The 71052-nt window shown below is 42.5% G+C and overlaps 3 protein-coding genes across 3 annotated transcripts; 1 reads left to right on the forward strand and 2 right to left on the reverse strand.

Annotated features, from left to right (window-relative positions):
* Nucleotides 1–918: 918 nt before the first annotated feature.
* On the reverse strand, nt 919–11451 carry GABARAPL1 (GABA type A receptor associated protein like 1). Its single transcript, XM_003934498.4, has 4 exons — nt 10687–11451; nt 5498–5576; nt 3791–3909; nt 919–2261 (listed from the first exon to the last, which is right to left on the reverse strand). Exons 1-4 carry the CDS (start codon nt 10774–10776, stop codon nt 2196–2198), a joined length of 354 nt encoding a protein of 117 aa, XP_003934547.1. The 5' UTR covers nt 10777–11451; the 3' UTR covers nt 919–2195.
* A 23394-nt stretch (nt 11452–34845) lies between these two features.
* Nucleotides 34846–47345, reverse strand: TMEM52B (transmembrane protein 52B). Its single transcript, XM_003934497.4, has 5 exons — nt 46724–47345; nt 44001–44044; nt 40935–40973; nt 39635–39804; nt 34846–36994 (listed from the first exon to the last, which is right to left on the reverse strand). Exons 1-5 carry the CDS (start codon nt 46820–46822, stop codon nt 36771–36773), a joined length of 576 nt encoding a protein of 191 aa, XP_003934546.3. The 5' UTR covers nt 46823–47345; the 3' UTR covers nt 34846–36770.
* A 7653-nt stretch (nt 47346–54998) lies between these two features.
* OLR1 (oxidized low density lipoprotein receptor 1) lies at nt 54999–69208 on the forward strand. Its single transcript, XM_003934494.4, has 6 exons — nt 54999–55142; nt 58849–58950; nt 61399–61644; nt 66237–66376; nt 66691–66806; nt 67131–69208. The coding sequence occupies exons 1-6, from the start codon at nt 55067–55069 to the stop codon at nt 67273–67275; spliced, it is 825 nt and encodes a 274-aa protein (XP_003934543.1). The 5' UTR covers nt 54999–55066; the 3' UTR covers nt 67276–69208.
* The last annotated feature ends 1844 nt before the right edge of the window (nt 69209–71052 follow it).

Raw genomic sequence — 71052 nt, forward strand, 5'->3', positions numbered from 1 at the left:
CCTGGGTTCAAGCAATTCTCCTGCCTCAGCCTCCTCAGTAGCTGGGATTACAGGCACGCACCACCATGCCCAGCTAATTTTTGTATTTTTAGTAGAGACGAGGTTTCACCATGTTGACCAGGATGGTCTCGACCTCGTGATCCACCCGCCTCGGCCTCCCAAAGTGCCAGGATTACAGGCGTGAGCCACCGCGCCCGGCAGAGATGGTTTTTAAGGTTCTTCATGAAAGAAGTTTTTACTAATCTGTTTTCTATTCTCCAACTTAACTTGCATGCTCACAGCCCACCCACATATTCATTCCTGAGCGGCTCAACAAGACTTTCACATGGTCGGAAGACACTAATCTTACTCTGATCCTGGGAGCCTTACTTAGGTGCTATTTGCTGCTTTGGGAGATGGTGGCTTCAGACTGACAAAGTTGGAGAGAATAAGGTGTGGTTGGGACCTACAGCAAAACCTGGTGCAAAGGGCAACCACTCTCAAACTCCAGTGTGCAGCAGAGTCAGATGAGGAACTTGTTAAAAATTAAACACCTACGCTGAGATTCTGAGTCAGCTAAACCTGGGAGGTGGCCTAGACATCTGCATTTGTAATTAGCACAGCCCACCCTTTACACTCTGTGTAGGCAGTCTTCCACCTTCAGCTTTCAGAAACACATAGAACAGTGACAATGCACTTATCTTTGGAGGAGAAAGTCACACACACACCTCACCAACGCAGCAGGCACTCTGCCGCAGCATAACATTCACTCCTGAACAGCAACTCCTGCTCACTAAAGAGTGAGTAAACATATATGGGTCTGACCATATGTGAACATTCATCACTAACAGCTTTCCCCACTTAGGTCTTTGTTCAGAGTCCACATACCATCTATTCTAATACATACAAAATAAAGGCAACATGGCTGAACTCAGTGGATTTTTAAGGTAAGCAATTATTTTATTTCCTTGGCCTGATGGCATTGACTTCATTATACAAGAACTTGCAGCTGACAGAACTGACACACAGATATCCCCCATGAGGAAGGACCGTTTTCATTAGCAGAGATGAATTGAAATGTCATGTCTGAGTGCAATTCCTGCTCCCCACTCCCACCCCACAAAATCCCAAAAGTGAAAACAAATCAGTAAAATCCCCAGATTTACTAAAAGTCATCCCTCCAAACCTAACTAGCAGCTGCAGTCGATGATAACCAAGGAGGGAAGCAGCTGGCTGTCACATAGCATTCCTGTGCGACTGAACGGGCATCAGCATGGGAGTAAGAATCCCGAATGAGTGAGAGGTGTAGATAATCTACCTTACTTCATACCTGCCCCTTCCCTACGTAACACATCTCTGTCCTGATACATGGAAAATACTATAGGAGGTGCTAGGAGTGGTTTTAGTCTATAATTGGAAATGCCTGAAGCTTATTAAATTCCAAGGTAGGGGTGAGATAAGGGGCATCAGAGTGAAAACAGGTTAAACAGAGATGGTCAACACTATCTATTCCAGTTTAATGCTATTTAATAACAAAACTATCTTCTTAATCATAACCATCTTTATGCCTAACCCCTATTTTCCAAAAGTAAGTGGTCCCTGTCTAAATTTCTGGGTTGGTGTCTACCGCCATCCCTGGGGTGGTAGTGTGATAAGAGATTTCAGAAATCTGATCCCAGATTTCAACAGGGATGGGGAGAAAGTGTGAGACAGGGAAGATCAGGGGCCACAATGCATCAATGACAGTAGGTCTCTTTTGGTCCGCAGGTATGGTCCACTATCACAAGTCCCCTTTCCCTACCTGTCTTGTGCAAATGTTAAAAATAGAATCTCTGCCCAAAGAGAAGGGAGCACAGGAAGTTGCTGCTGGACTGCCATCATCTCTGGCCCCAACTTGTCCACCTCCTGACCCGTCCATGAAATTGCACAAAAATTAAATCTGAGGAATGCTGTACAATTACATCATCCCCACTCCTCTATCAAAGCCAGTCCAACAGCTCTGTCCTGACAAGCTTTCTCCCTGGGCCAAGGAAGCAGCAAGAAATATCAATTGAGCATGTGAAAATGTAATGACGGTGTGTGCAGTGTAATGTTTCCAGATGTCTGCACCTTCTATCTCCTCGCGGTGGGAGCCACCCTCGCTTTCCCCAAGTCGCACACACACCCCTCCCCTACCCCCAGGTCCAGGTGCTCCCATCTGCTGGGCTTCCAACCACTCATTTCCCATAGACACTCTCATCACTGTAGGCCACATAGAGAAAATAGTCTTCCTCATGATTGTCCTAGGGGAAGAGATAAGACAACAGTTTAGACAACATATTCATTCATTCGCTCTAAGATGCTGAGCCTCACACAGTCTTGTAAAACAGGTATGGAAGGTATTGTTGGTCCCATTTAAAAGAGGAGCAAAGAATAAGGAGAAGTGGTTGGAATTACACTTTTTGAGTTCTGAGTTCACAAACAATCCTTCACTGAAAACATATTGCATAGGTATCAGGGATATGAAGGTGACTGGAGCACAGTCTTCACTCTTCCGGAGCTCACTCTAGCAAGGGGAACAGAGATACCACAGGACATGGGCTATATAATGAGATATATCCTAACAGGGAATATACGCTATGGAATAAAAGTTAGATTCAAGATTATTAGAAGTTTATGTAATTCATTAATGGAGCACAATGAGAAGGAAGCGTCTTACGTAAAATACTGCAAAAAAAAAATTGTTACAATCCTAGGTTATATTTTCAGTAATAAAGTCCTTTACTATAGTTTCCTCAGATTCTGACACTTTAGCAATTAAAGCAAATCACATAAAAATTATTCCTCCTGAGTTTATCTGTTAAAACAAATGAGGCCGGGCGCGGTGGCTCAAGCCTGTAATCCCAGCACTTTGGGAGGCCGAGGCGGGTGGATCACGAGGTCAAGAGATCAAGACTATCCTGGGCCAACATGGTGAAACCCCGTCTCTACTAAAAAATACAAAAAATTAGCTGGGCGTGGTGGCACGTGCCTGTAATCCCAGCTACTCAGGAGGCTGAGGCAGGAGAATTGCCTGAACCCAGGAGGCAGAGGTTGCGGTGAGCCGAGATTGTGCCATTGCACTCCAGCCTGGGTAACAAGAGCGAAACTCCGTCTCAAAAAAAAAAAAAAAAAAGACAAATGAATACATTTACAGACTTTGCCTTAATTTTCTATTTCATTTATCTGATTCACTGTGCCCAGCTAATACGGAATCTGCTTCACAGTTTTAGTTTTGTTCTCGTTAAGTTTCCTGTTGTTTAGATCAATGTGGTTGTCTTAAGCCAAAACTTCAGCGTTCATAGAGGAAGTTGACTGTGTGAGAAACCTTCAGTTGGCGGAGGCTAGCCAAAGAGCTGGCTTTACTATTATGGGCTTTCTCCATCTGTTGCTAAATGGGAGTAAAATAATGAACTGGATTCTGAATGCATTACAAATTGCATGCTACCAACAAGAATAGCAGGAACTGAGATGGGCTGATGCTTTGAAACTTTTGCTATCAGAAATCACTTCCTGCTACTTCAATAAACAATCCAGCATTAAAATACTATAGTCGTCAGACAAGACTGAGAAGAGATTTCAAAAGGATTAAATCTAGTAGAATGCTTAATCCCTAAAAAACAAGTGATATCTAATCTCTCAGAGCCTTAAACTGCCCTGTGTAAGAGGATCCTGATAAATAACACCTTCTGCCCCACTTCTCAGGTGTGTTATCAACATATACTGGACCAAAAGCTAGAGGATGCCAGGCTGCACTGGAAGGCATCCAGTGTTGTGTGACCAGAACCATTACCTCATAGAGTTGGCCCATGGTAGCACTAGTAGGAGGGATAGTGTTGTTGACAAAGAAGAATAAGGCGTCCTCAGGTCTCAGGTGGATTCTCTTCCGGATTAAGAAGTAGAACTGGCCAACTGGATAATGAAAGAAGAAAAGAGCAGACAGGAAGGGAAGAAAACAAGGGGTTAGTAGGGTAAGTCCTGGAAAAAAATCCAATTGCATTTTTTCCCCTTAGAGTCAGTAGCAGCTTTATAGACAGACCATCTGAGAAGAGCCAAATACTGTCCTAGAGCTTTCAAAACAAAAAGGGAAACTCCAAAGCCCACGGAGTCCCTGACATGCCACAGTGGAGTTTATTCCTCCCTTCTCCTCTTGCTCAATCTCGGACCCCATGTTAGCATATCCACTCAAAGCCTAGGACTATGTAGAAGAAATACCATGTGCATCCAGACCAGAACATTCCCCTCATTGTCTAAATCTGACTTGAAACACTTTCCTCAGCCTCCCACGTAGATTACAGGCACCTGCCACCACAACCAGCTTATTTTTATAATTTTAGTGAAGACAGGGTTTCACCATGTTGGTCAGCCTGGTCTTGAACTCTTGACTTCAGGTGATCCAACCATCTCCACCTCCCAAAGTCATGCTAGGATTACAGGCGTGAACCACTATGCCCGGCCACAAAGCTGAATTTTATTTTTTTATTTTAATTTTTATTTATTTATTTATTTAAAAAAAAAAGATGGGGTTTCACCATGTTGGTCAGGCTGGTCTTGAACTCCCAACCTCAGGTGATCCTCCCACCTTGGCCTCCAAAGTGCTTGGAATACAGGCGTGAGCCACCATGCCAGGCCTATTTTTTTATTTTTTTGAGACAGGGTCTCACTCTGTCGTTGAGACTGGAGTGCAGTGGTGCAATCTCAGATCACAGCAACCTCCGCCTCCCAGGCTCAAGTGATTCTCTTGCCTCAGCCTCCCAAGTAGCTGGGATTACAGGCACCCACCACCACACTTAGCTAATTTTTTTGTATTTTTAGTAGAGATGGTTTTTCACCATGTTGGTCAGGCTGGTCTCAAACTCCTGACTTCAAATGATCCACCAGCCTTGGCCTCCTAAAGGGCTGGGATTACAGGTGTGAGCCACCACACCCAGCTGAGTTTTAAAATTGGGTTAGGCCTGGCATGGTGGCTCACACCTGTAATCCCAGCCCTTTGGGAGGCCAAGGCAGGTGGATCAACTGAGGTCAGGAGTTTGAGACCAGTCTGGCCAACATGGTGAGACCCCATCTCTACTAAAAATACAAAAAAAATTAGCCAGGGTGGTGGGTGGGCGCCTGTGATCCCAGCTACTTGGGAGGCTGAGGCAGGAGAATCACTTGAACCCAGGAGGCGAAGGTTGCAGTGAGCTGAGATCACGCCATTGCACCCCAGCCTGGGCAACAAGAGCAAAATTCCATCTCAAAAAAATCAATAAACAAATAAAATAAAAGTGGTTTAAAGAATGGGCATCTGATCTTTTCCTTCAATGTCTTATGCTTTGCTGTGTCAAAACCCGACAAGACATGGTGATGGGAAAAAAACGATTGAGCCATTTTTTGATCAGCTTACTCTGGAGAATCCCATTTCCTTCCTTCAAGTATGTACTGCCTCAATCTCATGCATATAGTAAGGATCTAGAGAGCTTTGTCGGGGAGGAAGGGTCGGGGAGGCAAAGAGCATTACCGGTAAGGTCGGAGGGCACCAGGTACTTCCTTTTGTCCAGATCGGGCACCCTGGCTTTTGGAGCCTTCTCTACAATCACCTGGAAGGAGAGGAGGAGAGTATGAATGAAAACTACAGAAGGCAATCTAGTATTTTTTTTTTCCACACCCTACAGTTGCCTAGTTACTACTGGAAATGAATCTGTCTAGGCTTAGGACAACTGTTTTCATTTCTTATTGCCCTCACCCCTTATAAAATACATGAAAAAAATGGGCTTCCTTAGTGAGGTTATAGCTTCATTACTAAAATAAAAAGAAACTAGAGATTGTACATGATGAAAAGGAAAAAGAATTTTGATTTCGAGTAATTACAGGTTATCTAAAAGAACTACCACAGGACATATACCTCCTGGTAGTTATTTATTATTAATCTTTGAGATGGAGTCTCGAAGTAGCCCAGGCTAGAGTACAGTGGCTCAATCTTAGCTCACTGCAACCTCTACCTCCTGGGTTCAAGCAATTCTCCTGCCTCAGCCTCCTGAGGAGCTAGGATTACAGGTGCACCCCACCATGCCTGGCTAAGTTTTTGTATTTTTAATTGAGACAGGGTTAAACCATGTTGGCCAGGCTGGTCTTGAACTCCTGACCTCAAGTGATCTGCCTGCCTTTCCCTCCCAAAGTGCTGGGATTACAGGTGTGAGCCACCATGACTGGCTACCTTCTGGTATTTAATTGGAGCATCAAGAAAACTGGGTTTTCTTATATGGTTCTGATCACCTATAAGTTTTTATTATTTCTTATATCATTTATTAAAGGTACTAATAATGTGGCTTAAATCTTATACTTTGTCAAAATTTCCAAGAACTGTTCCAGACACTACTAAATGGAAAAGAAACAGTGTTAAAACAAGTCTGACAATGACATCCTATAATATGATGTCAGTACGACAAGCCATTTTAAGATACTGATTATGTTAGGACTTTAAGGGGTTTTCAATGTCTATATTATATACTTCTATAATATTTCAAGTTTCACACAGATCATGTATTTCCGTACTAGATATATAAAAATTTAAAACAATTTTATACAATAAAACTCATCAAACATAAAATATCATGAGCTTTAGACTTTCAGTTTAGAAAATATAATTATTGGTTCGGGCGTGGTAGCTCACGCCTGTAATCCAAGCACTTTGGAGGCCAAGGTGGGCAGATCACCTGTGGTAGGGAGTTCAAGACCAGCCTGATCAACATGGTGAAACCCTGTCTTAAAAAAAAAAAAAAAAAAAAAAAGGCCAGGCACGGTGGCTCACGCCTGTAATCCCAGCACTTTGGGAGGCCGAGGCGGGTGGATCACGAGGTTAGAGAGCAAGACCGTCCCGGTCAACATGGTGAAACCCCATCTCTACTAAAAATACAAAAATTAGCTGGGCATTGGTGGTGCATGCCTGTAGCCCCAACTACTTGGGGGGCTGAGGCAGGAGAATTGCTTGAACCCAGGAGACGGAGGTTGTGGTGAGCCGAGATAGCGCCATTGCACTCCAGCCTGGGTAACAAGAGCGAAACTCCATCTCAAAAAAAAAGAAAAAGAAAATGTAATTATTTTTGAAGCTATGGGAAGTGTAGAAAAAAAATTGAAGCAGCGGAAAAAAAAAACTACAAGTACTTCTAGTGGCTGTGTGATCTTCAACAGGTCACATAATGTCTCTCAACTTCAGTTTTCCAATGACTTTTTGTTTTGAGGCCAACTGTCACTTTTGTCACCCAGGCTGGAGTGCAGTGGCCTGATCTAGGATCACTGCAACTTCTGCCTCCTGGGTTCAAGTGCTTCTCCTGCCTCTGCCCTGGGAGTAGCAGGGAATCCAGGTGCATGCCACCATGCATAGCTAATTTTTCTATTTTTTAGTAGAGACAAGTTTTACCATGATGGCCAGGCTGGTCTCGAATTCCTGACCTCAAGTGATCCACCCACCTCAGACTCTCAAAGTATTAGGATTTTAGGTGTGAGCCACTGTGCCCCACCTGAAAAGAAAACTTTCTAACACATCTTTAACAAAATCATGGTATTGATATGATGTAAATGTAATAAAATTTTATATGAAAATGCTTCCTAAATTATAAAGAATTATCTAATGTAATTAAGCTGGTGGGCGGGAGTTTGAACCTTTTAAATTAAAAGAACAGATTAAAATTAGTAAAAAAAAAAAAAAAAAAAAAAAAAAAACTTGTTTCATGTTCTTGTAGAAAAAAATCCTGAACCAGGAATACCAGAGGGACATGATCACATTTTAAATTTAAAAATAAAAACTGAAATAGGGTAATGTGAGTCAGAAATTAAAAGGAAAAGGCAGAAAGAGGCTAGCATTGTGCCCCAGAGGAACTCGGAGACCCAGCAGTAAGAGATCAAAACCACAAAGGAAGACAGAAAAAAGTGATAAAGCAGATTGCAATACCTGGATGGGAGGGAGAGGCTTGGAGAGGAAGAGAAAGGGAGGGGTAATCATTGAAACTTGGGTTTCGGCCGGGCGCAGTGGCTCAAGCCTGTAATCCCAGCACTTTGGGAGGCAGAGGCGGGTGGATCACGAAGTCAAGAGATCGAGACCATCCTGGTCAACATGGTGAAACCCCGTCTCTACTAAAAACACAAAAAATTAGCTGGGCATGGTGGCACGTGCCTGTAATCCCAGCTACTCAGGAGGCTGAGGCAGGAGAATTGCCTGAACCCAGGAGGCGGAGGTTGTGGTGAGCCAAGATGGCGCCATTGCACTCCAGCCTGGGTAACAAGAGCAAAACTCCGTCTGAAAAAAAATTAAAAATAAAAAACCTTGGTCTCCTAGAACGAAGGTTAAGTTTCCAGGAATCCCAATTCTATTCCTCACTATGGTAGACCCCTGGGCTAGATGCTTTGCCTCTTTGGGTCTGTTTTCTTCATTTGTAAAATGTGACTCATACTCAGTAGGGTTATGAATTTTTAAAAACAGACAATCTGTGCCTAACAGTTTTTTTGTATGTTGTATCTATGAAGATAATTTCAAGATCCCACGAACCCCTGCTCTCTGAAGGCACAAGTACACCTATTCTTTTCAACGTGAGCTTTAAAGATGTATTGGTGGGGGTAAGCTCTGGTTATGAGAGCAGTCAGGATACGCCATTGCTTTAATAACACCAATGGTCAAGCAGGAATGGGCTTTAGAAGTCATTACTATAACCCTCTTTTCTGTAAACAAGGCACTCTAGCACCACAAGATTAAGAGTTCTGCCCAAGGATACAATGAATTCCCAGAACTAGAACCAAATCAAGGAACCTGCGTCATAACTAGAAAGAGGTCACAGACAGAGCACTTTGGGAACAGCTCATCACTGGTTAAAACATAACCCTAGGAAAGCTGAAATCTGAATGACAGTCTTAATGGCTTAAAAACTATCACAGAAGCAAAACATTTAACACGAAACTATGAGCAGGAAAAGAACAGAGTTCACTGAAATATTGAGAGTTAAGACACATAAATCACTAAAATATTTATCTAATACTTAACAATGTGAGGTCCACAGAACATCACTAATTCTGGTTAATACAGCTATATATTAGAAACTGAGATATATGGCATGGAGGTTAAGGTCTCCGAGAGCTCCACAGTCCATCAGACAGGGGAGGAATTCCGGCTCAACCAGAAATCAGCAACGTGAAACCTTTAGGAAGTTACTGCATTTCTTTGTGCTTTGAACACCCAATCCGTAGAATGGAGATTATAATCGTGTAAGGATTAAGTCAGTGATTGCAGACTGATACTTAAGATAATGGTAGGGTAAACTATCAATAAAACTTGGCTGTCATTTTTAAATATCATTACTCAAAAGTAAGATTGGCATCACCAGAATTGGGCGAAACTTTCACAGCAGGTATCCAAGGTCCAGAAACCAGGAAAGTAATTTGTAAAGGATCCTTATTGGTTAAGGGTTTAGCGTATTCCTTTATAAGCTGAAAACCCTTTTGCCATTCCTGGGGAATCGAAGAGCCCTAATGACCCTTCCTTTTTTCCTTTAAGGAAAAGAGGTACAAGAGGTATGTACTGCTGGGCTAAAGCCCTGGTGGCTTCTGGTAGCTATAAAACCATGAATGTTAGGTAAGGATTAAAGAAGAAACCCAGAGTGGCTGTGAATCAAGCAAAGATACCAGATAACAGCAATTGTTTTACCATTATGTATGTGACTTGTAACACTAATGTCCCCACATGAGGATAACTGTAAAATCTCCGCTACGCCATCTCCAAAAATCCAACAGCTGCTGGTCCCTCTACCACTTAAAAGTCATATTCTGGCCCTCAATTCGGCTGCGCAGCCTGCATTAGAGAAATACCAGGCAAGTGGGCGGGGGAGGAGGTACTGGGGAAAACGCCCGGATGCTGAAAGATATCTAATTATTTCTTCTCCGATCCTCTTGACTACCGGCGCTGGTTTTAACTACTTAAGCCGGTGTCCAAAACAGAGAAGAGGCGCCTCAGTCCTGCCTTATCGCGTCCAGGTACCATGTGATCAGAAATCAATACCGGGGAAGGCTGGCTGTCTCCACACATGCCCCGGAGCCTAGAACGATGAGGCAAGCAGGCTGTTTGGCAGAGAACGTGACCTTGTTTTCCAGGCCAGGACTGTCCTGCGCTCCCCCACCCCCCTGCAATTCTGAAAGAATGCAAGAAAAGAACCGAATAGCTTCTGAACCTTTTCCTCCCAAGCCGAATGATACGAGAGCGAAAGTCAACTTCATTAAGAGAGAACCAGCCAAGGCAGAAATCGACCGGGGCAGACCAGCACAATGTCCCTGCGTTCTTAAAGGCAGCCAATCCATGGCCCCGACCTAACCACTCTCCCACACAGGGGCCCTATTTTGTGCACCCCTTAACCCACACACGTCTCAATACTGCTGAGTCACTGCAGACGGCGGCTCGGCTCCAAAAACGCCGTCAGCTCTAAAGTGGGGTTCAGGCTGCTGGCATACAGGTTTTAAAAGCTCCGCAGTCTGGACGTCCATCGGTTCTGGCACTGAAGAGCGTTCAGGATTAAGTAATTCATGGAACACCTCCCCCACCCTCCCCCCCCACCCCAACCCCGCGCGCTTTCCCCGGAGCCGCATGGGCGCCCCAGGGCAGCCATCGCTACTCCCCGCCCCCGCCCCCGCGGGCCCTCCCCTCCCATCCCCCCACCGCTGTACACTCACGGGGACCCTGTCCGGGTATTTCTTCCGAATCTTTTCTCCTTCCTTTTTCCGATACTCGAAGGGATGGTCCTCCTTGTACTGGAACTTCATGATGCACCGCAGGGCTTGCGAGATCCCCGCGCGGGGCCTGCCTCCTTCGCAGCTGACAGCCGGCCGCGTCCCGCTCCCTCCGCCGACGTCAAGGTGTACTCAGAACAGCTGCGGAAACGTCCGCACCCGGGGCAACAGCGCTGGGCCTAGTGTGCGGTGCGGGGAAAGGAGGGGGACCTCGGGTGCGCCTGCCTGGAGGTAAAGGAGAGCCAGGTGGAAGAAATACCAGCGGCTTTTTCGAAGAGCTGGAAGCACAAAAACAGCCGGGCGGCGCGTCGGCCTGTGACGTCACCCCGCGCGCCCGCCCCGCCCCCGCGCGCCAGGCGCCCAGGGCAGGAGGGGGCCGACCGCTCTGCCTCGCTGCTTTTCCTTTATGGCTAACCTCGTTTAAAATCGCTGTCACTGCAAACATCAAAACATTCTACTTGTGTTTTATTTTGTAACTGTGAAATTAAATATTGTTTTAAAACAAAAAAAAATATTCTAAACATGTTTTCTTACCCCTCCACTGTTTTTGTTGGTTGGGCCCCAAAAGAAGTACAAAAAGCAAAAAATCCAGCCTGTCCCTGCTGGTTGGGATCCACCCTCAGGGAAAAAGAGGGCCAGGCCTCCTGGGATCCCTTTGGCCAAAGCAGAGCCGTCCCGCGCTTGCACGGTGCCCGTTGCCGTTCCGCTGCCGCTCCCGCGGCCCTCCTCCGGCGCTGACGTCACCGTTTGGCTCCGCGCCGCGGTCCGCGCCTGGAGCAGCAACATAAACAGAGCGTGACTCAGGAATCTGAAGAGACGAGTCAGGTGAAGGACACGGAGCGTCACCAAGGTCCAGAGGAGGCGTGATGTCACTAAGGACGACCAAGGGCTTCACGTACAGTCAAATATAGAAATGATTCACTTTCTGCCATTAATCCAGAAAGAGGGCGTGTCTTCTGGAAAAGAAAGTATCAAGCAATTTAGGTGGTGATCTCAGTGGTTCCCCCACATCTTATTTCTAGTGGTTAGGTATCCCCCACGTGACTGAAAAGCGCCGCCTGGAATGCTGGTGGAAGACTGAGCATTGGGGCAGGTGGCGGTGAAGCCTCGTTCTGGCTTTTCCCACCGAGAGTCAAAACGGCAGAGGCCTTCCAACCAGTACTGTAGACAGCGAAGGGAGGACCGTGGAGATTGTAAAGAAAAAGAACAGTGAAAAGGGGCTGCTTTGCCCATACAAGTCGGGTGCGTTCTGAAAAATGTTAGACACACAAGCCCCATGGCCTATCTTCTTCAATCAGGGTCTCAGGGTCTCTAATTTTAAAAACACACCCACAGGGGCCCGGGCGTGGTGGCTCACGCCTGTCCTCTCAGCACTTTGGGAGGCCCAGGCCGAGGATCTCTTGAGCTGAGGAGTTCAAGACCAGCCTGGGTAACATGGCAAAACACTGTCTCTACAAAAAAAAAAAAATACAAAAATTAGCCAGGCATGGTGGCGCACGCCTGTAGTCCCAGCTACTGGGGAGGCTGAGGCTGGAGAATCCCTTGAACCCGCGAGGCAGTGACTGCAGTGAGCTGAGATCAAGTCACTGCACTCCAGCCTGGGGGAGAGAATGAGACTTTATCTCAAAAACAATAAATACATAAAAATGAAAAGCATACTCTGAAAATAAAAGAAACTAAGTTACATTACTAGCACAGGAAAATGTATCACATAGTCCCACCACTTCTCCACGGCATCTTTCAATCCTTATGTATGAAAATCCATGAGGGCAGGGCACGGTGGCGAGAGCCTGTAATCCCAGCACTTTGGGAGGCCAAGGCAGGCGGATCACCTGAGGTCAGGAGTTCGAGACCAGCCTGGCTAACACCACAAAACCCCTTCTCTACTAAAAATACAAAAAAATTAGCTGGGCATGGTGGCAGACGCCTGTAATCCCAGTTACTTGGGAAGCAGAGGCAGGAGAGAATTGCTTGAACCCAGGAGGCGGAGGTTGTACTGAGCATAGATCATGCCTTTGCACTCCAGCCTGGGCAACAAGAGTGAAACTCCAGCTCAAAAATAAATAAAATAAAGAAAGCTAGAAAATCTATGAGTTAATTTACCATATTATATGTTTATAATTTTTAGGTGTTAATTTCAAATTGAAAATAGTTTAATTTTCAGTCGCTCATTTTAGTTTTGATGCAAATATAGTTAAGTCTTTCAGAAGAGTTATTTATAACCAGTTGAGAAAGAGAATTCAGGTGGAGAAGAAAATTTTTAGAGTGTTGGCCCAGCATGGTAGCTCACACCTGTAATCCCAGCACTTTGGGAGTCCAAGACAGGTGGATCACTTCAGGTCAGGAGTTTGAGACCAGCCTGGCCAACATGGTGAAACCCTGCCTCTATTAAAACTACAAAAATTATTGGGGTGTGATGGTGCACCTGTAATTCCAGCTCCTCGGGAGGCTGAGGTGGGAGGATAGCTTGAACCCAGGAAGAGGTGCAAGATTCCCTCTCAAAAAAAAGTTTTTTAAGTGTTGTTTTCTGATCAAATCTACTGGAAACAATCATAGTACATCTAATGCTGATTTTATTTTTATGCATTTATTTATATTTTTGAGACGGAGTTTCACTCTTATTGCCCAGGCTGGAGGGCAGTGGCATGATCTCGACTCACTGCAACTTCTGGCTTCTGACTTCAAGCGAGTCTCCTGCCTCAGCCTCCTGAGTAGCTGGGATTACAGGCGCACACCACCATGCCCAGCTAATTTTTGTATTTCTAGTAGAGAGGAGGTTTCACCATGTTGGCCAAGCTGGTTTCAAACTCCTGACCTCAGGTGATTTGCCCATCTCGGCCTCCCAAAGTGCTGGGATTACAGGCGAGAGCCACCATGTCTGCCAGCCAAATGCTGATGTTTAACCTTTAATTTTAAAATACCGCCAGGCGCGGTGGCACGTGCCTGTAGTCCTAGCTACTCGGGAGGCTGAGGTGGGAGGATCGCTTGAGCCCAGGAGTTACGGGCTGTAGTGCACTATGCCGATCGAGTGTCTATACTAAGTTCGGCATCAATATGGTGACCTCCCGGGAGCAAAGGACCACCAGGTGGCCTAAGGAGGGGTGAACCGGCCCAGGTCGAAAATGGAGCGGGTCAAAGCTCCAGTGCTGATCAGTAGTGGGATGGCGCCTGTGAATGGCCACTGCACTCCAGCCTGGGCAACATAACAAGACCCCGTATCCTAAAAAATATATATAAAAATAAAAATAAAATACCAAAGCACAGCCCCCCGAGGTGGCAAGTGCCTGTAGTCCCAGCTACTCGGAAGGCTGAGGTGGGAGGATCGCTTGAGCCCAGGAGTTCTAGGCTGTAGTGCACTTTGCCTATTGGGTGTCCGCACTAAGCTTGGCATCAATATGGTGACCTCCCGGGAGCAAAGGACCACCAGGTGGCCTAAGGAGGGGTGAACCGGCCCAGGTCGGATTTGGAGCAGGTCAAAACTCCAGCGCTGATCAGTAGCGGGATGGCGCCTGTGAATAGCCACTGCACTCCAGCCTGAGCAACATAGCGAGACCCCGTATCCTAAAAAATATATAAAAATAAAAGTAAAATAAAATACCAAAGCACAGCCCCCCGAGGTGGCACGTGCCTGTAGTCCCAGCTACTCGGAAGGCTGAGGTGGGAGGATCGCTTGAGCCCAGGCGTTCTAGGCTGTAGTGCACTTTGCCTATTGGGTGTCCACACTAAGTTTGGCATCAATATGGTGGCCTCCCAGGAGAGGGGGCCCACCATGTTGCCTAAGGAGGGGTGAACTAGCCCAGGTTGGAAACGGAGCAAGTCAATACTCCCATGCCAATCAGCAGTGGGATACCTCCTGTGAATAGCCATTGCACTCCAGCCTGGGCAACATAGCGAGATCCTGTCTCTTAAAAAAAAAAAGATACCAAAGCACAGTGGCTATTTATATATAAAAAATAATTTGGAGATGAAATATCAATCTTTCTGCCACAAATCTTTCTTAAATGCTAATTGACAGATGTTTGGAAATCGATAGATTATGTATAAGAATACACAGATTATATATAATAATACATAATGTATAAGAATACATAATCTGTCAATTTCTAAACATCTGTCAATTTTTTTTTCTTTTTATTTCTTTTTTTTAAGACAGGGTTTCACCGTGTTGGTCAGGCTGGTCTTGAACTCCCGACCTCAGGTGATCCGCCCACCTTGGCCTCCAAAGTGCTTGGATTACAGGCGTGAGCCACTATGCCCGGCCTTTTTTTTCTTTTTAGATTTTCAAAGCTACTGCAAATCAAACATCTGTCAATTTTCAAAGGTTGCTTTTTACTTTTATTTTAAACATAACATTTAGAATTATTATATAGAAGCATAGCTTAAAAAAAAAAAAGGAATTATTATATGGAAGATTTTTTTTGAGAGAGAGAGAGGGTCTTACTCTGTTGCCCAGGTTGGAGTGCAGTGGCATGATCTTGGCTGACTGAAACTTCCTCCTCCCAGGTTCCAGCGATTCTCCTGCCTCAGCCTCCTGAATAGCTGGGACTATAGTTGCATGCCACCACGCCCAGCTAATTTTTGTATTTCTTGGTAGAGATGGGGTTTCACCATGTTGGCCAGGCTGGTCATGAACTCCTGACTTCATGTAATCCACCCTCCTCAGCCTCCCAAAGAGCTGGGATTACAGGCGTGAGCCACCGCACCTGGCCTATAGAAGTAAGTTTTAAATTAACACAATCGAGTAAAACATTTCATAATGTTTTATTTAACCAAAAACAAAATACTACATTAAGAAGCTCACATTTTCTCAAACACCTTTTCAATTTCTTGTACTTTTTTTATGTTTTCAGATGTTAGAAGTTTTTTTCAATCTTTTATGAACATTTTCAAACATGTAGAAAATTTTGAAAAATAGTGTAATAAACATGAACATACCCTTCACCTAAATTTTTTCCACTTGAAAGTAAATTAGAAACATGACACCACCTCAGTATACAAATTATATCCCCCCTGAGAATAAGAACATGTTCCTCCATAACCAAAATCGTTATTACACCTTAAAAAGTACTAATATTTTCTAACACTGTCTAATATAGAACTTATATTTCCTCAATTGCCCCAAACATACTTTTTTTTTTTCACTCAAATATTTGAATCTGAAAACAGGTGGAATTTACCATAAAGATAGGTCTGATTTTTTTGATTCAGGGTCTCTCTTTTTGTTTGTTTGTTTGTTTGTTTGTTTGTTTGTTGAGACAGAGTTTTCTCTCTTGTTCCTCAGGCTGGAGTGCAATGGCACAATTTTGGCTAATTGCATCCTCCATCTCCCAGGTTAAAGTGATTCTCCTGCCTCAGCCTCCTAAGTGGCTGGTATTACAGACATGTGCCACCACAACAGCTAATTTTGTATTTTTAGTAGACATGAGGTTTTGCCATGTTGGTCAGGCTGGTCTTGAACTCCTACCTTAGGTGATCCACCCACCTCGACCTCCCAAAGTGCTGGGATTCCAGGTGTGCACCAGTGCACCAGGCCCAGGGTATCTTACATTATCACATTTAAACTGATGTATAAAGCCAGAATTTTAGTTCATTGGTCTCCACTAAGAAATACAATAGCTAGAGGTTTAAGTTACTCATAGCTATTTCCTAAATTTGCTTGCTAAGCTTGGAATTTAAACAAGAGATTTTATTACTTAATTTGAATTTTTTAATAAGCTGCCATCCACAAATCAAGTGTCAAATACCACCAGGATGTGCCCAGTTGACTCCAAGACCAGCAGAATATTTCCTGCCCCTGAACTATACATGAGTGGATTGTCCTTAATAATTTGTGTGCTCACATTGCTTCATTGCAGCTATCATGACCTTAGTTTAATCTTTATTTAAAAAAAAAATTGGCTTAGTTCTGATTATCTATTGCTATATAGCAAACAACTTGAAAAGAATGGCTTAAAACAATAGCATCGTCTATTTTGCTCACAAATCTGAAGTAATGGGGCTAAGCTAGACAATTATTTCTTTTCTTTTCTTTTCTTTTCTTTTTTTAAGACAGTATTTCACCATATTGGCCAGGATGGTCTCCATCTCCTGACCCGCCTCGGCCTCCCAAAATGCTGGGATTACAGGCGTGAGCCACCATGCCCGGCCCGACGATTATTTCTTTAAGTCTCTTTTGGTTTTGGTGGTAGGATCTTCTTGGAAGGCTTCTTCACTAGCAGTTTTGGTAGTTGGACTGGGAAGACTTAAACAGTTGGTGCTCCTCAGCCGCCTCTTTCTTTCTCTCTCTCTTTTTTTTCTTTTTCTTTTTTCTTTTTTTTCTTTTCTTTTCTTTTCTTTTTTTTTTTTTTTTTTTTTTTTGAGATGGAATCTCATTCTGTTGCCCAGGCTGGAGTGCAGTGGCACGATCTTGCTTCCTGCAACCTCCGCCTCCCAGGTTCAAGTGATTCTCCTGTCTCAGCCTCCTGAGTAGCTGGCCCTACTGGCACACATACCATGCCTGGCTAATTTTTTGTATTTTAGTAGAAGCAGGGTTTCATCATTGCGAAGGCTGGTCTCAAACTCCTGAGCTCAGGCAGTCCACCCGCCTCAGCCTCCCAACAGGCTGGGATTACAGGTGCGTGCCACCATGCCTGGCAACTCCTTCTTTCTCTATAGGATCTCACCATGCAACTCTTCCCATAGTGGTTGCAGGCTAGTTAGACTTCTCCCGTGGTACCTAGGAGCTCTCTGGACAAATTTGCCAAAAGAAGTCAGCAGAAAGCTCATGACCTCTTGTAATCTAGTCATTTTAGTTTCAAAGGGACGCTTCTGCCTCATTTTGTTTCTCAAGGTAGTCACAAAGTTCTGCTCAGATTCAAAGGAAGGTACCACACAGACTCCACTTCTTCCTGGAGGAAGTATTAGAGAATCTGAGAATATGTTTTAAAATCACCACTTTTATTCAAACACATTAGGTTTACAGTTTTGTCCTTGCCACTTCTAGGAAAAAGAGAAAGCTCACTGATGCCAGACTAAATGTGATAGACCTGTATTTCATTGTGTCATTTATCTTCTTAATATCATTCAGTGGTCAGGGTTCTCTGTAGTCTTTGGGAGAAAGTTCAAATTCTTTGGAAGGGAAATAGAGTACTCATAATCAGGCTATTGTTTCTCTCTTGAGCCTCATATGTAGCATTTCCTATTTTGCATTCAATGTTTCAGGCATACTAAATTATTTTCCCCATATTGCTATTGTTTTAGACCACTGGCTATTCAACAGTTAGGTATTACACCTCACAAATTACTAACATTTTCCAACATTATCTAATATAGAGCTTATATTTATAGTTCCTCAATTGCCCCAAACATACTTTTTTTCTCCCCCAATCAAGCATTTGAATCTGAAAACAGGTGGAATTTACCGTAAATATAAGTCTGATTTCTTTGATTCAGGGTCTTTTTCTTTCTCTCTTTTATTTTTATTTTTATTTTTTTGTTTTTTGTTTTTTGTTTTTTTGAGATGGAGTTTCACTCTTTGTTACCCAGACTGGAGTGCAATGGCACTGTCTCGGCTCACCGCAACCTCCGCCTCCTGGGTTCAGACAATTCTCCTGCCTCAGCCTCCTGAGCAACTGGGATTACAGGCACACATCACGATGCCCAGCTAATTTTTTGTATTTTTAGTAGAGACGGGGTTTCACCATGTTGACCAGGATGGTCTCGATCTCTTGACCTCGTGATCCACCCGCCTCGGCCTCGCAAAGTGCTGGGATTACAGGCGTGAGCCACCGCACCCAGCTTTTTTTTTTTTTTTTTTTTTTTTGCATGGAGTTTCCCTCTTATTGCCCATGCTGGAGTTCAATGGTATGATTTCAACTAATTGCAACCTCCACCTCCAACTCCTGGGTCAAAGTGATTCTCCTGCCTCAGCCTCCCAAGTAGCTGGGATTACAGACATGTGCCACCACACTGGCTAATTTTGTTTTTGTTTTTGAAACAGAGTTTCCCTCTTGTTGCCCAGGCTGGAGTGCAATGGTGCGATCTCAGCTCACTGCAACCACCTCCTCCTGGGTTCAAGTGATTCTCCTGCCTCAGCCTCCTTAGTAGCTGGGAATGCAGTCATGTGCCACCACACACAGCTAATTTTTTTGTGTTTTTAGTAGAGACAGGGTTTCTCCATGTTGGTCAGGTCAGTCTCAAACTCCTGACCTCAGGTGATCTGCCCGCCTCGGCCTCCCAAAGTGCTGGGATTACAGGTATGAGCCACTGCGCCTGGCCTAATTTTGTATTTTTAGTAGACATGAGGTTTCACCATGTTGGTCAGGCTGGTCTTGAACTTCTGACCTCAGGTGATCCATTCACCTCGGCCTCCCAAGGTGCTGGGATTCCAGGCATGTGTCACTTCTTCCTGTGAAAACATTTCCTTCTTTTTTGTTTTTTTGGACTAGTTTCTATAAAATATTCAGGGTTTAGTTCAGGCATCATCTTCTCTAGGAAACCTTTTGATCTCTTTTGCCTGAATTCTGTATTCCTTCTAGGCTCTTGCAAAGCATTATGTGCTTATCTTTGTCATAGCCCTCATAATGATGCATTGTTCCTTAGATAACATGATGCCTGGCTGGGCACCGTGGCTCAGACCTGTAATCCCAGCACTTTGGGAGGCCAAGGAGGGCAGATCACCAGAGGTCAGGAGTTCGAGATCAGCCTAGCTAACATGATGAAACCCTGTCTCTACTAAAAATTCAAAAGATTAGCTGGGCATGGTGGCACATGCCTCTAATCCCAGCTAGTCAAGAGGCTGAGGCAGGAGAATCGCTTGAACCTGGGAGGCAGAGGTTGCAGTAAGCAGAGATCGTGCCATTGCACTCCAGCTTAAGCAACAAGAACGAAACTCCATCTCAAAAAAACAAAAACAAAAAATGATGCCCATTACATCTCATTGTTTTTTAGGGGGGATATAGTATGTATGGTTTTGGAGGTAACTACTCTTTCCACACTGACACCACATAGTTCTAATGGAACCCACCAATCATAAAATCTCACTGCCTTGACCATAAGATTCATCAAATTTTTCCTTAGAATTTCTTACATACGAATTAAAGAAAAGAAGCCCCTTTTTCTCTGAGGATGAAGTTTAGATTATGTCTTAGTCCATTCCAGCTGCTATAACAAAATACCATAGACTGGGTGGCTTCTAAACAATAGAGATTCATTTTTCACAGTTCAGGAGACTGGGAAGTCCAAAATCAGTGGGCCAGCCAATTAAGTATCTGGTGAGGGCCTGCTTCCTCATAGATAGCTGTCTTCTCATTCCAACCTCACATAGCAGAAGGAAAAAAAGAAGAGTCTGTCTCAGGCCTCTTTTATAAGGGCACAAATCTATTTTTGAGGTTTCCATTCCCATGACTTAATCACCTACCAAAGCCTTCACCTCCTAATAACATCCTCTTACAGGTTAGGATTTCAGCGTAAGAATTTGGAGAGGATACACACATTCATTCAGACCACAGTGGATGATATGAGATCAGGGGCTTACATTGGCTATTGTTTTGGTCTCAGGCAGTCACCAGATAAATGGGATAAAGAAAACACTCGGGCCAGCACTTTGAGAGGCCGAGGCACGTGGATCACAAGGTCAGGAGTTCAAAACCAGCCTGACAAAGATGGTGAAACCCCATCTCTACTAAAAATACAAAAATTAGCTGGGCGCGGTGGCAGGTACCGAGTGGCAGGTACCCAGCTACTCAGGAGTCTGAGGCAGGAGAATTGCTTGAACCCAGCAGGTGGAGTTTGCAGTGAGCCAAGATTGCACCACTGCACTCCAGCCTAGGCAACAGAGTGAGACTCTGTCTCAAAAAAGAAAAAAGAAAAAAGGTAACACTCAGAGAGGCAAGATATATGATAGGGATAAAGATAGATAGAGATGATAGAGATATATACAGAGTTTGAGGGAGTTCTTTTTTTTTTTTTTCAATTTTTTTTTTTTTTTTTAAATAGAGATGGGGTTTCACCATGTTGGCCAGTTTGGTCTTGAACTCCTTCCTGACTTCATGATCTGCCCGCCTCAGCCTCCCAAAGTGTTGGGATTATAGGCGTGAGCCACCACGCCTGGCCTTGAGGGAGTTCTAATGGCATTCAGTCCCTAGTTTCAGATAGTCTCTTCCAGTAGCAAGAGAGAGAGTTTGTTTTCTAATTTTCTGTATATGACAGTGTTTTGACTTTTATTTTATTTTATTTTATTTTTTTAGTAGAGACAGGTTTTCACCATATTGGCCAGGCTGGTCTTGAACTCCTGACCTTGCGATCCACCCTCCTCATCCTCCCAAAGTACTGGGATTATAGGCATGAGCCACTGCCCCACCAGTGTTTTGAGTTTAAAAAAAAAATTCTTCTGAGGAGAAACTGTCTTTACCAGAGCTAGCCAGTTCTTAGAGATAGCAAGGGTTCCGCCACGCACGATGGTTCATGCCTGTAATCCCAGCACTTCGGGAGGCTGAGGCAGGTGGATCACAAGGTCAGGAGTTTGACACCAGCCTGGCCAACATGGTGAAACCCTGTTTCTATAAAAAAAAAAAAAAGAGAGAGAGAAAGAGAGAGTGAGATAGCTAGGGCTTAGCTGAGAACATGTCTTTGATATGCAAACTCACCAATCTAGAGCCATATTTCCTATATCCAACCTGTATACTCCAGGAAGCAACATTCCTCTGCCTTAATCATAGGAGGACCAGTTATCAGGTAACTAGGCACAACCTTTGTGGTTTAGAGCCCATAGCAATATTCCAAACTAAAATGTTTACCTTGCTGTTCCTTGTTTTTCCCATGGAAACCCCAATGAAAGCTTTGACCTAAACCTTACCCTTGCTTCTATCTTCTTCCCCCCTCCCTGACCTCCCTGGTGTTTTTCCCATGTGTGGCCCTGTAGGGCATGCTGTGACTGCAGTCTCTGGAACTTGTGAGTACACTTTGTTACTCACAGCTTGTTTACCCACAAGTCAACCAAGTTACTTGTCAGAAAACTTTGTTTTCCTGTCTCCTCTGTGTCCTTTCGTGTCCTCCCTGACTGACCAGCTCATGAAAGAATGCAAAAGCAGCTTATTATGTTTTTGTTTGTTTATTTCGAGATGGAGTTTTACTCTTGTTGCCCAAGCTGGAGTGCAATGGCACGATCTTGGCTCACTGAAACCTCCACCTCCTGGGTTGAAGCAGTTCTTCTGCTTCAGCCTCCCGAGGAGCTGGGATTTACAGGTGCATGCTACCATGCTCGGCTAATTTTTTGTATTTTTAGTAGGGATAGGGTTTCACCATGTTAGCCAGGCTGGTCTCAAACTCCTGACCTCAGGTGATCCATCTGCCTCGCCCTCCCAAAGTGGTGGGATTACAGGCATGAGCCACCAGGCCCAGTGTTATATTGTTTTTCCAGCCTTATATTGTTTTTATATCCTCGGGGCCTTGGATAGCTCATGACACAAAGACTCAAAATAGGCAATATAGCATCATCAAAGGAGCAAAGGACAGACTTCCGATTTAAGATCGTGGAATGAAAAAGTATATTTGGCTTTGCTGTCTCCTGAGATGGCCCTAAAACAACTGTGCAGTGGGTTAAATTGTGTCACCTAAAAAGATGTGGAAGTCTTAACTCCCATGACCAGTGAATGTGTCCTCGTTTGGAAGCAAGGTATTGGCAGGTGATTAAATTAAGTTTAGGTCATTAGACTGAATGGTAGTCAGTATGACTGGTGATCTTCTAAAAGGGGAGAAATTTGGACACAAAAGCAGGCATCGATAAAGGAAAGACGATGTGAAAACAGGAAGAATGTCACCCACAAACCAAACAGCACCTGAGAATACCAGGAGCTGGGTGAGAGGCATGGAACAGATTCTCCATCCCAGCCCTCAGGAGAACCTCACTCTGCTGACACTTTGATATCAGACTTTTAGCCTCTGGAACAGTGAGACAATACATTTCTGTAGTTTGAACCACCTAGTTTGTGGTATTATGTTACAGCAGTTCTAGAAAATAAAGATAGCCTGTAAAAGAAGGAAGTAAAAAACTCACAAAATCAGGCCAGGCGCAGTGGCTCATATCTGTCATCCTGGCACTCTGAGAGGCTGAGGCTGGTGGATCACCTGAGATCAGGAGTTCAAGACCAGCCTGGCCAACATACCAAAACCCCATGTCTACTAAAAATACAGAACTTAGCCAGGCATGGTGGCATGCACTTGTAGTTCCAGCTACTCAGGATGATGAGTCAGGAGAATTGCTTGAACCCAGGAGCCAGAGATTGCAGTGAGCTGAGATCATACCACTGCACTCCAACCTGGTCAACAGAGCAAGACTCCATCTCAAAAAAAACACAAAAACAAAAACAAACAAACAAAAAAAACGGAAAAAAAAAGAAAATTAAAGGAGACATCCTAGAAAGTAAAGCAGTAAGAGCAAAGAGATAAGAAAAGGGGAGAAAAGGGGGCAGGGGATGCAAATTAGAGGTCCCACATTCAATTACGAGGAATCACAGAGAGACAACAGGGGAGAAGGTCAGATTTATTTAAAGAGGTAAATGTTAGAAATCCATCATTCAAATAGTAAGAGTCTCAGAGAGACGACAGAAGAGAAAGACATCAGCTTTTCTTTAAAGAGCTATGCCTTTAATTTCTAAGGGAAATTATTTTCTTCCTAGAATTTTAGTTTATTTTATTTTATTAATTTATTTATTTATTTATTTATTTATTTGAGATGGAGTTTCGCTCTCGTTACCCAGGCTGGAGTGCAATGGCACGATCTCGGTTCACCGCAACCTCCGCCTCCTGGGCTCAGGCAATTCTCCTGTCTCAGCCTCCTGAGTAGCTGGGACCACAGGCACGCACCACCATGCCCAGCTAATTTTTTTTGTATTTTTAGTAGAGACGGGGTTTCACCATGTTGACCAGGATGGTCTCGATGTCTTGACCTCGTGATCCACCCGCCTCGGCCTCCCAAAGTGCTGGGATTACAGGCATGAGCCACCGCGCTCGGCTAGAATTTTATAATATGGTACACTATTGTTTAAGTGTGGGGGTAGCTCAAGACATTCTTTTTTTTTTTTTTTCTTTTTCTGTAATCTTATGACAGATTATCAAGGCATTTTTAGACATGGAAACTCCCAAAATTTACTTCTTTTTTTTTTTTTTTTGAGATGGAGTCTCACTCTGTTACCCAGGCTGGAGTACAGCGCTGTGATTTTGGCTCACTGCAACCTCAGCCTCCCAGGTTCAAGCAACCCTCCTGCCTTACCCTCCCAAGTAGCTAGAATTACAGGCACCCACCACTACGTCCAGCTAATTTTTTTGTATTTTTAGTGGAGACTGGGTTTCTCTACTGAAAATACAAAAAGCCAGGCTGGTTTTGAACTCCTGACCTCAGGTAATCCTTCTGCCTCAGCCTCCCAATGTGTTAGGATTACAAGTGTGAGCCACCATGCCCAGTCCCCCAAATTTACTTTTAATGTACTTGTTTTCAGTAAGCACCCCCACAATGAGAAAATAAACCAAGAAAGAAAAAGATGTGGGATTAAGGAAACAGAATTTTCCTTTTACAAAGAGATGAAAAGAGGTGAAGATAATCTATCAGATGATGGAAGTAATTAATATGTATTAGTGTATTAATATGCATGCTTTATATATGTTATCATATATGAATACATATATATCAACTCCCATAGTTCTCATATAATATAATGTAAGATTTACTCATTTTATCATAATTTTACAGTTGGGGAAAATCAAAGCCAGAAAGATTAGGTGACTATACCAAGATTGGACAGAGTGAAGAACAGAGCCACAATTTTTACCCTGAAAGCCCAGTTTCAGGCTCTTAACCTTTAATGCTCCCTTTCTTGGTTCTAATTATACTGATCTAATCAAAATCATGATATCATCATATTTGGACGATGGGAGGGTATGAGAAATATTCAGATGTGTGATGGTAGCAGAGCTGGAGGTGATGGTGGTTAAAAAAAAAGAGCCTCATTTTTACCTTCTATAATGGCAACTCAATAGACTGTGTTCCAAACCAAAAATAAAAATCAAGAATAGCAACATATGCATAGTATTTGGAGAACTGTAGGCCTAAAAATGTCAGCTAAAAAGTAGGGAATAGAAAATGTGTGTGTGATGGGAAGGTGCTATTTTTCTTCACAAGCCTTGCAGAGCTATTTGAATTTTCAATCTGTAAGGATACATAGATTTAACTTTAAAAAATGAAAATTAAATTAAAAAAGAAGAGGAAAGCGTTTTTCAGTTTGATGTTTGAAGTCTGACAAAGTTATTCTGCAAATGACATCACTTCCTGACAACTCAATGTCCAAAGCTGAAAAATGGGAGTTTGGAGAATCCAGCAACATAATGCACTAGGTGCACAGTTGGCATTCAAATGGTTGTGATTACTAACCAATTATTTGACTCTTTTAATTTTTTTTTTTTTTTTTTTTTGAGACGGAATCTCTCTCTGTCACCCCGGCTGGAGTGCAATGGCCTAATGCAACCTCTGCTTCCTGGGTTCACGTGATTCTCCTGCCTCAGCCTCCCAAGTAGCTGGAACTATAGGCTTGCACCACCATTTCTGGCTCATGCCAGGCTAACTTTTGTGTTTTTAGTAGAGATGGGTTTCATCATGTTGGTCAGGCTGGTCTTGAACTCCTGACCTCAGGTGATCCACCTGCCTTGGCCTCCCAAAGTGCTAGGATTACAGGCATGAGCCACCATGCCCAGCCAAATTGACTCTTAATGAACGTTTTTGTTTTGTTTTGTTTTGTTTTTTAGATGGAATCTCTCAGTCACCCAGGCTGGAGTGTAGTAGTGCAATCTTGGTTCATTGCAACTTCTGCTTTCTGGGTTCAAGTGATTCTCCTGTCTCATCCTCCCAAGCAGCTGGGATTACAGGCAAGCATCACCACACCCTGCTAATTTTGTATTTTTAGTAGAGATGAGGTTTCACCATGTTGGTCAGGCTGGTCTTGAACTCCTTGTTAGATATAGTGTACTCTGAGTTTCTCTTCAAAGAATCAGTATGTCAGTATGTTCAGCTCTCTTATTCTTTAATTCTCTATTTTGAAGTTTAACTTTCTGGTTCTCTGTGCCCCCTTACCTCTAGTTTTCTAGTTTCATAAACAACTTTCCCACCAGTTCTAATCAGTAGTTCACATCTGTTTCCCTGGTCACCTGCTTTGACCTGAGTCACCCCTGGTCACCTGCTCTGACCTGTCTGTAACCATCCTTCCCATTAAACTGCCCACCCCCTCCACTCTGGCTCATACCCCTGCTTGCTTTCTTTCTTTTTTTTTTTTTTTTTTTTTTTTTTTTTTTTTTTTTTTTTTTTGAGACGGAGTTTCACTCTTGTTACCCAGGCTGGAGTGCAATGGCGCGATCTCGGCTCACCGCAACCTCTGCCTCCTGGGTTCAGGCAATTCTCCTGCCTCAGCTTCCCGAGTAGCTGGGGTTACAGGCATGCGCCACCATGCCCAGCTAACTTTTTGTATTTTTAGTAGAGACGGGGTTTCACCATGTTGACCAGGATGGTCTTGATCTCTTGACCTCGTGATCCACCCGCCTCGGCCTCCCAAAGTGCTGGGATTACAGGCGTGAGCCACCGTGCCTGGCCCCCTGCTTTCTTTAAAATAGTTGATTGGGCTGGGCGCAGTGGTTCATGTCTGTAATCCCAACACTTTGGGAGGCCAAGATGGGTGGATTACCTGAGGTTGGGAGTTAGAGACCAATCTGACCAACATGGAGAAACCCCTTTTTTAAAAAATAAAAAAAAAAAAATAACATAAAATAAAATCGCCAATTCGAATTAGTTTAGACCTGTGCAGTCTAACCCTAGCTAATGGTGGAACGACATAGCAGTAGGGGTTGCCTGCATCAGGAATAAGAATGTTTTCTCCTCCCGTGTCCAGGTGTGTGCTCACCATTGCTCCATCTATGAGATACACTCTTCCATAGAAGTAAATTGCCAAAAACAAGAAAAAATAGAAGTAAATTGCCTTGCTGAGAAAATTTATATTCGAGTGCTACTTCTTTTGCAGCACTCAAAATTTACATATAATATCCTGACCTCAGGTGTTCCACCTGCCTTGGCCTTCCAGGTGCCAGGATTACAGATGTGAGCCACCGTGCCCAGCCTCTTAATGAACTTTTTTTTCTCATTGAATTGGATTTGCATTTATCAACTTTGATATTTACTGAGTTTGAAGTTACAACTCTTTGGAAGACAGAGGATAGTACTCAACTTTATCACTTATGGTAGTTAGTATTAATATTGCAGGGGTGAACAGGTCCTAACTATAGTGTAAGAGAAGAGCACAAGAAAGATCCTGTATAGGTAAATTTGATATACACACTGGGACTCAAGAAAAGCCTAGATACTTGGAGCACTGATATCGCTTATCAAACAGGAACAACAAGAACCAAAGGGCAACATAAACAATGTAAGGTTTGGTACTAGGAGGCTGAAAGAGAAGGGGCATTAACTGAATCTGCCTTATTTCATATCTTTGTTCATAATTAAGATCATATCATAGAGCCGGGCGCGGTGGCTCAAGCCTGTAATCCCAGCACTTTGGGAGGCTGAGGCAGGTGGATCACGAGGTCAAGAGATCGAGACCATCCTGGTCAACGTGGTGAAACCCCGTCTCTACTAAAAACACAAAAAGTTAGCTGGGCATGGTGGCGCATGCCTGTAATCCCAGCTACTCAGGAGGCTGAGACAGGAGAATTACCTGAGCCCAGGAGGCGGAGGTTGCGGTGAGCCGAGATCGTGCCATTGCACTCCAGCCTGGGTAACAAGAGCGAAACTCTGTCTCAAAAAAAAAAAAAAAAAAAAATCTTATCATAGAAATTAAAGAAATATTGCCAGGCTAGGTGCCGTGGCTCACGCCTGTAAACCCAGCACTTTGGGAGGCTGAGGTGGGTGGATCATGAGGTCAGGTGTTTGAGACCAGTCTGGCCAACATGGCGAAACCTCATCTCTACTAAAAATACAAAAAATTAGCCTAGTGTGGTGGTGGGCCCCTGTAATCCCAGCTACTCAGGAGGCTGAAGAAGGAGAATTGCTTGAACCTGGGAGGCAGAGGTTGCAGTGAGCCAAGATTGCACCATTGCACTCCAGCCTGGGTGACAGTTTGAGACTCTGTCTCAAAACAAAACAAAAAGAATAGAAAGAAATATTGTCGCTGTGCACAGTGGCTCATGCCTGTAATCCTAGCACTTTGGGAGATCAAGGCAAATGGATTGCCTGAAGTTGGGAGTTCGAGACCAGCCTGACCAACATGGAGAAACCCCGTATCTACTAAAAATATAAAATTAGCCGGGTATGGTTGGGTATCCCTGTAGTCCCAGCTACTTGGGAGGCTTGAACCTGGGAGATGGAGGTTGCGGTGAGCCAAGATCTCACCAGTGCACTCCAGACTGGGCATCAGAAGTGAAACTCTGTCTCAAAAAAGAAAAAGAAAAAGAAAAAGAAATACTGCCTTTGGGGGTAGGTCTGTAACCATAATGGTCTCCCTGTCTCCTGTATTTTACTTCTCTTATTCATCTTTTAGTGACAGCCAAAGCATCTTAAAAGTTACATTGTCCCTTTTCCCTCTTCAAGAACTTCCAACGGCTTTCATGGACCACAGGATAAAATCTAAACTGCTTAAGCGTACGTTTAATGCCTTCCATGAAAAGAAGCCAACCTGTCATCCAGGTTAATTCCTATAACATCACTCCTGGAATTTTTGTCAGTCTCCATGATTCACATTCTCATTTTTTGTATCTTTTTTAATAAACAGAAAATGCCATTACACCATGTATTTAATGTTTAAAATTCTATCATCCTTTTGATTCAACACTGGTTACTTTCATAGTACCTTTCACAGACTCCTAAAGTTGTGAGGCACCCTGAGGTGGGAAATAGTGCAATTCTGGCTTAACCAAGGCGGAGATGCCAATGGAAGGACGCTGGCCACCACTCCTCAGTGACAGCATGTCACATATTTTCCAAAGTTGAACTTTCCATGTATCTCAGACAATCCTTAAATCACTGAAATTGTTTTCCCAGTTGGCTTGCTCAAGGGCGGATGTCTCACCCTGATCTCTTTGTTATCAAGCTGCTTTACCCAATGTGGGAAGGTAGAAAAGTTCCTTTTTAAAGTTTCCTTTCTTGTTAAAGAATAAATGTGCTATAACTTTGTTAAGCCCCATCCTATGTAGCCGTTAGACATGCCATGCTTACAGGCACATAGTACGTTCTATGTCTTTGTACTTTAACCAAGATACCTGTGCTGGATGTGCTCACAGGCATGTCCCAGCTCTCCGTTGCTTTTACCTGTTTAAAAAAGTTTTGGCTGGGCGCGGTGGCTCATGCCTGTAATCCCAGCACTTTGGGAGGCCGAGGCGGGTGGATCATGATGTCAAGAGATCGAGACCATCCTGGTCAACATGGTGAAACCCCATCTCTACTAAAAATACAAAAAATCAGCTGGGCATGGTGGCGCGTGCCTGTAATCCCAGCTACTCGGGAGGCTGAGGCAGGAGAATTGCCTAAACCCAGGAGGCGGAGGTTTCAGTGAGCCGAGATCGCGCCATTGCGAAACTCCGTCTCAAAAGTAAAAAGAAGTTTTAAGTTGTTAGCCAACTGGGTTTTAGATTGTGAGGTCTGATTCCAGCCAAAGGAGATCAGACACAGCAGTAAGGATGACCCCAAATGCGTAAGGGGTAAATTCGTGTGTGTTCCTTTATTCATTGTGCTTTTGTGGCAAGATGGCTAGTGAGAGTACCCTTCCTGCTGATCCTTTGTCTCAGTGTTAATTTTTCTCTGTGGCGCCGAGGATCTATCTCGAACATCTATTTCTTTTTTGAGACAGAGTTTCGCTCTTGTTACCCAGGCTGTAGTGCAATGGCATGATCTCGGCTCACCGCAACCTCCGCCTCCTGGGTTCAGGCAATTCTCCTGCCTCAGCCTCCCGAGTAGCTGGGATTACAGGCACGTGCCACCATGCCCAGCTAATTTTTTTGTATTTTTAGTAGAGACGGGGTTTCACCATGTTGACCAGGATGGTCTCGATCTCTTGACCTTGTGATCCACCCGCCTCAGCCTTCCAAAGTAATGGGATTACAGGCATGAGCCACCGCGCCAGGCCTCCAACATCTATTTCAAACACCCAAGGAAAAGAAAACAAAACATGCCTTCCCCAGACTTAGCCATTTTAATTTTCTGCCACTTAAATTTGTTAAATAATTCCTGTGTTTGCTGTGTTTCCATACTTTCATATACAAATAAATGCTCAACAGATTAACTAAGCAGTCCCTCTGATAAAGACCTTACAGCTGTACCTACAAGGCCAACTCTGTTAGAACTGATGCTGCAGTTCCTGAGCTAGACCTGGAGGGAAAACCAGGCTACTGCAACACACTCTATAATGTGGTATTTGCTTCTAAAGCATAGACAACTCGTCATCACAGCCACAGAACGTTGCAGACACATCCTCCCTACTGAAAGAGAGTTTGTTTGTCTTTGCATAAAATTAATTCACGTTTATCATCTTTCAGGTTTCTCCATAGATTAGGAGCTTTGTGCTGTGAGGGTCATTTCCTCCTGCTATGCTCATGTCAACACCTTCTTTCAGAAATTGACAACACACTGGACACAACCCTGACCCCAAGAGTTTCAGTTTTGGCAAGTGTCGACCAAAAGAGCCAAACTCTATAAAATATCTGAAGAGATTTATTCTGAGACAAATACAAGTGACCATGGCCTGTGACACAGCCCTCAGGATGTCCTGAGAATGTGTGCCCAAGGTGGCTGGGATGTAGCTTGGTACATTTTAGGAAGGCATGAAACATCAATAAAATACATTTAAGTAATATATTAGTTTGATCCAGAGAGGTGGGACAACTCAAAGCTGGCGGAGTACCAGTGGAATTCTGGGGAGGATGCGTGTTCCAGGCAAATTTTGAACATTTTCTGTTTGACAATTTGTTGAGTTTGTCTAAAGACCTGGGATCCATAGAAAGGAAACATTTAGGTTAAGATAAAAGACTGTAGAGACCAAGGTTCTTTTGAAGTCTTGTAAGTGGCTGCCCTTAGAGCTGACAGATGACAAGTGTTTCCTATTTAGATCTTTAAACGGTGCTAGACTCCTACTTAATCTCTTTAGGATTGGGAGGGCCTGGAAGAAAAGATCTAGCTATGTTAACAGAGATTTTCTTTCTTTCTTTCTTTCTTTCTTTTTTTTTTTTTTTTTTTGAGATGGAGTTTCACTCTTTTTGCCCAAGCAAAAAGGCGGATGAATCACCTGGGGTCAGGAGTTCCAAACCAGCCTAGCTAACATAGTGAAATCCTGTCTCTACTAAAAATACAAAAATTAGCTGGGTGCGGTGGTGAATGCCTGTAGTCCCAGCTATTCAGGAGGCTGAGGCAGGAGAATCCCTTGAACCTGGGAGGCAGAGGTTGCAATAAGCTGAGACAGCATCACTGCACTCCAGCCTGGGTGACAGGAGCAAAACTCTGTCTAAAAAACAAAAATCCTTCTACGGCTTCTCAACACATGTGAAATATAGTTTAGACTTCTTGAGTGCAGGTTTCTTCTTCCTCTTGAACTATGTTTCCTATAACTGCCCTCTTGCTCCCTATAATCAGCTACTCTACTCTCTCTCTCTTTCTTTTTTTTTAGACAGAGTCTCGATTTGTTGCCCAGGCTGGAGTGCAGTGGTGTGATCTCAGCTCACTTCAACCTCTGCCTCCCAGGTTCAAGCAATTCTCCTGTGTCAGCCTCCAGAGTAGCTGAGACTATAGGTGTGCACCACCATACCCAGGTACTTTTTGTATTTTTAGTAGATATGGGGTTCACCGTATTGGCTGGTCTTGAACTCCTGACCTCAGCTTCCCAAGTGCTGGAATTATAGGTGTGAGCCATCACGCTCAGCCTCTACTATTTGTACATTTGTTTGTTTGAAGTTTTTCAGATTTATCAAGGCTTTTCTTGTCTTCGAAAATGCTTTGCCTCACTTTGCCTCTCCCAAGTATCCTCTACCCTCTCCTATCTGTTTTCCTCTCTCAGTCTTTGTTTAGCTCTTTGTATTTTTAAATCTGCTATTATTTTATCTTGCTCTTTCTTAATATTATTTCCCCTTTCTAAAATGTAAACTCTGTGAAGACTGAGAGGCAGAGGCCATTTGTTTTGCATGCTCTACACTATTATTGGTACATATTTTTTTTCTCTCTCTTTTTTTTTTTTTTTTTTTTTTGAGATAGTGTTTTGCTTGTCACCCAGGCTGGAGTGCAATGGCACGATGTCTGCTCACTGTAACCTCAGCCTCCCGGGTTCAAGTGATTCTCTTGCCCCAGTCTCCTGAGTAGCTGGGATTACAGGTGTGCACCACCACACCTGGCTAATTTTTTTTTTGGTATTTTTAGTAGAGACGGGGTTTTGCCATGTTGGCCAGGCTGGTCTAGAACTCCTGGCCTCAAGTGATCCGCCAACCTCGGCCTCCCAAAGTGCTGGGATTACAAGTGTCAGCCACTGTGCCTGGCCAATGCATAATTTCTTAAATCATACTTGCTGAACATATACACACAGATGCTATTAAATGAATGTAATGTAAGCACAACGAAAATTATTCCTACTGGGCAGAAGAAAGGACATCTATTTCAAGTAGACCAGAAGAAAGAATAAAAGGCTAGATATGGCTCTATAGATGTTTGTAGCCTTGGCGCACAAAGCAACCTGAAGGCTTTTGTTCTATCAACTGGGAGAACAAGTTCCTTGCTTGGAATTAATGAGTTTGGTAATACAGTGTGGGTATGAAATTTGAAGACCTACTAAAAGAAATGGAGAAATTCCAAGAAGAAACCTAGAAAGACTGCTACATGGCCCTGGTGATGTTGGACACCTTGACTTTATAGTAACCTTAATCAGTACAGTTGAGATTTTTTCCAAGACTGCCTAGCAGTGTGAGCATTGAGGAGAAATCAGTGAGCTCCATTGAACCAGGTTTTTTTTTTTTTTTTTTTCTGAGACTGGGTCTTGCTCTATCACCCAGGCTGGAGTGTAGTAGTGCAATCTCAGCTCACTGCAACCTCAGTCTCCTGGGTTCAAGTGATTCTCCTGCCTCAGCCTCCTGAGTAGCTGGGACTACAGAACTGCCCCACCACACCTGGCTAATTTTTGTATTTTTAGTAGAGACGTGTTACACCATGTTAGCCAAGATGGTCTGGAACTTCTGACTTCGATCCACCCACCTCGGCCTCCCAAAGTGCTGTGATTACAGGCTTGAGCCACTCTGCCCAGCCAAACCGGTATTAAAAGATTTTAAAAAAAATTTTTTTAAAGATTTTTTAGAAAATTAAAAAAAATTGAGAACAATAGTGATGGCGATAGTGATGATTAACAGATGTATTAGATTCAGTATAGAAAGAATTCTTTTTATTTATTTTTTATTATTATTTATTTTATTATTATTATTATTATTATTATTATTATTATTATTTTAAAGATAGGGTTTCACCATGATGGCCAAGCTCGTCTTGAACTCCTGACCTCAGGTGATCCACCCACCTCAGCCTCCCAAAGTGCTAGGATTACAGGCGTGAGCCACCGCGCCCGGCTTATAGAAAGAACTGAGGCAGGCCAGGCGCGGTGGCTCACGCCTATAATCCCAGCTCTTTGAGAGGCCAAGGTGGGCGGATCACCTGAGATCAGGAGTTTGAGACCAGCCTGCCCAACATGGCAAAACCCCCGTCTCTACTAAAAATACAAAAAAATTAGTTGGGCTTGGTGGCGGTCGCCTGTAATCCGAACTACTTGAGAGGCTGAAGCAGGAGAATCGGTTGAACCTGGGAGCCAGAGGTTGCAGTTAGCCAAGATCACGCCACTGCACTCCAGCCTGGATGACAAGAGCGAAACTCCATCTCAAAAAAAAAAAAAAAAAAAAAGGAAAAAGAAAAAAGAATTGAGGCCAAGCTGGGTGTGGTGGCTCATGCCTGTAATCCAAGCACTTTGGAGGCCAAGGCGGACGGATCACCTGAGGTTGGGAGTTCAAGACCAGCCTGACCAACATGGTGAAGATGAGGGTCTTTAAAAATAATAATAATAATAATAATAAAGAATTGAGGCCAAAAGTGTGCAAATAGCTAGTGACCAAATGGGAGGGTTATGTGAGTGAGAGACTCCACGCGGCTGAGGAGCAGTGCATGTGAAGCAGATTAGAAAAAGACACACTATGGGATGGAGGCAGGACAGAGTAGTATGTCATGGTTGGAGTGACTCTATGTTTCAAATAAGATGGTTGGGGCTAGAGAGAGGGTGTGGGGCAGAGAGATGCCTTTAGAATAAGATATCGTAGCCAAGATTTTCTAATGCCAATGAATGTTTTATCTTTTTTTTTTCTTAGACGGACTTTGGCTCTTGTTGCCCAGTCTAGAGCACAATGGCGCGATCTCGGCTCACGGCAACCTCCATCTCCTGGGTTCAAGCAATTCTCCTGCCTCAGCCTCCTGAGTAGCTGCAATTACAGGCATGTGCCACCATGCCTGGCTGATTTCGTATTTTTAGTAAAGATGGGGTTTCTCCATGTTGGTCAGGCTGGTCTCAAACTCCTAACCTTAGGCGATCCACCCACCTCAGCCTCCCAAAGTGCTGGGATTATAGGCGTGAGCCACTGTGCCTGGCTACGTTCTACCTTTTTCAAGTCTGTGGTGTCTTGGTGCCTTAGAGGAAGAGCCTAGAATGTTTTCTGGATTGTGTCTGCGATGACTGAATGATTGATTCATCTGGCAGCAGTAAAACAAGGTCACTTCAGGAGCTATTAGCAAGCAATTCATGCATTTCAATAATTCCAAGAGCCAATTTGTTAAATGACTCAGGATAAATTCAGATCACCAGCAGGTTATACTCAGAACATTTTCCCTCTGGGCTGAGTGAGCCTTCCAAGAATGTAGTTAATAAGGAGCTGCCCAAATCAGCCAATCCCGGCTCTGTGTTGCCTCCCTGAGTACTGGAGCTAATTAATTGCCTAATAAACAATTAGTTTTCTCAAATATTCCTTACCTACACCGAACGTAGTAAAAGGAATCACTTGCATCTTTTGTTGTTTACTTCAATCAACAAATATTTATTGAGAAAAATAAAGCCACTTCAGTTGTGACAACAGTAACATAGCTGGCAAAAGGATAAAAGGGAACATAGCTCTCAGAGGAGTCATAGCAGGCAAATGAAGGTTAGATGACAGTAGGAAGAATAACATACATATGCGTAGCACTTCACAAATCATGCCACATAGATTTAGCTTCTTTGAACGTCACAACAACCTTCTGAGGTGTTATTATTCCCTGTTTTTTAGGTGAGAAACTGCTTTAAAGATTTCAGGCTGGGAGCAGTGGGTCAGGCCTATAATTCCCACACTTTGGGAGGCCAAAGTGGGAGGATCACCTGAGGTGAGGAGTTCTAGACCACCCTGGCCAACATGCTGAAACCTCGTCTCTGCTAAAAATACAAAATTTAGCTGGGTGTGATGGCGGGAACCTGTAATCCCAGCTACTCGGGAAATAAGGCAAAAGAATCGCTTAAACTCAGGATGCAGATGTTGCAGTGTGCCCAGATCGTGCCATTGCACTCCAGTCTGAGCTATAAGAGCAAAACTCGAGCCGGGCGCGGTGGCTCACGCCTGTAATCCCAGCACTTTGGGAGGCCGAGGCGGGTGGATCACAAGGTCAAGAGATCGAGACCATCCTGGTCAACATGGTGAAACCCCGTCTCTACTAAAAATACAAAAAATAAACTGGGCATGGTGGTGCGTGCCTGTAATCCCAGCTGCTCAGGAGGCTGAGGCAGGAGAGTTGTCTGAACCCAGGAGGCGGAGGTTGTGGTGAGCCGAGATTTCGCCATTGCACTCCAGCCTGGGTAACAAGAGCGAAACTCTACCTCAAAAAAAAAAAAAAAAAAAAAAGCAAAATTCAATCTCAACAGAAAGAGGATTTCAGTGACTTATCTAAGGTGAGTAGTTTTTCCCCAAATGTGCACCACTTTTCGATTTTCCAATAATTATACTTCTGGTCGTAGTATGTTACATGCATAGATTGGGAAGCATCCCATCCAGGCTTAGTTCAGCACTTACTTTTTGCTCCAGCAACTGGAGAGAATTGCAGATAGGCTCAAAGGAGAGAGTGTATTTTCCACCATGCCTCCACTAGGTGGCAGTGAGGGCCACCACTAGAGAAAAGCGTGTGTCACTATAGGGGTGTTGTGGCTTTAGGTGGTCCAGACAAAACAGGAAAGCAGCAAAGCAACGCTATTCCTTTCAAGTTGAAACTGGATTCATGTGTACATGCATGTGTGCACACGTAGGTGTTTGCAGTGCAGAGGAACTGAAGAATTAATCTGTTACTTGCACAGTATGGAGTGTTTCATACTGCTGATGGGTAGGAACAGAGAGAAAGACTGATATTTGGCACTTGAATACTATACTGTATCATCTTAGCCCATGTCAGCAATCTCATCCCTGGATTTTAGATATCTGGGTGGGTATGTTGTGCTAAGATGATCATTGTCATTCAGGGTAAAATCTATTGCTGTCTCAGGAGGAAAGATGAATGCATTCAGTGCATTAATGTCAATGGTTGTGCTGACGCTGTTGTCTTTCTTTTCCAGTTTACCACAATGGATTAGCTGACAGAGAGAAATGCAACTTGCAGTATCATTTGGGTACAGGAATTTTATATGCACTCAATTGTTGAAGGGATTGAAGACACCTTGATGATTTCCCAGTTTATTAGTAATCAGTGTGACTAGAGATTACTTGCAGATTTCAACCATTGGATAAAAAATTAGAGTTCCCAGTTAGAGCATTCTGTATCAGAAAATATAAAGGCTCATGAAGAGTCAGAACCCATCTTTCCCATAGAATGATGGTGTCAGATGCCATCCTAAAACTTCTGAGGGTTAGCAGAGAATATGTTCCATTTACCCACAGACTCTGGGCATACTCTACCCCTATTTATAAAATCACAGCTCCCATCAGTTCCAAGAGGGTCCTATTCACGTTGACTCCTTCTCTATTGGAGGCAACTGCTTTTCTTCAGGGACTGGGGGTAGATCAGGTGCTTTCTGCCCACACCTGGCTACTGTGAAGCGATTCATGTGAAGAGCTTCTTCATACCCTGGGAGGGTGTCCGAAGGGGAGGGCAGTTGGCCCAGGGAGCTGTGGGAGTGAGCCACAGCCAGGATCCTCCGAGCTGCAGGGCCAAACACCGACTGCAGAGCTGTGAAGAAAGAAGGAACAGCGCTAAGGAACTAAGGGAAATAGGGCACCCTCAGACAGCAGAGACTTACTTCTTCTTTACACTCACTGTTTCTTCCCCTTTTTTTTTTTTTTTTTTTTTGAGATGGAGTCTCCCTCTGTCACCCAGGCTGCAGTGCAGTGGCATGATCTCAGGTCACTGCAACCTCGGCCTCCCAGGTTCAGGTGATTCTCCTGCCTCAGCCTCCCGGGTAGCTGGGATTACAAGCGCCCACCACTGCACCCAGCTAATTTTTATATTTTTAGTAGAGACGGGGTTTCACCTTGTTGGCCAGGCTGATCTCAGACTCCTGATCTGGTGATCCACCCACCTCGGCCTCCCAAAGTGCTGGGATTACAGGCATGAGCCACCATGCCTGACCCTATCCCTTCTTTTTTTTTTTTGGTAGAGATGGAGTCTCACTCTGCCACCCAGGCTGGAGTGCAGTGGCAGGATCTTGGCTCACTGCAGCCTCTGCCTCCCCGGTTCAAGCAATTCTTCTATCTCGGCCTCCCCAGTAGCTGGAGCTACAGGTACTGGCCACCAAGCCTGCCTAATCTTTTTTGTATTTTAGTAGAGACAGGATTTCACTGTGTTGCCCAGGCTGGTCTCAGACTCCTGAGCTCAGGCAATCTGCCTACCTTGGCCTCCCAGAGTGCTAGGATTACAGGCGTGGGCCACTGTGCCTGGCCTGTCCCTTCATTTTTAACAAGTGTTCAAACTCATTTTTCCTCCTTGCTACAAACTTTATGAATATCTTGGAAGCATGTTTACAACCCAGCTTCCTGCCCTGCTGGAAGGACCTGTTTTTTCTGGTATCCTCAAATAATCTAAAGAATGGTCCTGCATCTCAACCCTGCCCTTTCCCCTTTCAGACATAGATCCCCTTCCCCCAGTCCCGTACACTATAGACTCTTTAGAAATACTTATTTTTACCTTATCTATTTTCTTTTCTTTTCTTTCTTTCTTTCTTTCTTTTTTTTTTTTCGAGACAGAGTCTCTGTCTGTTGCTCAGGCAGGAGTGCAGTGGCACAATCTCAGCTCACTGCAACCTCCACCTCCCAGGTTCAAGCAATTCTCTCCTGCTTCAGCCTCTCAAGTAGCTGGGATTACAGGCATGTGCCACCATGCCTGGTGTTTTTGTGATTTTAGTAGAGACAGGGTTTCACTATGTTGGCCAGACTGGTCGAGATCTCCTGATCTCAAATGACCCACCCACCTTGGCCTCCCAAAGTCTGGGATTACAGGCGTGAGTCACTGCACCGAGCCAGTTTTCGTAGTTTTAGTAGAGACGAGGTTTCACCATGTTGACCAGGTTGGCCTTGAACTCCTGACTTCAAGTAAGCCACCTGCCTCAGCCTCCCAAAGTGCTGGGATTACAAGCGTGAGCCACTGTGCCCAGCCATCATTCTCTTTTCAAAATAAATATCCATGTTTTGCCAGCTGGTGTTCTGCCAGCTCCTCAATTTTAGGAAAGAACACAGTCCAGGCATGGTGGCTCATACTTGCAATCCCAGCACTTTGGGAGGCAGAGGCAGGTAGGTTGTGAGGTCAGGAATTTGAGACCAGCTTGGCCAACATGGTGAAACCTTGTATCTATGAAGAATACCAAAAAAAAAAAAAAAAAAAAAAAAAAAAAATGCTGGGCATGGTGGTGGCCGCTTGTAATTTCAGCAAATCAGGAGGCTGAGGCATGAGAATCGCTTGAACCTGGGAGGCAGAGGTTGCAGTGAGCTGAGATCCCACCACTGCACTCCAGCCTGAGCAACGAAGGGAGACTCTGTCTCAAAAAACAAAAAAAAGTAACAATTTTGACTGGACACGGAGGCTCACGCCTATAATCCCAGCACTTTGGGAGGCTGAGGCAGGTGGATCACGATGTCAGGAGTTCAAGACCAGCGTGGCTAAGATGGGGAAACCCCATCTCTACTAAAAATACAAAAAATAGCCAGGCATTGTGGTGGGCACCTGTAATCTCAGCTACTCAGGAGGCTGAGGCAGAGAATTGCTTGAACCTAGGAGGTGGAGGTTGCAGTAAGCTGAGATCGTGCCACTGTACTCCAGCCTGGGCAACAACGTGAGACTTAATCTAAAAAAGAAAAAAAAAGAACATAATGGAAAGAACAGAACCTCAGGAGAAAAGAGAAAGTGTCTTATAATTATTGAGAAAATGTTAAGGCTAAAATTCAGTGTATCAAGACTCGAAGAATAAAGAACTGAAAGTATATGCCATTAATTTCTTTAAAAATATAAAATAGTACAGATAATAGCAAAAGCAGGTTTCCACAAAATTCAAGACATTTTGAAAAAGGGATCTGTTTGGAGTTCAAAATCGCTTTTAGCAAAGTAACTGCTTATAAACTGGCTAATGCTTCCTGTTGGATATTTCCAGTAGTCTCCCATACTTCACTTCTTTCTTTATCATCAGCCAGACAGATCCTTCAGAATACAGCTTCAGTGAGATCCCAGGTCACTGCACCATCAGACTTCTGGACATTGAAACTATTGTGAGTCCTGGGATCTTTAATACCACTCCATCAGTGTTCCACGTCTCCACATCCTTTTCATTATTCATTTAAATTGGGTCTTTCTCTCAGTTTTTTAAAAGGTCAGTGTACTCACACGTGATAGTGCTCTGGAGAGTGCTGTCATGATCGAAAGCAATGACGGTGACTTCACAGGGTGGTGGGCCCCCATCATCCCCATTTTGCTGGCGACTCAGACAGCAGCAGCGGAAGCACAGGGACGTCAGGCCACACAGGAGAAGCAGCGCGCCAATTACCACCAGCAACCTGCAAGAGCCCATGGGGCCAGTGGGAGTTCTGGGATTTGGTTTTCTCCTAGTTCTGCTGTAACCAGTCTTCAATGTCTGTGTTTTGATTCTTGTTTGAATATTTTGTAGAATAATTATAAATATTTTAATTTATAATTTTAATTTCAAAGCTTTTGCTTTACATATATACCTCCTTATTTTGTCAGCTGGAGTAAGTCAATTCACTAGAACAAATAATAAGATATTTAAGGTAGTTTGGGGAGACTGCTTTTTTTTTTTCTTTTTTGAGACAGTAGCTCTCTCTGTTGCCCAGGCTGGAATGCAGTGGCACAATCTCAGCCTACTGAGTAGCCAGTACTATAGGCACATGCCACCACACTTGACTAATTTGTGTGTGTGTGTGTGTGTGTGTATGTGTGTGTGTATTTTTAATAGAGATAGGGTTTCACTATGTTGCTCAGGCTGGTCTCCAACTCCTGCCTTCAAAGCAATCTGCCTGTCTTGGCCTCCCAAAGTGCTGGGAATACAGGCGTGAGCTACCACACCTGGTCAGGGTCTGCCTTTTGATTCACGAAAGTAATCTCCTTTGTAGAGATCTTTCTAGGAAGACTCCAAGGGAAGGACACAATAATGTTTTGATGTTTGTGGAGGAGATGGTATAGAAAAAGGAATTTCTGGCCGGGCGTGGCGGCTCACGCCTGCAATCCCAGCACTTTGGGAGTCCGAGATGGAGAGATCACGAGGTCAGGAGTTTGAGACCAGTCTGACCAGCATAGTGAAACCCCGTCTCTACTAAAAAGACAAAAATTAGCTGGACGTGGTGGTGCCTACCTGTAATCCCAGCTACTCAGGAGGCTGAGGCAGGAGAATCGCTTGAACCCGGGAGGCGGAGGTTGCAGTGAGCTGAGATTGCACTACTGCACTCCAAGCCAGACTCCATCTCAAAAAAAAAAAAAAAAAAAAAGAAAGAAAGAAAGAAAGAAAGAAAGAAAGAAAGAAAAGACAAAGGAAATCCTGACATATTGTCACATAGGTAGTGATGACATAATGAAATCTTACTCCATGAGATGCTAAGTAAGTAGGCAGGCTGTCATTTTTAATGGCCTTAAGGATTACAGTGTCTTTCTGAGTATTATAAGTGAAACTTACCATATATACCAGAGATGTACCCAGTCTGTGGTTAGGCAACTATAAAGAAAGAAGAAAGTTTTCCACATTAAAAATATTGTCAATCCTTGTTATAACTCCAGACTCAGAAATATGAGTTATAATATGATGTGATACCTAGTTATAATAAAAGCACCGTGGGTTATGTTGTTAAAATTCAATGTAGCTAGCTGAATGTTTTGCCAAATGATAAGCTTTAAATAGTACTTCATAATATAGATGGCACTGTGCAAGTCATTTTGTAAATTACTATAAAACAAGCTAAAGTAGTGATCATTAGAAGTGTTCATAGAAAACGTATCTGTGCCTATTGTAAACACTGATGATAAAAATTACCAAGAAAACACTTGGAATGCAAGTTTACAAAGAGTGACTTTGAAAATGGATGTGAAAGTTAAGGCTTGTGTATATTTGAGGTCAAGGAAACGTAAACATAAAGAAAATTTCAGTTAGGAATAAGGAAAGCCATACAGTCACATTTGTAATTTATCTTTTGCAAGCTGTTGCAACGCTCCCACTGAGAATGTAGGAAGAAAGAAATTTAGCTTCTTCCTGCTGTACTCTCCCAACACTCTGACACCAGATGCGGCTGGCTGGGGATTTCCCCACACACCACAAGCAAGCAATCTTTCAGAAACCGACGACAGCTGAGCGTCCTCTAACCCAATTCAGTTCCAACATTACCTGCCTGGAGATAGTATCAGATCCCACAGGGTGAGGGCTCAGTCCCTAAGATTGCTCCCCAGAATTCTGATGCCAATCACGAGTTTTTTTGCTTCTGACCTACTGGCTATAAATTGGGGGTTCCATGACTCCCCTCTTGTGGTTGCATTAATTTGTTAGAGCAGCTCACAGAACTCAGGGAAACACTTACATCTACAGTTTATTACAAAGAATATTACCAAGGATGCAGATGAAGAGATGCATAGGGCAAAGCACGTGGGAAGGGGCACGGAGCTTCCATGCCTGCCGAGTGCACCACCCTCCAGAAACCTCTGCCTGTTCAGCTGTACAGAAACTCTCCAAATCCATCCTTTGGGATTTTTATGAAAGCCTCATTACGTAGGCATGATTGATTAAATCACTGGCCGTTGATGGTCAACTTAACCTTCAGCCCCTTTGCTTTCCCTGGATGTTGAGGGGTGGGGCTTTAAGGATTCTGCCTTGGTCTTTCCAATGACCAGTCCCATCCTGAATCTACCTAGGAGCTGCCAGCCACCAGGCAACTAATTGGCATGCAAAATGATACTTCTTACTTTGGGGACTCCAGGAATTGTAGAAGTTGTATACTAGGAGATAGGGGCAAAACCAAACATACATTTCACAGTATCACACCCACCATAAAGAGTACCCTAATTTTCCACATCCAGGATCAAAACTAATAAGCATATCCACTGAGGCCAAACAGGAAGAGGGAAAAAATAGAAACCGACTTTACCATGATAAAAGCTAAATTAATACTCAGAGTTCACTATGGCAATTGTAAATTTCTCTGTAAGAATGAAAAAAAAATGGGATTGTATGGAAGAAGGAGTATAAGATAAGGTCAGGAATTGGAGGATGAAGAGAGGCAAAGTATTTGTGTATCTTCGAAGAACAGTAAATTTTGTCGTTTAGTAATTCTTGACTACTGAAATCTAGTGAATCTATTTCTATTCTCTGGTCACACATTTATAGAAAATTTAGTTTGTTTTTTTTTCACTGAACAAGGGCGCCTCTTGGTTTTCCCACATTTCTTACTTGTTGAAAACTCCTCTAGTTCTAATTAGATTCTGGTTTATAGGAAAGGGTTCTTTCTGTGGTGGAAGATGTGCAAAACCCCAGACAGCAGGTATCAGGTAGTCAACACCCAATGTGCATGTGACAGGTAATCAAGGCCATCACCAATTTCTCTGGGTTTAACAGACCTGGCTATTGAGAAACCCTTCCCATGGCTAAATATGTATTTTTCTTCATTCTGAACAAGTTTTTATTCAAAGTTCCCCTACTTTTTAAAATGGTTATTTTATAGTTTATTTATTTATTTATTTATTTATTTTAAGACGGGGTTTCATTCACCATGTTGGTCAGGCTGGTCTTGAACTACGGACTTCAGGTGATCTGCCTGCCTTGGTCTCCAAAGTGCTTGGATTACAGGTGTGAGCCACCACACCTGGCCAGTTTCTTTATTTTTTATTTTATTTTATTTTATTTTTGAGATGGAGTCCCGCCTTCTCTCGCGCAGGCTGGAGTGTAGTGGTGTGATCTCGGCTCACTGCAACCTCCGCTTCCTGGGTTCAGGCAATTCTCCTGCCTCAGCCTCCTGAGTAGCTGGGATTACAGGTGTGCACCACCACGCCCAGCTAATTTTTGTATTTTTAGTAGAGACGGGGTTTCACCATGTTGATCAGGGTGGTCTCGATCTCTTGACTTCATGATCTGCCCACCTTGGCCTCCCAAAGTGCTGGGATTACAGGCATGAGCCACCGTGCCCAGCCTATAGTTCCTTTAAGTGGAAAATCCCTTTTGCATTGTTAACTTCATGTCCTCTGTGTCTAAATAAGACCTAAATGTGACAGGCTTCCATTAGTCGATAACTACATCAAAGTGATAGCTAAATGAAGTCTGCAATAAATGCTAACATGCCATAAAAACTAGAAAACACTCGCCCAATTTAAAGTAGTAATGTTACGTTGGAAATCATCCAAATATATATGCCAGTGACTAGATACAAAACCCAGTCTGTCCTGGTGAGTCACTGACAAACAGGGCTAAGGAAGTCTTTTGCAAGTCCTATGACTATATAAATTGAGATTAATTGTGCTGCTTTGATGGGAAGATTGGCTTTGGAGAAAACGGTGCTGTCAGCAGTGTTATTTTGAGTGCTTAGGATGAGACAAACACATGTCTTTATTTTGTGATAACCCATCTATGAGATCTATTACTTAAGGAAAAAAAAAAAAAAAAAAGGAAGTCATAGTTGTCTAGTGACCTCTTGACCCTCTTTTGGGGGTAGTGATGTTTTTGTCTGTCGCTCCATCCTCCCAGCTTAAATTCTCAGACACTTACTGTTCAGGGTTGCCACAGATTTCCTCGCATCTTGTCCCAGAAAGCTGTAGAAAGAGAAATTGTCTTATACAGGGAAACTGTCTTGTCTGCTGTGTTTAGCTGCCTGCCAATAATCTCTCATGGTTGTGCTGTGTTCGATGAATGATTAAGAAGGTCACAGTCACAGGGGCAGTCTATTTAGAACTGCTATTTTCATGTCCCCCATACCTGCCTGCCTTTGTACTTGAGGTAAGGGAAACTCGAACAAATATCTCATCTGCTGTTTCGGTGGTGGGTAACCATCACCACCTTTGTGGATGAGAGGCAGCCGTTTACATTAATGTGTTTGTAGTAGAAAATATCTGTCCCTTGGGATATTGCTGTTGTCCTCGCAATTCCTGCCCAGTTGAATTCTATACCACTGCTCTTTTTTATCCTCTTACTCTGACAATGACCATACAAAAGAAGAGGAGGAAAGCAAGGGTGCCAGTGGGGCAGAGGGTCTTATTTATTGAATAGCTACTAGATACCAGTCAGAATACTAAGAACTCTTTTTTTTTTTTTCAGTATTGCTCTGTCCCCCAGGCTGGAGTGCAGTGGCATGATCTCATCTCATTGCAACCTTCACTTCCCAAGTTCAAGCAATTCTGTTGCCTCAACCTCCCAAGTAGCTGGGACTATAGGTGCATGCCACCACACCCGGCTAATTTTTGTATTTTTAGTAGAGATGGAGTTTCACCATGTTGACCAGGCTAATCTCGAACACCTGACCTCAAGTGATCCACCTGCCTCAGCCTCCCAAAGTGCTGCTGGGATTACAGGTGTGAGCCACCGCACCTGGCTATAAACTCTTAATATTTTATAACATTTAATCACAACAACCCTCTTGGTGGCTATATTTAACCTTATCTTGAAAGGTTAAGGAACTAAGGCACAGAGTTTTAAGAAATGTGATCAAATGTACACACCTATTGATGTAGACAGAACTCAAATCAAACTCTGTCATCGATATGTATTGAATGAATTAACAGCACTGGGGACAAAGTTGCTCCAACGATCCCTTGGCATGGCTATCAAGTCCCTTCTACTACTCCTAAAAAAAGAGTTCACTCCTTCTACCTGATGTTTTAGGTGACTTCCTCTTTCAAAAATCCATTTAAGGCTGGGTGCGGTGGTTCACACCTGTAATCCACCACTTTGGGAGGCTGAGGCAGGTGGATCACTTGAAGTCAGGAGTTCGAGACCAGCCTGACCGACATAGTGAAACCCTGTCTCTACTAAAAAAGTACAAAATTAGCCAGGTGTGGTGGCACATGCCTGTAATCCCAGCTACCTGGGAGGCTGAAGCAGTAGAATCACTTGAACCTGGGAGGCAGGGGTTGCAGTGAGCCAAGATTGTGCCATTGCACTCCAGCTTGGGCAAAAAGAGCAGAACTCCTTTTTGAAAACAACAACAAACCGGTTAAGTAAACTCAATTCTATAAGCTGCTTCTGTCTTCTAATAACTTGAGTGATCTGACATTTCAGGAGAGCAACCACAAAGACCCTTAGAAAAGAGACAGATTCATAAGTATTGGGAGTTTGTGGTGGGCAGTGAAGGGGTAAAGAGACACACATACTCAAGACGTATCAGGTGAGAAGGATCTGCAAAAGGATTAACAGCCAGACTTTACAGATAACACTTGGGAAGCTGGCACAGTGACTCACGCCTGTAATCTCAGTACTTTGGGAGGCCGAGGTGGGTGGATCATCTGAGGTCAGGAGTTCAAGAGCAGCCTGGCCAACATGATGAAACCCCATCTTAAAAAAAAAAAAAAAAATTGGGAAACCCCTGTTTGAGTTTTCATTTAAAAGAGATGGCCACTAAGGATGACAAAGTGTGTTTCCTCCACCCAACCCTGGAACTTTCTTTTGCTTTCTTCAGTAAAAGCAAGAGAAGCTTCAAGTGATCAGCAGAGAAAATGCCACTTTTCAGGTTTGTTGCAAAGAGCAAAGAAAGGAACAATGAAGGGAAGAGAAGGCAAAGGAAGTGAAGAGGCAACAAAAAGAAAATATCAGAAAAAAATGGATTTTCAGTTACCAATTTAACAGGTCAATTTAACAGGAAGAAAAACATACAGCCCACTCTGGACAGGGGCCATACAGGAACCTGACACTATCCAGTTTTCTTGATTTGTTCTCCTTCTTGCTAGATGACATAGCTCTATTAACTTCCCTGGGACACTTGTTTAAAATCCCTCAGTCCAATGACCCTTTTCTCCACGAACGGATTACTCAGAGACTTCTGATTCATTGTGGGGCTCAAAATATTTTCTCCCTCTATTATTTCTAGACTAGAGGCACCTAAACTGCTAGAATGGGATAAGAGCTGATGTGGTAAATGTTGTTTAGGGGAATTACATGCCTAGTTTTCATGATTTTTTGGGATTTTGAGGGATGAGTGATAAGATGCTAAAAGAGAGAAATACGCTTCAGTGGCACTTCTAAAGTGCCACAGCTATCCTGCTTGTTTCCATGCTCATTCTAATTTCTGTCCCCCCATTCCTGGTCATTGCCATCAGTCACACAAGCATCTATACAGTCTCAGAATACTAACAAAACTTCATAGTTATTCATTCCCCTACTACCCTCTGGGTTCTGTATATGTCTCCCCACCCCGCAGTCCATTTCCTTTCAGATTCTTCTGAGAATTGATTAATCTGTGGAAAAGGACTATCTTTCTGCCTTTTCATCACTGAACTCACCAAGATGAAATGCACCAGGGCAGAGGCTGCCACGACGTGAACTCGGACTCCCATCGGGCTGAATTCCGGCTTCTTCAGAATCTTGCACTGGGCATCCATTGCCTCCTTTCCGTGCTCTGTGCCATATGAGATTTCTTGACTGAGAATTCTCAAGGAGAGAAAGTGTTCTCAGCGATTTATCAGCTTTTCACTCTCTCTTTCTCCATCTTCTCTTCTTCTCTCTGGCTGTTACTGTCTATGGCCTTTGCCTCCCCTTTTGATTTCCTGGTTTTCTTCTCTATTCTTATTACTATTTCTATGGCCCCCACATTTGCTACCTTTTGCCTTCTTTCTTTCCTTTATATTATTAATTCTTTCTACATCTCTAAGTTTCTTTCTCCCACTGCTCCCAAAAAGAAGACATTCAAACAGGACATATGTGTCCTCTGAATGAGGTATTTTTCTAGACAGCGATGAAAATCTTGGCTTTGAGGATGGTCAAAGGCAGATTGCTGGTGACCAAATATGTTCTTTTCTTCATCAGAAAACTGGTAATACTCTTAATCCTTCACCAGAGCACTCCAGGGTGACTGTTGCAGGGTGAAAGTCACCCTGCTAATCTCCTTTCTTCTCTCCCCATGTGATTAACAACCCCTTCTTGCTCTTTGAAACCCTCCCCTTCACTACGTTGATAATCAACTCTCCTGGTTCTGGGTCATTTATCCTTAATCATTGGGGTAAGACTGAGAGGTTGCCAAATGAACAGAAAAGCCATCTCATCTCCTGAGAAAACAGATCTGAAGATGAGAAATCGAGTTGGAAGATTAGAATTTTCATGTGTTGTCAGTGATACCTTCCTCCACCCTGACTTCAATTCCCATTGAAATAGATAAGTGAGAAAGACATTATTTTAAAACCAATTTTTTAAAAAACAAATATATAGGCTTCTTTGTTTCTTTCTTGTCTTGTTCCTTTCTCTCTCTCTCTTTGGTAAAGTAGTGATGCAATTGAGAAATGTCTTGCCACTCACGAAAACAAAACCTAAGGTCAGAGTAAAAACAGGCACCCATGCAAGAGCATAGAATACTCATAATAAACAAATCTATAGAAACAAATGGGGCTGGATGCCCTGGCTCACACCTGTAATCCCAGCACTTTGGGAGGCCAAGGCTGACTGATAACTTCAGGTCAGGAGTTTGAGACAAGCCTGGACAACAAACATGGTGAAACCCTGTCTCTACTAAAAATGCAAAAAGTAGCTGGGTGTCATAGTGGGTGCCTGTAATCCCAGCTACTCAGGAGGCTGAGGCAGGAGGATCGCTTGAACCTGGAAGGCAGAGGTTGCAGTAAGCCGAGATAGCACCACTGCACTCCAGCCTGGGTGGCAGAGTGAGAATCTACCTAAAACAAAACAAAACCAAACAAAACAAAGGAATACTGTAAGAATGATTTGTACTTAAATAGGTGATCTTTTACTTAATACCAAATATTTCATAAGAAAATTATTATTATTATTATTATTATTAGAGACGGAATCTCGCTCAGTTGCCAGGCTGGAGTGCAGTGGTGCGATCTTGGCTCACTGCAGCCTCTCCCTCCTGGGTTCAAGCAATGCTCCTGCCTCAGCATCTTGAGTAGCTGAGATTACAGGTGCCCGCCATGACACTCAGCTAATTTTTGTATTTTTAGTAAAGACAATGTTTCACCATGTTGGCCAGGCTGGCATAAGAAAATTAGATGTTAGTTTACAGTGATATGACTATCTCATAAGAATGGAATAAAAACTCATTTCAGAGCCTTTCCAGCTCAGTAAATCTAATTATTCTGAGTGATTGTGGGAGGGAGACTCTTGGGTAGGCTGATCATACTCTGAGGGTCCTCACACAGCTCGATGATGGGATATGAGAATGGAAGCTATAAACCGGTTTTGTTCTCAGCTAAGGAAAACAAATACCAAGAGACTGGCCTGGTACAATACTGGTTAATAAAATCTGTCAGTTTCGAAACTGAGCACTGACAGTCTTTTTTTTTTTTTTTTTTTTTAATTAGGCAATTGGGGTTAGGATGAAGAGTGATTTCTGGATTTCAGTAGAAGACTTGGCAAGGTGGAAGGCATTTTATAGGACAAGGAGAGCGAGCTTTAGTTGACCTTCCACTAAATTATTTTGTAATTTCTCCAGCCCTTAATGTTTCCATTCATAAAACAGGAGTGGAATACCCACCCAACCTGCTTCCGATGTTATTTCCTAGAGAAAGTGCAATAAGAGAAAGGAAGTCATTGTGAATACGATATTTCTATCATGAGTTCCCTGAACATAGGAAACCCATCATGAACCTTTCCCTTCTCTTTTTCTTGTCAGAAAGACAGTAGAGCACCAAGGCTTAAAGTCTAGCCAGGATACCTGGGTTTAAATACCTAGTTTTAGCCGGGCGCGGTGGCTCACGCCTGTAAACCCAGCACTTTGGGAGGTCGAGGCGGGTGGATCACGAGGTCAAGAGATCGAGACCATCCTGATCAACATAGTGAAACCCCGTCTCTACTAAAAATACAAAAAATTAGGTGGGCATGGTGGCGCGTGCCTGTAATCCCAGCTTCTAAGGAGGCTGAGGCAGGAGAATTGCCTGAACCCAGGAGGCGGAGGTTGCGGTGAGCCGAGATTGGCCATTGCACTCCAGCCTGGGTAACAGGAGTGAAACTCCATCTCAAAAAAAAAAAAAAAAAAAAAAAAAAAAAAACCTAGTTTTGTCATTTATGAGCTGTGAGATCTTGAGGCAGGTTATTAGATCTCTGTTGGCTCACTTTTATTTTATATAAAATGGGGGTAATAGGCCAGGCATAGTGACTCATGCCTGTAATCCAAGCACTTTGGAGGCCAAGGTGGGCGGATCACCTGAGGTCAGGAATTCAAGACCAGCCTGACCAACATAGTGAAACCTCATCTTAAAAATAAATAAATTAATAAATAAATAAAAATAAATGGGGTAATAATAGTAATATTTACTTGATAGGTTTATACAGATTAAATAAGTTAATACATGTAAAATAAATATGACAATCCTAACTGATACTTTTTGTGTTCACCAAGATTATTTTGATTTTCAGTGAATTTTGCCAGCAACCTTTACTTTCACTATTCTGGATAATTATGGTCCTTTATGCTTCTCTTGTACATACACACACACACACACACACACACACATATATATATATATATATATTTTAGACAGAGTCTCTCTCTGTCACCAGGCTGGAGTACAGTGGCGTGACCTCAGCTCACTGCAACTTCTGCATCCTGGGATCAAGAGATTCTCCTGCCTCAGCTTCCCAAGTAGCTGGACTACAGGATGAGCCACCACCCCAGCTAATTTTTGTGTTTTTAGTAGAGACCGAGTTTCACCATGTTGGCCAGGATGGTCTCAATCTCTTGAACTTATGATCCACCCACAGCCTCCCAAAGTGCTGGGATTACAGGGGTGAGCCATCGCACCCAGCCTTCTTGTATATTTTTATACCACTCCCTCTCCAGACCACATTTTAGGTTTCTTGATATTCTAATTCTTGAATATTTTCCCTTGCTTGCCTGGCCACCTCTTTCCCCAGCCATGCCAGCCTTTGCCTGCCTAAACAGGTTTCTGGTTAACATGACTCCCCGCTCCCCCTGCACCTTCTAACATGTGATTGCCATTATCTTTTTGCCTTCCAGCTTCCTAACAGGTTTGAACAAAATAGGTCCTGTTAATGATCTCCTTGTGACTTTCCTTTCTTAGAATTACTATTACCCTTTTATTCCCCCCTCATCAGATTAGTCCCTGGAAAAATAAAAGTTGGTTTTTATCCTAATGAATGAGATTATGCCTTGGGGCAGCTTTAACTCTGTCCCTAACCAAGCCTCCATATAAGGAATCATGAAAGAAGAAAGATAATTCAGGCAAGAAGACTGAACAAAGTGCACATTGGACAAGTTCAGAAGGGCAGGTGGCTGGGGTAGAGGAAAATGGTCTCATTACAATCCTACACACTCCTGTGCAGTTCCTTTAAACTTGTGAATCATTAGCTTATACCCAGGTAGTTAAGAACTTGGAGTGGAACCAGTAGAGGGTGCATGTACATCGACCTTTACACCTGTGCTTCAGGGTATTGTTATACAACTGCTGTAACACGTGTAGCCAAAAAATTGCTTACTTCTGGTCCCATTGATTATTCTCCTTTTGACCTTGCCTAAGTCAGGTGGCCACTATGGATTTCTTTTGTCTCTGTGCCTCATTAAAATAGAGACCAGGACTATTCTTACTCTGAGCCATCAATCTCAAACTCTAAGTCAGTGAGTAGGTCCACAGCCCTGACTTCAAAAATAAATAATATAGCAGAAGAAGTTTCATCTTTGCAACCCTTGGGAGATCCCATGGGAAGCGTTTCTATCTGATGAGCCAAGATCACAGCATAGGGATCGAGTGACAGCCTCAAAGGCATTCAAGTCCGTAAAAAGATTAGAGTTAAAAAAAAAAGTTAAACAAGACAGAAGGATTCAGTTTATCCTCGGATGTTTTAGGTTCATAGGCTGTGTAACACATCACCACACGTTATATGAGCAACAATGTAAAACAACATACTTTTATTATCTCAAAGTATCTGTGGGTCAGAAGCATGGACACATCTTAGTTGGGTCCTCTGCTTGTGTCTCACAAGGCTGCAATCAAGGTGTCTGCTGGGCGGCTCATCTGAAGGCTCACCTGGGAAGATTCACTTGTAAGCTCCCTCAGGCAGAATTTATTTCTTTTTGGCTGCAGGACTCATTTAAGCTTGCTTTTAAAAATCTAGACAGGAAGGGGCCGGGTGCGGTGGCTCATGCCTGTAATCCCAGCACTTTGGGAGGCTGAGGTGGGCAGATCGTGAGGTTAAGAGATCGAGGTCATCCTGGCCAACATGGTGAAACCCTGTCTCTATTAAAAATACAAAAATTAGCTGGGCTTGGTGGCATGTGCCTGTAGTCCCAGCTACTAGGGAAGCTGGGGCAAGAGAATTGCTTGAACCCAGGAGGCAGAGGTTGCAGTGAGCCAAGATTGCGCCACTGCAGTCTAGCCTGGTGACAGAGCCAGACTCTATTTAAAAAAAAAAAATCTAGACAGGGAGATAAAGATAGAGATAGGATAGGGAGAGAGACTTTAGCATACTAGTCACTATACCTTACATAAGTGCATATGCATGATCACATGCATTCCAGCATCTCTACTACATTCCAAGTCATAGGTCTCACTTACACTTGAGGGGAAGGATTATACAGGATCAGGAACACCAGGAGGCAGGAATAATGGGAGCCTCCTAAAATTGTTTAAATCTGTCCAGTTATCTGCCACACAAGGATTGTGGAAACTATCCCACCGATCTTTAAAAAGAGGAGAAACACAAACATCTGTCGATGGATAAACAAAGCGTAGCATGTGGTTTATACATACAATGGAATATTAGGCAGACTTAAAAAGGAACAAAATTCTGGTACATGCTACAGCATTGATAATCCTCGAAGACGTAATGCTAAATAAAATAAGTTAGACACAAAAGATCGAATATTGTATGATTCCACCAGTACGAGGTACCTAAAGTAAACCAATTTATAGAGACAAAAAAATAGAATGGTGGTTTCCAAGAGAGGAGAAAGGGATTGGAATTTGTATTAGTCGGACCTGTGCAGAGAGACAGAATCAATAGGAGGTATACATACATAGAAATAGATTTATTATAAGGAATTGGCTTGTATGATTATAGAGTCTGGTAAGTTAAAATCTGCAGTGTAGGCTGCCAGACTCGGCTAGCAAGTGGGGAACTGGGAGAGCTGATGGCTTAGTTCCAGTCCACAGACTGCAGGAGAATTTTTTCTTTCTTTCTCTCTTTCTTTCTTTCTTTCTTTCTTTCTTTCTTTCTTTCTCTTTTAATAAGATGGGGTTTCACCATGTTGGTCAGGCTGGTCTTGAACTCCCAACCTCAGGTGAACTGCCCACCCTGGCCTCCAATGTGCTTGGATTACAGGCGTGAGCCACCACGCCCGGCCAGGAGAATGCTTTCTTACTTGGGGGAAGGTTAGACTTTTTTTGTTCTTTAGGCCCTCAGCTTTTGAATGAGACCCACCCACGTTATGCAGTAAAATCTGCTTTCCTCTGCTGATTAATATGTTAATCTCATTTAAAAGTATCCTGCCTGGGAACCCCATGGCCCAGTCAAGAAGACACATAAAATTCACCATCACAGGAGTTATTGTTCGGTGGGTACAGAGTTTCAGATGGGGAAGATGGAAAGTTCTGGAGACGGATGGTAGTGATGGCTGCACGACATTGTAAATGTACTTAATGCCACTTAATGGTACACCTAAAAATGGTTAAAATGGTAAACACTTTATGTTATATAATATTCATGACATCTAAAATAACTGAGTCACTGTAGAAATGATAATGTGCCCTTTTCAGTGTGATATCCTTTCAGTATTTTTTAATTCTTTTTTTTTTTTTTTTTTTTTTTTGAAATGGAATCTTGCTCTGTTGCCCAGGCTGGAGTACGGTGGCACAAACTCAGCTCACTCCAAACTCTGCCTCCCATGTTCAGGCGATCCTCCTGCCTCAACCTCCCAAGTAGCTGGGATTGCAGGCCCACCACCAGGCCCCGCTAACTTTTGTATTTTTAGTGTTTCACCATGTTGGCCAGGCTGGTCTCAAACACCTAACCTCAAGTGATCCACCTGCCACAGCCTCCCCATAGTGCTGGGATTACAGGCATAAGCCACCATGCCCAGCCAACCTTTTCAATTTGGTCTCAGATACTCTGCACATAGTAAAAGGAATACAGGAAACAGGGAAGAGGAGGAAAATGGAATCCTAATTAGACTGTCAATATTGGTGATTTTTTTTTTTTTTTCGATGAAGTCTTGCTCTTTCACCCAGGCTGGAGTGCAGTGGCACGATCTCGGCTCACCACAACCTCCGCCTCCCAGGTTCAAACAATTCTCCTGCTTCAGCCTCTCAAGTAGCTGGGATTACAGGGCATGCCACCACGCACAGTTAATTTTTGTATTTTTAGTAGAGATGGGGTTTCACCATGTTGGACAGGCTGGTCTCAAACTCCTGATGTCATGATCCGCCTGCCTTGGACTTTCAAAGTGCTGGGATTACAGGCGTCAGCCACCGCGCCTGGCCAGTGATTTTTCCTAATAGTTTCCCATATGTTTTATTTATGTATTTATTTTTTCATTCTTCCTTTGTCTATTCTTTCCTTTTCACTTTTTTTCCTGGAGTAATTTAAAGTAAATCCCAGATGTCATATCATTTTGCTTATAAATACTTCAGAAGACATCTCCAATAGATATCTATCTGATTAGAAGGTTGTCAAGGGAAAATAGGTAAGCACTGTATCAGTAAATACATACAGACATACTTAAGGGGCTCCCAAATGAGAGTCTTTGTGACATAAGTTAATCATGGATTTGACTGAAATACATTATTTGATGTGTAATTTAACTGTGCTGAATATTACTAGAATATTAATAACTGTTATTTATTAGGTTCTTATTATGCTCCAAGTACAAAGCTTGTCATTTTTACCCAGCATGTCATTTGAATTCCTGTAGCAATGTTATCAGGTAGACATTATACCTAAATTTTTAGACAAAGACATAGATTCAAAGTATTAAGATTTCCCAAGATTGTAGACTAAAAGAAAGTATTGAAACCAGCTCTTTCTAGTTTGAGAGTGTCCTCTGCTGCTATGTTACAGTGGCACTGTGTTTAACAGCCCCAATTAAATTCTAAAGTTACCCAGGACACCATTGCTGGAATGGGAGACATATGTGATTCACCCCAATATTCTCAGATCTGTAGCCAAATAAAACAGTGAAAATTTAAAAAGAATGTATGTGATCTGTAAAAGACACCATATAGAAACAGTCTGCTAAGTGAAATTAACAAACAAATACAAACTTTGGAATCAAATATTCTGGCCCAAAATTCTGACACATTTTTCACAAATGTAGTGTGATTTACTCTTTGAATTTCAGTTTCTATATCTGAAGAGTGGCTACAATGTCTCTCCTTTAATGCTCATGAAAGAGACAGTTTTCCCTTTCATAAATTACTTAGCGAAATATCCTGAAACACTATCAGAATCACCACTTTCTCTGCCTGCAATATACGTAACACAACAATTTTCGTCAGCGAACTTCCCAATATGAAGCAAAGCATCTCCTTCCTCCTACCAATGATTGAGTCATTCTTCTATTAGATAACAGTAGCTATTTAAATACTTCAGCAGAAGCTCACATATTTTTAGTTTGTTGAAGTTCGTGACTGCTGCACTCTCTCTTTCTTGGCTTGACTTTGGAAATGACTTTTGATGACCTAAAGATCAAGACTATGAAGGACCACCCTGATGAGAAGTCAAATGGAAAAAAAGCTAAAGGTACTAGGGATGGGATAATGTGTACAGGGACAGAATCCCAGTGTTAGCCCCAAATGTAAATTCATCGAAGAATGGAATTAGAAAGCTAAACACCCAAGTATGGGAAAATAGAATGAATACCATTTGCTTAAAAGAAAAACAAGTAGGCTATAATAATGATGATGATGATGACAACTTATTTATAACAATTTATACTGAATATTTACTATAGGTTATTCTCTATGCTATTCACTTTAAGAGTATTATTTCTCGGAATCTTTACAAAAATACTTTGAGATTGGCAGTATTACTATCTCCCTTTTACAGAGAGCTAGCTAGGCATCAAGAGAACAACATCATATTACCCAGTTTTATGGAGCTAATAAGCAGTAGAGCTAGGACTTTACCACAAACTCCCATTTATCCAGAATTCAATACATCAGGGGTTCGGGAAACAAATTTATCTGGTGTATACAATGATAATTTCTTAGGCATACAAAAACCTGAAGTACTTCATGAATTATGCAGCCAAAGTCAATGATATTTAGTACAGTTTAGCATAAGTTACGTTTTGTTGTTTACTACTGCTTTGAAAAAACGTTAGTTCTGTTTGACACATGCAGTAAATTAAATTGCATTGGTATAAATTAATTCATAATCTCAATTCCACAGACAATCTGGATAAATTGCCTCTTAGTCTAGATCTATTTGGAGGAAAATGAACAGAATATAAGGAGAGAAAGACAGACAAGTATTATCAGAACTTTGGATAAAGAAATTTCAAATTACATTTCCAAAAACAACACAGAAATCTCTCTCAATAGGGAACATAGGTGTGAGCATGGAGTGATTTAACATTTGAGCAAATAAACTTAATTGGTATAAAAACAGTGCTGGCATTTACAGGTAAAACCAGAAGAGAACAATAGTCATTTGTTTATTCACTCACTCATTATTTGTGTAGTAAATATTGAGGGCCTGAATTTTACTATAATCATGAGATTGATTCTTCTTTCGGAATCTTGGTAAGATCAGGTACCTACTGCAAAGAATTAGATTGCTTTCTGATTAGAAAATCACTAGAAGGGGCAGCAGTTGGATTAATGGTCTCTGCCTTCCAAGGACACAGGACAAAAGGGAATCTACAGAAAAAGGGAACGTGCCTTTCTGCACAGGATCCTGTGACTCTTTTTCCTCTAAAAATTTAGTTTTTCATTATTTAAGACTGACATGGCCGGGCACGGTGACGCACACCTCTAATTTCAGCAGTTTGAGAAGCTGAGCCTCGTGGGTCATGAGGTCAGGAGTTCGAGATCAGCTTGACCAAGGTGGGAGAAACCCCATCTCTACTAAAAATACAAAAACTAGCAGGGCATGCTGGCATGTGTTGGTAATTCCAGTTACTCAGGATGCTGAAGCAGGAGAATCACTTGCACCTGGGAGGCACAGGTTGCAGTGAGCCGAGATTGTGCCACTGCACTCCAAACTGGGCGACAGAGTGAAACTCCATTTAAAAATAAATAAATAAATAAAAAGAGTGTAGGCCGGGTGCGGTGGCTTAAGCCTGTAATCCCAGCACTTTGGGAGGCCGAGGCAGGTGGATCACGAGGTCAAGAGATCGAGACCATCCTGGTCAACATGGTGAAACCCCGTCTCTACTAAAAATACAAAAATTAGCTGGGCATGGTGGTGCACGCCTGTAGTCCCAGCTACTAGGGAGGCTGAGGCAGGAGAATTGCTTGAACCCAGGAGGCGGAAGTTGCGGTGAGCCGAGATCATGCCATTGCACTCCAGCCTGGGTAACAAGAGCGAAACCCCGTCTCAAAAAAAAAAAAAAAAAAAAAAAGAGTGATGGGGGTATCTGACGTCCTATAATGTGGAATGAACACTGACCAGAGAGTTGAAAGACTGGTTGAAAGATTTACACAGAGCTATTTGCCCCTGAGGCTAGAATTAGGCAATTATTTGCAAGAGACACAGCTATCATCTATAGTTTCTCTGGTAGCTTGCCACACACACTCTAGAAGCCAGTAAGTATTGAATCAGAGGATGAACCATATTTATTCCTGTCAAGTTTCTATCTTCTTTTTATCATTTGTGGAGTCTAACACAGTACCTTTGATACATGAAAATTTGAATATATCTGACCACTGCTTGACTTGGATTATTATACATTCACATTGGAAATTGTATTATAATGTTTCAAGTCAAGTAGCTACTGACAATTAGACTAAAGACTTATTTTTGGGATTTAGCATCTGTGTGATCTTAAGCAAGTTACTAAACCTTTCATTCTCCTTATTTGCATACAGAGGATGTTATCAGTGCCTTATTTGTTTATCTCAGAAGGTGAGGAAACCAAATACATTATATGGAATGATTTTTTACAAAACCAGTAATATCTGTGGGTGTTTCTTTTGTGTGTGTGTGTGGTGGAACACATAATTGGTTATTCACACACCTGTGAGCTAAGTGATTTTTTTTTTCAAAATGGTGAATATTTCTCTTACAAAATCAAGCCTACACTTGGTGTGAGTGTAGGACATGCTGTTAATATAAACCAATTAATATCAAGGTTTCATCACTACTGAGATGTCAGTCACCACCTACAGAGGTCTGTCCTGCAGATCCTGACTCAAAGATGGTTGAATAAATGCACTCTCACACCCATTACAGTGATTTAAGTGGGCTAGGGATGGTCATTGACTGCTTTCCAAGGGTGATTGCAGCCAACCAACTAAGACCCCTGTCCCATCCTCACATTTATTCAGTATGGATTTAATAACAGAGGTTCTAAGTTAACTGCCTGTGAATAATTAATATGGTTAAAAGAGTAGTTTTATGAATGATAAAAGCTTTAGGTTCTGGGGCCCAGAGTAAACACCATTAACAGGTAATTCCCGTTTGACCTCCCCCTGAGAGGACCATCCAGCACAAAGTTTACATGAGTAAATCGTTAGCGTAGAGACAAAGGAATGTGGGGTAAACAGACTTAAACTGGGAAAGACTCTTATCGTCTCTTTTTCCTATGCTGACGTAATGAAACAGCTGCCTTCAGCCTGTCCCAACAAAACCTTTCAGCCTTCTAAAAGGTTTGTGACTAAACTTCCTCTTCCCTAATATTTTACCAGTCACCTCAAGTGAATTCCAACACCTGCTTCTCTTTGATTAATAACCCCAGTTCCAAGATGTAATTTTGGTGGAATAATAATTGAATAGCATAACATTATTTATGAAGTTATTTGAGGAAATCTCAGTTGATCGATGAAAGTTTACTTGCTTGATGTCTGACATTTGTTTATGTTACTTACAAAACACATCGTGTGTGTGTGCATGTGTGTGCACACACGTGTACACATGGGCTATATTAAAAACTCAGGCTTTCTGCACTGTGGATGAGGTTGATCCAACCAAGCCGGACTGTGTGTTTCCTGAGGAATCACTGTGGGGAGAGTAGATAAAGTAACAGCTTTAGAATCATATATTTAGATTCAAATATCTGGTTTGAATCTTGACTCTGAATTTACTGGTTGTATGACCATGGGTAGATTACTGAAATTCCTTAACTCTTCCTATTTTCCATTCCTAAATGTGTATGATGAATTATTTGCAGAGTCATTTGGAGGTTTGGTGGTACGGAATGCAGACACCAAGTACAGACAGGCTCCAGAGAAGGGTTTGCTTACTTGTTCACACTTTTTTGTCTTTCTGTCTTCTGTCACTCTAGGTCTTCCCTTTCTTTATTCTCCATGGTGGTGCCTGGTTGCTGTGACTCTAGGGGTCCTTTGCCTGGGATCGGTGGTGATCATTATAAAGCTGGGTGTGGAATGTAAGTGCTAAAATAAGGAACTAGTCTTTGTCCAGGTGGGAGTGTTGGAAATGAGGTTAATAAATATAGTATATGGTTTATAAGTTTCTTTCATAACAGCTACAAACAGCTATGATTTAGATTCATTTTAGGCAAAAAAAAAAAAAAAAAATTGTTTTGAGACAGAGTCTCACTGTCACCCAGGCTGGAGTGCAATGGCATGGTTTTGGCTCACTGCAACCTCCACCTCCTGGGTTCAAGTGATTCTCCTGCCTCAGCCTCCTGAGTAGCTGGGATTACAGGTGGGTGCCACCACAACAGGCTAATTTTTGTATTTTAAGTAGAGACAGAGTTTCCATATCTTGGCCAGGCTAGTCTTGAACTCCTGCTCTCATGATCTGCCTACCTGGGATTACAGGCATGAGCCACCGCACCCCAGACAGCAAAATGTTTTTATAGTGACCATGAAGATAAATGGGTATATTGTTCATCCTCAAATGAAGGCATAAAATGAAGATTATAATTGGTTAGGTTTTTTTTTGTTCGTTTGTTTGTTTTCATAACTTCATCGATAGGCTAGGTGCTTTGGCTCACACCTGTAATTTCAGCACTTTGGGATGCCCGAGGTGGGTGGATCACCTGAGGTCAGGAGTTCAAGACCAGCCTGGCCAACATGGTGAAACCCCATTTCTACTAAAAATACAAAAATTGGCCAGGTGTGGTGGTGCATGCCTGCAATCTCAGCTACTGAGGAGGCTGAAGCAGGAGAGTTGCTTGAACCCAGGAGATGGAGGCTGCAGTGAGCAGAGATTGTACCGCTGCACTCCAGCCTGGGCAACAGAGTGAGATTCCATTAAAAAAAAAAAATTCATGGATAGAGCCTATTTAAATTCTGAAACGATGGAGAAGACAATAATTTAAAGTTACAAATCTCCAAGATCATCTGAGAGGCCCAAAAGTAAAATGAATTTTATTTAGCTTGCTGTGTTTTGATAAAGATAATTAAATACCATTTTAATGTTAAGAGCCAGAAACACAATCTTAATAAATAAAATATTTAAAACAAAATATATTTCAAATGTATGATAAGAACATTTAAAAAAAGAGAGGATAGGGGCCGGGCGCGGTGGCTCAAGCCTGTAATCCCAGCACTTTGGGAGGCCGAGGCGGGTGGATCACGAGGTCAAGAGATCGAGACCATCCCGGTCAACATGGTGAAACCCCATCTCTACTAAAAATACAAAAAATTAGCTGGGCATGGTGGCACGTGCCTGTAATCCCAGCTACTCAGGAGGCTGAGGCAGGAGAATTGCCTGAACCCAGGAGGCGGAGGTTGCGGTGAGCCGAGATCGCGCCATTGCACTCCAGCCTGGGTAACAAGAGCGAAACTCTGTCTCAAAAACAAAAAACAAAAACCAAAAAACAAAAAACAACAAAAAAAAAAAAAAAAAAAAAGAGAGAGGATGGATACTTAGGAAAAAAAGAAGTGAAAAGAAGGTTCAGAGTGGCCCAGAAGGAAAGAAAATGGGGCCCATCATTCACTCGACCTGCCTGTGAATTTAGGTTATAGATCTCAGTGGTTTAGGCTACCCAGGATCCAGATTATTACGGCCATTGAAGTGCTATTTGCTTCTTAACTGTTGTTCAAGTTCACAGACTATTTCATTTTAAATCTGTCACTTAGAGCCTTTCCTAGTGACTGGGAGAAGTGCCCTTGACTCAGTGGTGCTGATCAGAAAAATCTTCTGAGCCTTTGATTAACAGGGTCAAAGCTGCCTTCAAACCAAGTGGTCTGCTTTGTATTGCACCATCAAAATTTGAGAACTGAGACATTTGACCGTTAACATTTATTGGCTGCTTGATTTCACAATCTTTACTTTATCGCCACCCTTTCTAAAACGTACTGTAGCCGGGGTCGGTGGTGGGTGTGGAGGAGAAAGAAAACATGCTTGAAGACTCTTGTGACACAGTGATTTACAATAATTCTGTGTGTGGCTGTCTCAAAAAAGGGGTGTGTGTCACAGTTCTTCAAATTAGGAAGTCTGGAAGAGTAGACAGAATGGGAGGAAATACAGCAGAGGAATTAAGACATAACTAGAGTAAATCACTCATGACAATTCCCGCTAATAATCACTGAGTCTGATGGGTGTCTATTTTAGGTTTTCCTTATTTTATTTATTACACTGCTATACTGGGTATCTTGTGATGACTTTTAATTTGTAACTCAATTTTAAAAACTTGGTAATTTAAAAAAAATTATAAGTGTTTGCAATGTTCCTGACATTAAAGAAAATACCACAGGAATATTCAGGAACCTCCACATCTGTAATTTCTGAGTAAACTTGGGTCGTTTTTCAGCAGCTTATCTATTGTCAAAATAGATTTAATTCTGTTTTGATTTCCTCAAAAAGTCTCTTGAGGGATTTTTATTTGGGTTGAAACTAGAGTCTTAACGAAATTGTGATTCAGTATCCCAGGTATCGGACCTCCTAACACAACAGCAAGCAAATCTAACTCACCAGAAAAATAAACTGGAGGGACAGATCTCAGCCAGGCAACAGGCAGAAGAAGCTTCACAGGAATCACAAAAAGAACTCAAGGAAATTATTGAAACCCTCGCCCAGAAGTTGAATGAGAAATCCAAAGAGCAAATGGAACTTCACCAACAGAATCTGAATCTCCAAGAAACACTAAAGAGAGTAGCAAATTGTTCAGGTATTGGAAGAAGGGTGGGGGAGAAGAGATGGTGGAAGCTTTCTGTCCAGTCTTAACTATTTTTTGGAAACAACTCTGGGCTCAAAATTGGTGTATTGTTACACATATACTTATTCATTCATAATGTTCTATACAGGAAGTTCTCAATTTTTGTTGTTGTTGTTGTTAGATGGAGTTTCGCTCTTTTGCCCAAACTGGAGTGAAGTGGTGAGATCTCTGCTCACTGCAATCTCCACCCACTGGATTCAACGATTCTACTGCCTAGCCTTCCAAGTAGCTGAGATTGCAGACACTGCCACCATGCCTGGCTAATTTTTGTGTTTTTAGTAGAGACAGGGTTTCACTATGTTGGCCAGGCTGGTTTTGAACTCCTGACCTCAGGTGATCCACTTGCCTCAGCTTCCCAAAATGCTGGGATTATAGGTGCGAGCCACTACGCTGGGCTCATCAATTTAAATAGTACCCAGGGAGGGTGGCTGGCTTGCAAACATTACACAGATACTTCAGATTAGACAAAAATAGGAGGAGCCCAAGAAGTCTATTTATATAAGAAGAAATGAGTTAATTTTAGTTGTCTAAAGGGACTCGGAATCCAGAGGCAGGCAGAAATAGTAGCATCTATAAGAAGATTATGATGTGAATTCTGATACTGTTACAGAAGCTGCTGCATTATTTGGTCTTTCTGCAGTATGTCATTAAATCTGGTATATGTTTTTAGGCATGGGGGAGTTAAAAGATGTGACAGAGTCATTCAGAGGTACTTTGTTTCCTTGGAGGTGCATAAATTAGTGCCCTATTGTCAGGATTAGTAAACAACTGCCTCTCATAAACAAAGATCTTTCTAACTTCTTGCTTGCAATTCACTTAATCTCAACCACATAATTTCTTTGAATAAAGAGTATATAATAACAGTTCACAGATACTTAAACTTTTCCTTAACAGGTGAAACACTGAGAGCTAGGTAAAGTTAAATGATAATAAAAAGTAATTTCGTGTAATGTTTTTCAGTTTATAAATTGCTTCACTATTTAGAAGTCATGCACTTTTTCAAATTGAGCAGGAATTTTTAGCAAGTACCAAACGTATTTAATCTCTTTAAATTGGAGCTTTCAAGGAAATGAATATACCACCTTCAAGAAGGCTTAAAGGAAGAAGTCTTATATATTAAGGGTAGGAATGTTTATAAAAGCAGAAATAACCACACACCAGTCAATGGTTATATCACAGGCAAGGCCACAAGACAATTTTGTCTTTATCAGTTGTATGGGATTAAATCTACATCAGGACCGTTTGGGACTATCTCCTAGAGATGCCCTGGATGAACGACTAATAAAAAACAATAAGTGACATGTCTGATGCTGGCAGATATACCAAGTAACATGTTCCATTCCTTGACAGTGTCAGATAAAGGCTAGTTAGTATAGATACCAAATAAAGTTCTACCTTTCATCAAGGACCTTTGAGAAGTCTCTAAAAAGTAATACTAAAAGGCCATATATATATATATAAAGGCCTGGTTTTTCCAGGGTGAGGCAAGTTTTATCTTTTTTACTAAAAAGACTGCAGCCTTCAATGTATATATGAGGGGGGAGAGATGCTGAGATGTTATTATATGTTTGCTTTAGGTCAATGAGCTAGTGGGATGCAGGCCTTTGCAGGAATAGACTTTACATTTAGCAATGGAATTTGAGGTGGTTCTCAAGCTTTACTGTATGTAAGTAGATTCAGGAGTTCGAGACCATCCTGGCCAAGATGATGAAAACCCGTCTCTACTAAAATACAGAAAAAAAAATTAGCTGAGCTTGGCGGTGCATGCTTGTAGTTCCAACTACTCAGGAGGCTGAGGCAGGGGAATCGTTTGAACTCGGGAGGCAGAAGTTTCAGTGAGTTGAGATTGCACCACCGCACTCCAGTCTGGCAACAGAGTGAGACTCCATCTCAAAAGAAAAAAAAAGTGGCAGATTACAGATTTACCGTAAAGATTCTGTATCAAAATGTCTTGCGTGTCACTGAGAAACATTTCCTCAAATGGTTTTAACTCAAAAGTTTGAAAAGTAGTATGTTAGAGGCCGGGCACTTTGGGGGCCAATGTGGGCAAATCACTTGAGGTCAGGAGTTCAAAACCAGCCTGACCAACATGGTGAAACCCCATCTTAAAAAAAGAAAGAAAAGAAAAGAAAAGTAGTATGTTAGAGTGGTGAAACACACAGAATCTAGAGTTAGATTGCGTAGGTCCAGATTCGCCTCTATTTGTCAAAAGAAGAAAATGAATGGAACCTATCTCATAGAGATAGCGTGAAGATTAAATGAGTTGATATCTGTAAAGTACTTTCAACAGTTTCTGGCACATAGTGAGTGATATTTGTGTTTGTTAAATTATATAACAAATACAAATGTCATTTACTATGTTTATTTTGGTGTACACACACATACAAACACACACAAACACACAGAAATGCAGTTAGTTTAAATACTACATTTTGTAATGTGTCCTTCTTCCTTTGTCATAGCTTGGAAAACTTGCCCAGACTGTCCTTTTAGCCCACAAAAACTCACATATATCTACACATATATATTTTTGAGACAGAGTCTCGCTCTGTCACTCAGGCTGGAGTGCAGTGGCATGATCTCGGCTTACCGTAACCTCCGCCTCCTAGGTTCAATGACGCACACCACCATGCCCGGTGAATTTTTCTGTGTGTGTGTGTGTGTGTTTTTTTTGTAGAAACAGGGTTTCACCATGTTGCAAAGGCTAATCTGGAACTGCTGAACTCAAGCACTCCACCCGCCTCAGCCTCCCAAAGTGCTGGAATTATAGGCATGAGCCACCACGCCCAGCTGAAAAAGTACATATTTTTACATTGACATAATATGATGGGGTTAGGCAAATTAAGAAGTAAGAAGCTTGCATTTACTGCTTTCAACTTGGTCCCTTTTCCTTTTCATAAGCATCAGTTTGATAAAAAATCAACTTAGTGTTTTGTACACTCTTCCTCATTCACTTTCTTCTTCTTTTTTTTTAAAGACAGGATTTCACCATATTGGTCAGGCTGGTCTCAAACTCCTGACCTCAGGTGATCTGCCCACCTCGGCCTCCCAAAGTGCTGGGATTATAGGTGTGAGCCTCCACATCTGGCTTCACTTTCTTCTTTTGTCTTTCAGTCCCTTCTATTTTCTCCTCTCTGATAAAGCCTACTCTTATACATTAATCTAGTGATTTTATACCACAATGAGAATGAAATAAAAACACTGCCTTTCTCAAATATTTTAGTTTTTCACCTTTTGGTTGCAGTGTAGACCAGGGTACTTTGTTACCCTTAAAGAGATGGAAGAGATGATGATGATGGTGGTGGTGATGATAGTGATGATTTGGGAGTTCCCGAAAGCATTCATAAACATGTGGACATTGGTATATTTTGCCTATTGTCTAAGCCCTGTGTTGGATTTGTTGGAATCCCTCTGAATTTTGCTACTGAAAATCTCCTTATTTTTAAAAATCTTATTGAAGTTGAGATCCACACTTTGTATTAATAATAGTTTCCCTAGAACAACTCTGTACAAAAGCAATATAGTACGTGCTACATATATATATCATTAAGATTTCTGGCAGCCACATAAAAATGAAAAAGTAGCAGATAAAATTAATTTTAGAAACATATTTTACTTAACCCAAGATATTTGAAATATTACTTAATACTAATCAGTATAAAACTTTTTAATGGGCTATTTTACATTCTTTTTTTCAGACTAAGTTTTCAAAATTATTTGTGTGTTTTACACTTATAGTACATCTTAATGCAAACTAGCAGGTGTGGTGGCTGATGCCTGTAATTCTAGCACTTTGGGAGGCTGAGGCAGGAGGATTGCTTGGAACCAGGAGTTCAAGACCAGCCTGGGCAACACAGGGAGACCATGTTTCAATTAAAATAATTTTTTAAAGAAATGCAAACTAGCTACATTTCTAGTACTCAAGAATCACATATGGCTACTATATTAGACTATACATGTCTAAAAGCAAGACACACAGTATTTAAGCCTAAATTCATTATTCCAAGATACAAAGTTTCAAAATATATAGGCATTGCTTGTTAAAAATAGCAGAATGGCTATTAAATATCTATTCCCCCAACCCTCATTTTCATTATTCCAAACACAACTTTAAAAAATAGATCAGTTTCTAAAATTATATGCTAGCTTAACTTGCTTTTCAGCAGGGGAAGTGAAAATGCTAAATGAGAAGTACATTTAGGTTGCTAAAATTGGTAAGGTTTCTTTTTTCTTTTTTCTTTCTTTTTTTTTTTTTCAAAAATAGAGAAATAAGGACTCTGAGGCTATTTAGGTATTTGCAGAACTTGGGTGAAATTTTGCTTAAGAAGTAGTACGCGCTGGGCGCGGTGTCTCATGACTGTAATCCCAGCTCTTTGGGAGGCCTGGCCGATGTGGTGAAACCCCATTTCTACTAAAAATACAAAAACAAAAAAGAAAAATAAATAGTATGCATGTGAGAGGACTAAGGGGATAATTGATTTAAGAACTGCAGAAGTGCTTTTACTCAAACATAACTGATTGATTAGATATACTACCCTTTCCAGCTCCTTGTCCTCAAGACTGGATCTGGCATCAAGAAAACTGTTACCTATTTTCCTCGGGCTCACTTGACTGGAAAAAGAGCCAAGAGAACTGTTTATCTTTGGATGCCAAGTTGCTGAAAATTAATAGTACAGCGGATCTGGTGAGTGATTTTGGATATTTGTTGGGCTGGAGTATTGGCCGATAGGGAAATAAACCCGGTTTAGATTGTCACTGAAGGAATTCTTGTTTGAGAGCCAAAATATCTGTTTCTTAGCTTAATGCAGTTTTGGGCATGACCTTGAACTGACAGGCTCCGTAGTATCTCTAGGCTTCAGTAAGTGTTTCCATAAAACCGTCAAGGGGATGTCAAAGATCCCTTTTGGTTCGTTAGTTTTATGGATCTAATGCTAACTGACTTTCAGATTCTAAACCACCGCGTAGATTCTGCAAACTCAGAAACGTTACTCCCCACAGGACTTCATCGTGCAAGCAGTTTCCCATTCCAGTTTCCCATTCTGGATTGGGCTGTCTCGGAGGAACCCCCGCTACCCGTGGCTCTGGGAGGACGGTTCTCCTCTGATGCCCTACTTGTAAGTTTCCCATTCTTTTTGCTGCCTCTCTTGTCAGTTTCCTCTTCTTTGCTGAATCTGCTGGTGAAGTCACGGCCTGAATTCCACCAATGCCCTCTTCTTGCCAGAGAGAAGCTTGGGGGAATTTCTCAAAGTCTCCTTCCTCAACTCTCTCATAAAAAGATTTACTCATTTACCCATTCAGACCTTTTCTTGAGTTTTCCTTCCCTCATTTGTTACTGACTGGAGGCTTTAAGACAAAAAACTTCAAAAGCTAAGCTTCTGAAACGAGGTGGCAATAAATCTAAGGTGTTTTGTTTTTTCCCCCCCTCTCCCTGCCTACAGATTTAGACTCCGAGGTGCTGTTTCCCAGACATACTCTTTAGGTTCCTGCGCATATATACAACAAGGAACTGTTTTTGCGGAAAACTGCGCTTTGGTTGCCTTCAGAATATGTCAGAAGAAGGCAAATCTACTAAGAGCACAGTGAATTTAAAGTCTCTAGAAGAAAAGAAGAAAGTCTTCGAGTTTTATTCTGGAATTTAAGCTATTCTTTGGATGCAAAGCATGAAAGCCCAGAGATCGGTCGGCTAGCTCGCTGCAGAATTCCTTTGCAGAAACTGGGGCTCCAGGTGCGTGCATGGCACCTTTATGCCAGTATTTTTTATTCTAGCTGTCGGTATTACTTCACCTAGCTTGTCCCAAGCTTCCCTGCTAGCTGAAGTCCATTTTCCTTTTTTTATTTTAAAATTTGACTCTTCTTCAAGCTTGAAAACTCTCTGCAGTCTTCTCTACCTCATTATCACCTTCCCCTCACCCTCCTAAAATTGCGTAAAAGACAGAACATGGAGAACTTGCTCATATTTCCCCTTTTTGCTCTCTGCAGGCAGAGAGCAAAAAGGGGAAATATGCCCAGGAAAAGGTGCGCATGAAGAAACAGAGAAGGGCAGAGGCCATCCCAAAATCAAGAAACACATGTTCTTCACTTTAAAAGCTATCACTCCTTGTTTTGTTTGTTTGTTTGTTTTGTTTTGTTTGTTTGTTTGTTTGTTTGAGACAGAGTTTTGCTCTTGTTACCCAGGCTGGAGTGCAATGGCGCAAACTTGGCTCAACGCAACCTCCGCCTCCTGGGTTCAAGCGATTCTTCTGCCTCAGCCTCCCAAGTAGCTGGGATTACAGGCATGTGCCACCATGCCCGGCTAATTTTTTATATTTTTAGTAGACGGGGTTTCACCATATTGGCCAGGATGGTCTCGATCTCTTGACCTCATGATCCACCCGCCTCAGCCTCCCAAAATGCTGGGATTACAGGCGTGAGCCCCTGCGCCCGGCCCACTCCTTGGTTTTTAAGCTGTGGTTCAATCTCCAGACTCTGTACCATTTACACACACACACACACACACACACACGCACACACACACGCACACACACACACAATTTTGGAACAAGTGGGGAGTCCAAAGAATTAATTAGTAAATGAGTGGTCTTTTCTCTGAGCTAATTCACAACCTATTAGTACCTCCTAAATCAGTTATTATTTCTTTATCGTTTTTTCTACCAGAGAACAGCTTACTAGCTTTAACCCTTCACAACAGTTCTTATTAGAATCATGGGATGTGTGGCCCAGAGGTAAGAATGAAATTTCTTTCCCTAAAGAACATACCCTTTGTAGATGACCTCTTCTCAACTTTATTTTGCTATGCTATAATTTTGAAACATACAAGACGAGAAAATGAAGACATTCAATCAGAACAAACTGAACCGGGTATTCAAATATTACTGAATAGAAACAGAAGGAATTAGAAATATATCTTCTGTTTTCAGGTTTCTATTTCCTTTCCACTCATTCTTCATAGGCTATTCTACTTTAAGGAAGTCCTTTTATTTTGCTGCACATAATCTAGCAGGAATCTTTTTTTTGTTGTTTGGTTTTCTTGAAGAGCTGAATCATCCTTAGGAAGTCAAGAGATGTTTGCTTTTGTTAATAGCTTTATTGAGATATAATTAACATAAAATAAACGACATCTTAAAGTGTACAATTTGATATGTTTTTCACACCTTGTGAAGAAGATGCCTACCACAATTAAGAGAGTGAACATATCCATCATCCCTTCAAGTGTCACAATGCCCCTCCCAATGACTTGTCCCCAGAAAATCACCAATAGGCTTTCATTTTGCATTTTATAGAGTTTTATACAAATGGAATCATATAGTATGCCTTTTTATTGTCTAGCTTCTTTGACTTTGCATAATTATTCTGAGATGATATGTCTCCATCTTATTGCTTATATGAATTGTTCATTCTTTTAAATGCTGAATATTCCCTTGAATTACATACATCACAATTTGTTTACCCATTTACTTGTTGATGACATTCAAGTTGTTTCAGTTTTGGGATATTACAAATAAAGCTGCTATGAACATTTGTGTACAAGTCTGTATGAACACAGGATTTCTTTTCTCTGGGGTGAATACTTAGGAGTATAATGTCTGGATTACACAGTAGGTGTATAATTAACTATTTAGGAAACTGCCAGACTGTTTTCCAAAGTTGTGCCATTTTATATTCCTCTCAGCAGTGTATGAGTGTTCCAATTCCACCTCATCCATGCCCCGATTTGATATGGTTTGTCTTATAGTTTTAATGATTCTAATAGATATATAATGGTATATCCTCATAGTTTTAATTTGTATTTCCTCAAATTTTTGTTTGTTTGTTTTTGAGACAAAGTTTTGCTTTTGTTGCCCAGGCTGGAGTGCAGTGGCACAATCTCTGCTCACAGCAACCTCCACCTCCCAGGTTCAAGTGATTCTCCTTCCTCACTCTCCTAAGTAGCAGGGATTACAGGTGCCTGCTGCCACACCTGGCGAATTTTTGTATTTTTAGCAGAGAAGGGGTTTCACCATATTGGCCAGGCTGGTCTTGAACTCTTGACCCCAGGTGATCTACCCGATTCAGCCTCTCAGCATGCTGGAATTACAGGCATGAGCCACTGTGCCTGGCAAATTTTTATAAGCCTGTTTTCCACCTGTATTAGGTAATTTTGATAAAGAACCTGTATAAATCTTTTGAAAATTTTTGCGTGGTTTATTTTTCTTGCTGTCGAGTTTTGAGAACTCTATATATTTGGGATAAAAACCCTTTATCAGATATGCATCTCGATTTTTTTTTTTTTTTTTTTTTTTGAGACGGAATCTCACTCTGTTGCCCAGGCTGGACTGCAGTGGCACGACCACAGGTCACTGAAGCTTTGACCTCCCAGGGTGAAGTGATTCTACTGCCTCAGCCTTCAAAGTAGCTGGGACAATGGGGACCACAGGTATGCACCATCATGCCCAGCTAATTTTTTTTTTTTTTAATTTGAGAAAGAGAGACAGGCTCTTCCTATGTTGCCCTGGCTGGCCTCGAACTCCTGGGCTCAACTGATCCTCCTGCCTCGGCCTCCTAAAGTGCTGGGATTGCAGGTGTGACCCACCATGCTGGCTAGTATTTTTTTTTTTTCTTTTTTTTCAGACAGAATCTCTCTGGTGTCGCCTGGGCTGGAATGCAATGGCACAATGTAGACTCACTGCAACCTCTGCCTTCCGGGTTCCAGCAATTCTCCTGCCTCAGCCTCCTGAGTAGCTGTGATTACAGGTGTCTGCCCCCACATCTGGCTAATTTTTGTATTTTTAGTAGAGATAGGGTTTTACCATATTGGCCAGGCTGGTCTTGAACTCCTGACCTCTAGTGATCCACCCACCTTGGCATCCAAAGTGCTGGGATTACAGGCATGAGCCACCGTGCCCGGTCCTGCCCAGGATTTTTAAACATAGTTCTCCCCCTCCTTTTTTTTTTGAGATGGAGTCTCATTCTGTCGCCCAGGCTGGAGTACAGTGGCACAGTCTTGGCTCACTGTAACCTCCACCTCCCAGGTTCAGGCAATTCTCCTGCCTCAGCCTTCTGAGTAGCTGGTATTACAGGTGTGAGCCACCTCGCCCAGCTAATTTTTGTATTTTTAGTAGAGACGAGGTTTCACCATGTTGGTCAGGCTGGTCTCGAACTCCTGACCTCGTGATCCACCCGCCTTGGCCTCCCAAAGTGCTGGGATTACAGGAGTGAGCCACCGCGCCCGGCCTAGTTTTCTTTTCTTTATATGGCTTTGCCTTGTTAGAGTATCCAAGAAATATTTCTCAATGTCAATTTTCTGGAAGACTTTGTTTACAGTTAGTACTATTTCTTCATTAAATGTTTTATACAATTTACCCTGATGTCATCTGGGCATAG

The sequence above is a fragment of the Saimiri boliviensis genome, chromosome 7, assembly GCF_048565385.1.
Source record: "Saimiri boliviensis isolate mSaiBol1 chromosome 7, mSaiBol1.pri, whole genome shotgun sequence".
In the NCBI taxonomy this organism is placed as follows: domain Eukaryota; kingdom Metazoa; phylum Chordata; class Mammalia; order Primates; family Cebidae; genus Saimiri; species Saimiri boliviensis.

What these genes read in the sequence shown, in the direction of transcription:
- TMEM52B (XM_003934497.4), bottom strand. Translation starts at nt 46,822, where the DNA reads ATGGATGCCCAGTGCAAGATTCTGAAGAAGCCGGAATTCAGCCCGATG. An exon ending in ATCTGTGGCAACCCTGAACA is followed by an intron (nt 40,974 to 44,000) that starts GTAAGTGTCTGA and finishes CTTTCTTTATAG; the next exon opens with TTGCCTAACCACAGACTGGG. An exon ending in GTACATCTCTGGTATATATG is followed by an intron (nt 39,805 to 40,934) that starts GTAAGTTTCACT and finishes GGGCTCTTGCAG; the next exon opens with GTTGCTGGTGGTAATTGGCG.
- OLR1 (XM_003934494.4), top strand. Translation starts at nt 55,067, where the DNA reads ATGACTTTTGATGACCTAAAGATCAAGACTATGAAGGACCACCCTGAT. An exon ending in TATAAAGCTGGGTGTGGAAT is followed by an intron (nt 58,951 to 61,398) that starts GTAAGTGCTAAA and finishes ATTGTGATTCAG; the next exon opens with TATCCCAGGTATCGGACCTC. An exon ending in TTAATAGTACAGCGGATCTG is followed by an intron (nt 66,377 to 66,690) that starts GTGAGTGATTTT and finishes TACTCCCCACAG; the next exon opens with GACTTCATCGTGCAAGCAGT.
- GABARAPL1 (XM_003934498.4), bottom strand. Translation starts at nt 10,776, where the DNA reads ATGAAGTTCCAGTACAAGGAGGACCATCCCTTCGAGTATCGGAAAAAG. An exon ending in GGTGCCCTCCGACCTTACCG is followed by an intron (nt 3,910 to 5,497) that starts GTAATGCTCTTT and finishes TTCATTATCCAG; the next exon opens with TTGGCCAGTTCTACTTCTTA. An exon ending in CCATGGGCCAACTCTATGAG is followed by an intron (nt 2,262 to 3,790) that starts GTAATGGTTCTG and finishes CTCTTCCCCTAG; the next exon opens with GACAATCATGAGGAAGACTA.